The sequence below is a fragment of the Vicia villosa genome, linkage group LG6 (assembly GCF_029867415.1).
Source record: "Vicia villosa cultivar HV-30 ecotype Madison, WI linkage group LG6, Vvil1.0, whole genome shotgun sequence".
NCBI classification, from domain to species: domain Eukaryota; kingdom Viridiplantae; phylum Streptophyta; class Magnoliopsida; order Fabales; family Fabaceae; genus Vicia; species Vicia villosa.
The window spans coordinates 16,268,623-16,340,711 of NC_081185.1; the positions used below are offsets into that span (position 1 = coordinate 16,268,623).

A 72,089-nucleotide genomic window follows, 5' to 3' on the forward strand; every position below is an offset into this window, starting at 1 on the left:
TAAAATTAAACGGGCTTTGCAAACCATTGAGAATTTAACTGAATAATCATTTAATACACTTATTGATGGTGCCTATTAGAGTGAGTCTAGTGACTGCTTAGAGTTTTTAATATGTGCGTTCCGTATGATGTATTAAGTCTTTCTCAACTTGCTAGTCCATGACATAATTCTCTAGCTAATGGATTCTAGATTGGTAGAAGTGATGCAGCACCAATTGATTGAATATGTTTCTCGTATCTCACATCTCCTGGTGTTCAACACCATTACATTTATTTACCTAATTATTTTTAAAGGATTTATTAATTCCTGCATATTGCATTACGCGTTCATTTCTTTGTATTTATTTCCAAGGTTGCGAGTCTCTTGTTATTTTCTATTATTTTTATGTTATTGGCACAAAGAACAAATTTAAACAAGTATATTAGTTTGTTTCACTGATCAAGATTCTTGTTTCTTCAACTTCATTATTTTATTTTTCTACCGTAGAACTATATGTGAATGTTTCCTAAAATATCTCTACTATAAATTACTTTTAAAGGATCAACCCATTTTCTTGCGTGTGACTAATAAATATGTCTTTTTTGAATGGTTGTATTTTAAACCTACAAGAAGGTTAAACAATCTCTAGACCTCAAATAATTTAAGATGAACTATGAAAAGTAAAATTCTCACTGGAATTAAGAAGCACAAGAAAGTTAAGCATGTGTTTCTTTCAAAGTTTTTTATATTATTTATTAACAAAGTTGTTAAAATCAAAATTTAATTTCTTAAACAGAGAACCTCTTAAGAAAAATTCAAGCACCACGTGAAATTATTAACATGCCAAGTTAAATCCTAGTATAATATTTAAGTATGGAATATCAACTAAGAGGTGTTGAATAGATTTTTAAAATATTTTGTTTAGTTTAGATCTGTTACTGTTATTTTCTTTTTTTAAATGTGATGAATAGTAAAAGTAAGGAAGAGAAATAATGAGAATAAATATGCTAGGAAAAAAAAAGAATAGAGAGAGAAAGGATAAAATGAAAGGAAGAGAAGTGGATAGAGGAAAAAATATGTTTCAGTAAGGGTAATGCTATTATTATTTAAACTAGAAAAGAAAATTAAGGGAATCAGGCGTGCATTTTAAAAGTTAAGATATGTCGCATTTTGAATTTTAAATTTACAGTTTACCATTTGACTAAAAATTATGCTACACAAAAAATAAGTTACAATGATTTTTGTACTTTTATATTTATTCACTATTTAAAATCATTTATATTCAGTAACAAACAATTAAATATTTATTAGTACTCGGGTTCTAATTTAGTTAAATGATTATTAAAATTAATACTATTTTATTGTTTCATAAATTTTGTTTTGGTTACGTTTTAATTCATAAATACGAATCTTCTTTAAATAATTAAAGTAAAAGTTTAAATTAAAAACAAATATTATGTCATAACAATTCAAGTTATAGAGTTCAGTAAAATATTTTTCTTAATAATAATTCATTCAATTCGTTAAAATTTAAAATAAAATATTTACCTGTCACTTATATATAATATAAGAACCCCCATTATAATCATATAGAAACAATACATTTAATTAAATAAAAAATATTTATAACTAAATTTTGTCTTTTTCAACAAATTTTTCATTTTAGAGAAATATTATCTTATATATTTTTGATAATATTGTTGTATTTGAAAAGCTATATAAAGTAAATATTAACTTTTCATCTTTTAAAATATCTAATTTCATAACATTTGCAAACAGTTTCCATTCAAAGTCAATATTTGCATATATGTATTACATTTTTTCATCATTCAAAATATTTATAGAAAACAATAATCATATTCTAAAAAAAATGAATAAAAACAATGAAAGGTAACAAGTTGAAGCTTTCAATGAAAGCTTTCAATAAATTCCCCTAATTTTTCAACCTACCACATGCCACCAAAACAAGTGATTCACCATAATTGTGTTATCAACTCATAACCTCTCTCTTTTCTCTTCAATTTAAATACATTTCCCTCCATTTAGGCACAAGCTCTCACATTTGTGTTAAATAGTTTTTTTTCTTCTTGTTTCTCTACAATGGATTATACTCCAACCCTGCCACCTAATTACTCTAAAGTCCCTTCTCCGAGACCTCTTCAAAATCATTATATTAATCACAATCACCTAAATAGTCATCATGGTCACTATAATAAACAGAAATAACATAGAAACGATGCTCTATATCCACAATATTTAAATGTTGTTGTTGTTGATGGTCGTAGTAGTAATGGAAGTGGAAAACTTGTGGATGTCTCTACACCGGGTCTTTCTTGGATTGAAGGCAATTGAAGCAAAACCCTGAGTTCGCTGGAAGGAGGTCAAAATGGTTTGCAGTGAAAAAATATTCTCTATTTCAAAGGGAAACACCTTACACACAACCTTAGACAAAGGATGCAGACGAAGCACTTTGTTGTCTCTACAATTCAGGTAATTGTATTTTGTGTATTGGTGATGTTTTAATTTCATGCTCAATGGTTTGCAAAGAAAAATAAATTTTGTACTCTCAATTTGGCGATCGTTGACATGCATCAATTATGGAGTTTAAAATGAACACATTTGGCTTTATTCCTTTCTATATCATTGTAATAATAAACATAATAGAAGACTCCACTAAAACATGTTTTGCATAGTACATCTTGGATTCCACATAAATCCATCTCCTATCACTTATTACTTATTAACAGCTTCGTTAAACCAAATGTTGTAACACATAATTCTCTTTTATCCTAGAACGGATGGTACGACATTGATGTGGAAGTAAGAAGACTATTTTAAGTGATGAAGGAAAAAACATGTAACTAAATATACTTAATTACACTATTATGTTCAACGTGTACATGGAACGAGAAATCTTCTACGAAGCCAGGAATGTTAATCAAAAACTAAAGAACTCACAATTGCTAATCTATGTTAACATTTATAGTACAATTATAGACGAAAATATAAAATAACGGTTTAGTAGAGTGTTCTGTTGTGTTTTTTATTGTAATACTAGAGAGAGGGATCAAGTCAAATGTAATCACCTTAAACTCTATAATTCATGCATATCAATAATCGCCAACTTTAGAATGTAAAATTAAACGGGCTTTGCAAACCATTGAGAATTTAACTGAATAATCATTTTATACGCTTATTGATGGTGCCTATTAGAGTGAGTCTAGTGACTGCTTAGAGTTTTTAATATGTGCGTTCCGTATGATGTATTAAGTCTTTCTCAACTTGCTAGTCCATGACATAATTCTCTAGCTAATGGATTCTAGATTGGTAGAAGCGATGCAACACCAATTGATTGAATATGTTTCTCGTATCTCACATCTCCTGGTGTTCAACACCATTACATTTATTTATGGAATTATTTTTAAAGGATTTACTAATTCCAGCATATTGCATTACGCATTCATTTTTTTATATGTATTTCCAAGGTAGCAAGTCTCTTGTTATTTTCTAGTATTTTCATTTTATAGGCACAAAGAACAAATTTAAAAAAATATATTAGTTTGTTTCACTGATCAAGATTCTCTTTTTTTCAACTTCATTATTTTATTGTTCTACCTTAGAACTATATGTGAAAGTTTCCTGAAATATCTCTACTATATATTACTTTTAAGGATCAACCCATTTTCTTGCGTGTGACTAATAAATATGTATTTTTTGAATGGTTGTATTTAAACCTACAAGAAGGTTAAACAATCTCTAGACCTCAAATAACTTAAGACGAACTATGAAAAGTAAAATTCTCACTGGAATAAAGAAGCACAAGAAAGTTAAGCATGTGTGTCTTTCAAAATTTTTAATATTATTTATTGACAAGGTTGTTAAAATCAAAATTTAATTTCTTAAATGGAGAACCGCTTAAGAATAATTCAAGCACCACGTGAAATTATTAACATTCCATGTTAAATCCTAGTATAATATTTAAGTATGGAATATCAACTAAGAGGTGTTGAATAGATTTTTAAAATATTTTGTTTATTTTAGATCTGTTACTGTTATTTTCTTTTTTTAAATGTGATGAATAGTAAAAGTAAGGAAGAGAAATAATGAGAATAAATATGCTAGGAAAAAAAAGAACAGAGAGAGAAAGGAGAAAATGAAAGGAAGAGAAGTGGATAGAGGAAAAAATATGTTTCAGTAAGGGTAATGCTATTATTATTTAAACTAGAAAAGAAAATTAAGGGAATGAGGCGTGCATTTTAAAAGTTAAGATATGTCGCATTTTGAATTTTAAATTTACAGTTTACCATTTGACTAAAAATTATGCTACACAAAAAATAAGTTACAATGATTTTTGTACTTTTATATTTATTCACTATTTAAAATCATTTATATTCAGTAACAAACAATTAAATATTTATTAGTACTCAGGTTCTAATTTAGTTAAATGATTATAAAAATTAATACTATTTTATTGTTTCATAAATTTTGTTTTGGTTACGTTTTAATTCATAAATACGAATCTTCTTTAAATAATTAAAGTAAACGTTTAAATTAAAAAACAAATATTATTTCATAACAATTCAAGTTATAGAGTTAAGTAAAATATTTTTCTTAATAATAATTCATTCAATTCGTTAAAATTTAAAATAAAATATTAACCTGTTACTTATATATAATATAAGAACCTCCGTTAAAATCATATAGAAACAATACATTTAATTAAATAAATAATATTTATAATTAAATTTTGTCTTTTTCAACAAATTTTTCATTTTAGAGAAAAATTATCTTATATAGTTTTGATAATATTATTGTATTTGAAAAGCTATATAAAGTAAATATTAACTTTTCATCTTTTAAAATATCTAATTTCATAACATTTGCAAACTGTTTCCATTCAAAAACAATACATTTGTGTTGAATAGTTTTTTTTTTCGTTTTTGTTTCTCTACAATGGATTATACTCCAACCCTGCCACCTAATTACTCTAAAGTCCCTGCTCCGAGACCTCATCAAAATCATTATCATAATCACAATCACCTATGTAGTCATTATGGTCACTATAATAAACAGAAATAACATAGAAATGATGCTCTATATCCACAATATTGAAATGTTGTTGTTGTTAATGGTCGTAGTAGTAATGGAAGTGGAAGACTTGTGGATATCTCTACACTGGGTCTTTCTTGGATTGAAGGCAATTGAAGCAAAACCCTGAGTTAGCTGGAAGGAGGTCAAAATGGTTTGCAGTGAAAAAATATTCTCTATTTCAAAGGGAAACACCTAAACACAACCTTAAACAAAGGATGTAGACGAAGCACTTTGTTGTCTCTACAATTCAGGTAATTGTATTTTGTGTATTGGGGATGTTTTAATTTCATGCTCAATGGTTTGCAAAGAAAAATAAAGTTTGTATATTTGGTCCATTTTGGTGGTGGTGAAATATAGGTGGGATAGAAAAGAGAAGGCCTTTCAAGTTATGTATTTGGTCCATTTTGGTGGTGGTGAAATATAGGTGGGATAGAAAAGAGAAGGCCTTTCTAGTTGTTTGAAATATGTAGTAAAAGAAGGAGGGTTAAAGAAAGAATTTTCAACCTGCTTGGGCTTTCGTTCATGAGAGGCTCTCAAGAAATCATCTATTTCTTTTACTTGGCCTTGTAGACTTCTGATTTCTCTTTCCTTTTGGTCAAATGTTTTGCCAAAAGTTCTTTCTTCTAACATATGTCGCAAATCTCGATCCAGCAGGGAAACTTGGGCTTTCAGGCTTCTATAATGTTTCTGTATTTTTTGGGATAAGACTGTGAGGTTCTCATCAGTTTCGTCTATTTTTTCAGCAATTTTATCTACCTTTTTATCAAGGTTTTGAAGAATTTTGTTTTGAGAAACCATATTTTCTGATTGCCAGTTGATAACTTCCTCAGCTTGAGTTGATGGTTTAAATTTAACATCAGGTTGGACTTCACTAGGATGAATGAAGGGTTTAGATGTTCTTCCAATGATTGGATCCATCTTTCTTTCCAAAGTAGGGAATTGCCGGTCGTACTCCAGAGTTGCGTTGGAATACATAAAACAAGGAATTGGATGAGTAACAGCCGGAGGATGTAGTGGCTTACAATGGTTTGTTGGTGACCATGTAATAAGAGTTGGATCATCTGGTGGTAACAACCCTTCTTTCCGGAGAATTTTAAGTAAAATGCATATCTGAACATTGACTTTAAATCGTACGATTGTTATTAAAAGTTTTCAGTTCTTATATATATATATATATATACACACGCATAACTAAATTTATAAAATTAGATGTAGAAATATATAAACTTTTAAATATACAATCTGATTCATAAGGCCTAAAAGCATCAAACACCATCCGATTCATAACCAAAAATGGTCGTTATTACGCACATGCACACTACTATTTGAAGCATGCCTTGGATCCACATTGAGCTCCACTTTTCTGAGTCAAATCCAAATACAATGGAGGTGGTCAAGGCTTTCAATAACTATAAATATAGTCATAGTGTTGCCATTCCGTATAGTTTTAGCCTAAATATTAGGCTGGGAATGCATGTGCTATAAATATGGTCCTTGTTGCAATACTAAGTGTACTTGAAAATGTTAATACCAAATTACTTTCTCTTTTTACTTTCTCCCATTCATCTCTATATTGTTTTAGTTAATTTCACAACAATTTCAAAAGTATTGAAAAATATTATCATCAAATATAAAGAAATTTTTGAATTATTATATATAGTTATATTTTATTTTTATCTTTATCATAAGTTAGTAATATTTGTTTTACAAAATTATGAAATATGAAGAAACTAATGTAATAATTATCATAGTTATGTATTTTTGTTGGTATAAAACTCAATTAAAAAATATGTATGTTTGTTTTATTTACAATTTTTTATTAACATATATTAAATTTAATTTTAAAAATAGGATATATTTGACGCCTCAAAACTATATTAATCCTTTTTATTTTTTTATCAAATTAATAATTAAATTTAAGAGAAATTCCTAAATTCAAAATAGTATATTATTTTTAATAAAGTTTATATACAACAATATAATATTACTGTATTTAGAAATATATTTAATTATGGACTTTGAAATGAACTATGACTACTAAATTTAATAATTTCTCAATTAAAAAATATTTGAAAAATATATTCATATTAAATATTTTACTTTTTTTAATAAGGATTCTCCCCCTTACCTCTTGAATTTCTTCAAACCCTAGGTTTTGCTCTTTGTTCCTCTCTTGTTCCTCTCCCCCTTTTCTCTTCTCAGCAAAATGACCAAATGAAATGTTATTTCCTCACTCTCACAAAACCCCTTTACTAACATCTTGTCTTATTGGGCTTAATAATTAGTACCCCCAATTTACTTCTACTTCTAATAATTAGGCCCAATAAACCCAACAAACACAAATATACACAAAGTCAATTAATTAAATTAATTATTATATCACATAAAAATTAAATAAATAATTAACACACAAATGGGCCTAATAAAATAGACCTCTTATTACTCAATGTCTCATATTTCCGGTCTAATCTTAATTACTCGAAAAATTCCCATAACGCTAAATATTAACTCATTAATATTTCTAATACTAAAAATATTAAAATTTTCAATTAAATATTGATCCTCTATCCTGAACTAATACCGACTAAATCGTCTAAAAATGCGAAAATTTCAATAAACATCACAAATAACTAAATTAAAAAAATAATTATTTTTCCGGGCGTTACACTACCAACCTAAAAGACAGGTAAAAACAGCTTTAGATATAAATATGTGAACAGATTTGAATGGAAGCAAACGATCATGTCAACCAAGCTTCACCTGTGTGTCATAACCTTTCTCCAATGAGCTAATAAATGGATGTGCATAAGCCATTTTAGCAGCCTCCTCAATTTGATCTATGGTGACATCCCTCCCATAAGCAATGTCATCTCTTATATTCAAACTGAGCAAAGCAGCCTCCTGGGTAACTAGTCCTATTTGGCTCCTCAACCACTCCAAATTCAAATTCTTGATGTTTTCACCATCTAAAAGTACTTCTCGTGAATCAAAGATTAGCAAATCAAGTAAAATTTACAAATGATCAATAGAGTTCTATGTTGAATGCAATGTAAAATTAATTATACAGTGTCAAAGGTAAAGTAATTACCTAATGTAGGATCATAAAAACGCTCCATGAGTGGAATAATACTACTTTTTCCAGAGCCATTTCTACCAACAAGTGCTACAGCTTTCTTAGAAGGTACAATGAGAAAAAATCCACTCAAGATAGGGATTTCGGGACGAGACAGATAGCTGAAATAAACATTCTGAAACACTATATTTCCTTGCACATAGTGTAGGGAAGTGCCATCATGATTAACAGTTGAGGATGACGGCTTATCATCTCATATAATCTATAAGCAGCTATCCGCCCTTGTTCAAAGGAGTAGAAATTTGTTGCTGCTTGTTTTTCTTTGCGGCGTAAAATATCTATAGTTACTAAACTGTGGCAATTGAGGTAAAGGCCACAGTTTCACAGTCCGGATTCAATGTTTTAAAACATATTTCTACGATATGAAAACCCTGGCAAAAACATGTATGTGACCAAAGTTTCTGAGCTGTGGAAAAATTTAGCGTGGTCGTAGGCCAAAAATGTAGTAGTGTAACTCGAGTACAACTTACAAACCAAACAATATACGTTCAATCCTTCCAAATACTTTCAAACAATCAATTATTAAATTGGACTCGAAGAATCATAAATCACAAGTCACAACAATATACATGGTTTAAGCTTATAAGGAACCAATAATTTCTTCATGGAAGAAAATAAAAGCATAACCATAAATTATAAGATATAAAAAATTTAGTTACTACTCTTCATAGGTTTGCTTTTACGCCTAGCCCTGCTGCTTCTAGAAGAAAATACGCCTTGAAAAACTCTAATTTCTTACTTAGATGCACATGTTAGTGTCCAATGTCAAGTTATTCTGGTTTATGAGACAAACATGAAAAAAATTGAGAGCACTTAATCTGCCAGATGATTCCCACCATTTCATCTGTAGAAGCACTTCTCATCATATAAAGAAAATTTGATACCTCAACAGTCTTAATTTCTAACTTTTCCGCATAACCTGCAAAACCGCAATAAACTCAAGCACCTAAAGTGATCAACAATTTAACTAAGCTAAAAGAAAACAGTAGAATGCTGCAATTTAAGTTAACAACCTTCCAATTCAATCTCTGATTGCGATTCACGACAAACTTGACTTTCGACAAGCAATTTACACTAGTACAAAAATGTTAATTTACACCCGTTTTTTATTAAATTTACACCCATTATTTTTAATAAAAATCGGGTGTATATCCACAGGGTGAGAAATGTCTAACGAATTTACACCCGTTATGTTTAACAAAAATCGGGTGTAATTGGGCGTAATTACGTTTTTAATTACACCCTTTTTTAATAAAAATCGGGTGTAATTGGGCGTAATTACGTTTTTAATTACACCCTGTTTTAATAAAAATCGGGTGTAAATGGGCGTAATTACGTTTTAATTACACCCTATTTTAATAAAAATAGGGCGTAAATGGGCTTAATTACGTTTTAATCACACCCTATTTTAATAAAAATCGGGTGTAATTGGGCTTAATCATGTTTTAATTACCCCCTATTTTAATAAAAATCGGGTGTAATTGGGCTTAATTATGTTTTAAGTACACCCTATTTTAATAAAAATCGGGTGTAATTGGGCTTAATTGTGTTTTAATTACCCCCTATTTTGGTAAAAATCGGGTGTAAATACGCCATTTATGAATGAGCAATTATATCTATTTACACCCTATTTCATAAACACCATTTAATTATATTTTATTTTTCAGTCATAATATTGCAAATACTATAAAATCATACTTATAAAAATCATATTTTAACTAAGTCAAAATATTTTTAATATTAACCAAAAAGTATACAAAATCATATATAGTCATAATATTTCAAGTACATAAAAATTATATTTTAACTAAGTCATAACACTTTCTTCATATATAAGTTTTCTTCTTCTTCTTCTTTGGCTTTTGTTTTGGCAACATTTCTATCTCCTTATCCTCTTCAACCATTTGCATTTGATCCGGTAGATTTTACTCCTCAACCTTTTGATCCTCAACCTTTTGATTTTCAACCATTTGCAAAAATACTTGAGCCCAAAGTTGCCGAATATGGTCGATTGTCTCTTTTTCATATGGTGACGTGTCTGTAAATATCTACAAGTTCAACATATAATAAATTAACAATATCAAAACAATAATTTACATGTTTTTCAATAAATACATGCAAGACGAAAATATTTTAAATTATACTACCTCATCGAATCTTTCAACAATGGAAGTATCAACAATATCAAACATGTTCTTCATTACATAATATCCACATGCCCATCCATTGTTTTGATGATGTGTCTACATATAAGATACAAAGCATATTAATACTGAAATATAATTATAATGAAGCATATCATTACGAATTCATTCTCATAATATCAACAATATCAAGCAATTACCTTGACAATCTTCCAATTAGGCTTTTTATTCTCAAAACCTCTTAATAACTGATATCCTGTTACAGCTCTGATAAAAGAAATTGCAGCATAAATAACTTATAAATATAAAGTTAAACGATACAAAAATGAAGTATAAATAATGTCTCTTGATTTATATGTTTCTTACCCCTCAAGTATGTTCTTAATACGTTTCTTGGGTTTTGTGTTTAATGAACAAAACCAAAAGATATCATTATCTTGGGGACAAATAACATACAATTGCCAGTGATTGCTGTAGTTTCATAACAAGTGTTAGAATCATTAAAATTCAAATATTACAAAAAATAACATTAAAAAAATCACAAAACCTTGAAGGAAACATGTACTTACTTATTTAACAATGGTCCAAAGTAACATTTTTTTGACTCGCCATCCAACCTATCTTGTATGTAAGATTTAATAGCATTGGGATCTCTAGTGGTAATTAGTGTCCTATTTGGATCAAGAAATCCAAATAGTTCACTGACATTCTTAGAGATACAAATGCCATGTAGATATCTGAAATGTTGAAACAAATGTTAATTTATAAATGATACATAGAAAAAAATGATTAAAAATAGAATACGATACTTACGAGCACCATAGAGACAAGATAGATGTGGAGATCCATTTAACACCAGAAATTAATTCATCAAGGTCTCGCCTATCAATATAAACTGATAATTCACTTGTTTCATGAACCAAGTCTAGTGATATGGAAACTTCCTTGAAATCTTCAATCTTTTTAAGGTAATCTTCAGAAACAGTGCTGTTTTTTATCTCTTCTTCGGCCTTGCATTCAGCTTCACCTTCCTGTTTCAGAAGAGATTTATAATAAGAAGCAGTAGTTTAGAGCAAGAGCACACAATGTTAAGCACACAACTAACCAAGTATAGTAACATACTTGGTTACTATACTGTTACTAAGATAATATTTAGTTACTTAATTACTCCAAATAAATTTCCTTAAACTAAATGAAATAAATCTGTGTGTGTGTATTTTTAACTAAGACACCTGCTCTTAACATTTTCAAGTCAGCAATGATAAAGAACACTGAAACTATTGCCATGAACAATAGCGTTTAGTGCCCCTAGCTGGCTCAAACTCAGAATCATATAAATTTGCATGAAAAATAAACAGAGAAATTGTAATATGAAAGACTAGCAGTGGCAACCATGGATACTTCAATCAAAGATCAGACCTAAGCATTATTTATGAATGAAGAATAAAAAGATTAATGTGCCGAAACTTGGATGAGCATAGTTGGTAATGACAGTACACATGCATTTATTTATTCATGTATCAACCACACAAGTCCTAATTAAGATGCCATCTATATCTGCATCATTCATCAGGTTTTTGAATGAATGAATGAGAATCTGTATCACAATCTAATTCTACAGTGTGCAGAGACCATGACAAAAAAAAAACATAAATGATCAAGAGATTGTATATTATTGATGATTAATGAAGGAATTGCAGATAGGGACATTACCTCAAATCTGCCACAGAACTAGGCTCATATAGGAAGCTACTCAAACTAGTTTCTCAATTCTTAAAATACCCCTCAATCAACATCAACTCCATATAATCAGGAAACAGTTAACAATCTCAACCTTGTACTGCCATGTCACTAATACTCACTTAATTAATACTAGAAGTTCCCACCGTGTTACCAACTAGTTCAATAATACTTCTGAAACTAGTGCTACCAATAAAAGGTTCAACTGTGAATTTTCTAGTTAGATAATCACTTATTTGCTACAATAATACATCTCAGAACTCAGATTTTTCTAGTTAGATAATCACTTATTTGCTACATTTTTACATCTCAGAACTCAGATAGTCCGTTCAAATTTCAACATCATGAATCAATTCAAGATAAAGTATCATGAATCAATTCACAGCCCAGAAACACCCTCATACTGTACATTATCCCAAAGACCTAACCATGGATATACTATTTAACACACTGAGAATATGAGATATACCACAAAGAAATACCATACTCACAGATTAACAACTCATACTCACAGATCTCACAGATTTTAATGCACACACACCTAACAAACACACATGCAAAGGACCAAAAAACTGAATAGAAAAATTTCACTAAAAGTCTGAAGCACTTAAGATAAAACGCAGAAAACACGAGGTACCTCTTTAGTACTCTTAGGGCGGAGTTCTAATTGCATCTCTTGAAGGAGTTTCATTTCTTTTTGGAGCTTAGCTCTCTCATCATCCATCTCAATTTTCATGTGTTTTTGGAGCTCTATTATTTGTTTTTGGAGCTCTTTCTGTAATCCATCTCAATTTAGCTTTTGCACTAAGGCTTGGAGGTCATCTTGTGTGACAGCTTTTAAGTTGGAGTTTGAACTTTTTCCAAAGTACTTCTTAAAGCCCACACCCCTAGGAGCAGTGCGGATCCGACCGGGACGTTCACTTGACCCAAGTGCAATAGTTAATATGTCTTCTCGTTCTTCAAATTGAATATCGCCTTGCGTACTCTTTTCCACTAAATCACCCTAAAATGTCAAAATCCATACACATGATATAAAATGAATATTAAGTTATAAATGAAATTGAAATTTAGAAAGAACTTTTTAATACTTGAAATTGAAATTTAGAAAGAACTTTTTAATACTTACAACCATGGAAGCTACTAAATTTGTTGCCTCGGATGTAAAATCTCCAGATGGCCTCTGCCGAGCCATCAACCACACCTCATGTCGTTCTAGTTTTGGAGGATCATTCATTAAATTTTCATCACCATTGGCTTCTTCAATGATTTTTTTACTCCTCTCTTCCATTATCTTTTCCTTAAGCTTCTCATAACCACCCCGAGACAAAATATGAGGATGGAGATTCTTTGATGCATGAACCTTTCCTTTTTGCCTTTTCTCCTATTACAAATAAATCACATTAAATTAAGTGTCAACAAGCAAATTAATTTAGATAACATAAAAAAAATCTATAAATTTAACTAACTTGGAATTCTTTTGTTTTTCGATTTTGGACAAACGACTCCCAATCTGCTGGGTCGATGAACTTATACTTTTCAAATGGCGTTGTATTGCCATCTTTATCGCCTTCCCCAAATATATAAACATTAGATAGCAATGTCTTAAATTGCTTCATCCGTTCCCCCATATATACAAACCAATGCTTCTTAAATTTCTTATTATCTTCATCATCGGGGGGGCAAGTGAACTTATCCTACAAAGCATTAGAAGTGTTAGTAATTGAAACAATTATAGATAATAAATTATTAAGAATTAATTACAATTACATACCGTGATATCATTCCATATCGCTATCTTCAAGTTTTCGGGTAGGTTTTTCCATTTCTCTTCATTTATATTAACCTTGCTACGTGCAACGAATGACAAATAACTCTTGAACTTCGCAGCATACTGACCAATAGGTTGGAAAGTATCCCGATCAAAATCAATCGCATATTTCTCACCATCACGAAGTTTGGCAACGAAACGTAGCAATGACGTCACACCTTTAGTCTTCTTTATTCTTGGAGAAGAGCGGGATGGTTTAGCCACGATGTCTGTGTAGATAGAAAAACAGATTCAAGAAAGAAAGAAAATGTCAAAACAGATTCTCATAACTCTGCATTTACAGTACAGCAGCTATGTATTTGAATATCAACAGGGCATTTTTCATTAACTCAGCATAAATCCTTATAGAAAACCAACAAATTGGAATACAAATTGGAAGCATTTGAATACTGACTCTCACATTCAAATTGTTACAGAATTCCTATATGTAACTAAAGCATTCCTATATGTAAAACCTTATGAATCACTCAATTTTCTATACAGTACAGCAGCTCAGTTTAACAACAACAACAACAAAAAAGCACAAGGAAATTAAACACACACACATATATATATATATATATATATATATATATATATATATATATATATATTGAATATCACAAAGATCTTTGTATGGCCTGTCATACCTTGAGTCTTCTTTATTCTTGGAGAAGAGCGGGATGGTTTAGCCACGATGTCTGTGTAGATAGAAAAACAGATTCAAGAAAGAAAGAAAATGTCAAAACAGATTCTCATAACTCTGCATTTACAGTACAGCAGCTATGTATTTGAATATCAACAGGGCATTTTTCATTAACTCAGCATAAATCCTTATAGAAAACCAACAAATTGGAATACAAATTGGAAGCATTTGAATACTGACTCTCACATTCAAATCATTACAGAATTCCTATATGTAACTAAAGCATTCCTATATGTAAAACCTTATGAATCACTCAATTTTCTATACAGTACAGCAGCTCAGTTTAACAACAACAACAACAAAAAAGCACAAGGAAATTAAACACACACATATATATATATATATATATATATATATATATATATATATATATATATATATATATTGAATATCACAAAGATCTTTGTATGGCCTGTCATACCTTGAGTCTTCTTTATTCTTGGAGAAGAGCGGGATGGTTTAACCATAATGCCTGTTTAGATAGAAAAACAGATTCAAGAAAGAAAGAAAATGTCAAAACAGATTCTCATAACTCTGCATTTACAGTACAACAGCTATGTATTTGAATATCAACAGGGCATTTTTCATTAACTCAGCATAAATCCTTATAGAAAACCAACAAATTGGAAGCATTTGAATACTGACTCTCACATTCAAATCGTTACAGAATTCCTATATATAACTAAAGCATTCCTATATGTAAAACCTTATGAATCACTCAATTTTCTATACAGTACAGCAGCTCAGTTTAACAACAACAACAACAAAAAAGCTGCAAGAGTATATTGTAGTGCATTTATATCAACAAGATCAAAATCAGCAATATCTTCAACAAAACTGAACAAGATTATTGACATTGGCATCAAAACTGAGCTATATATATACTGTAATTTTCAATTATAACAATAACTCAGCTATATATATACTGTAATTTTCAGATCAAAACTGAGCTATATATATACTATAATTTTCAGAGTACAACTCAGCTACAGCACAAGAACAAAGCAATCTTCACTGTTTTATTCTAAAATCCCTTCTTGATGATCATTACGAGTGGCATAAACATCATCAACTTCATTTTCATCATTAAAAGAAGGCCTTCGTGTTGAAAAAGAAGTATTGTGATCAACGTCTAGAGTTGAATCATCATTTGTGTTTCTTTGGAGGACAACAGACAACCTATTGTTTGAGGGATCCTTTACATAAAACACTTGGATTGCTTGAGCTGCCATGATGAAAGGTTCTTCCTTATATCCTACCTTATCCAAGTCCACCAATGTAAATCCTAATTCATCAGTTTGTACGCCATTGTTACTATTAACCCACTTACATTTGAAAATAGGAACTTTAAACTTCACATAATTTAGCTCCCATATCTCTTCTATAACACCAAAATAGGCTATGGATGCCAAGATGGGATTTTTATCCTTTGAACTAGAGAAGTGCATTGAGGAAGCCATTATCATTACCCCACTATTTTGCATGGTACTCTTATCATCCTGCGATTTTGTAGAAAAAGAAAATTTATTTATATCGTATCCACCCCAACATAAGACATTAAAGCTAGGCTCATAAGCTAAAAACTTTAATGTATCCGAAGCATTATTGTCATTCATAATCTTGGTTTTAAACCATTTTGAGAATGTATTGTTATGCTCTTTCAACACCCATTTTTCTGACATTCGAGGGTTTTTGGCTTTGACAATGGTTTTATGTGTACTCAAGTATGGTTGAACCTCATCAGTGTTATTTAATATATACAAATGTGCTTTAAAAACTTCCCCTTCACCCATATGCTTAACCTTTAGATGTGTACCCTTACCATCACATCTTCCGTCGTGACGAGACTTAGGTAATCCTACAGGTTTTGCATGTGACAAATACTCTGTACAAAACTCAATGGCTTCTTCTGTGATGTACCTTTCAACAATAGATGCCTCCGGACGATAATGATTCTTCACATAGCTTTTCAATATCTTCATGTACCGTTCAAAAGGATACATCCATCTTAAATAAACAGGGCCACACACTTTAATCTCTCTAACTAGATGGACTATTAAGTGAACCATGATGTCAAAAAATGAAGGAGGAAAAAACATCTCCAACTGACACAAAATAACAATAGACTCATTTTCCATCTCATCCAATTTATCAGGGTCAATCACTTTGTTGCATATATCATTAAAGAAAAAGCACAATCTAGTTATGGCATGTCGGACATTTTTGGGTAAGATGCCACGAATAGCCACAGGTAGTAGTTGTTGCATCAAAATGTGACAATCATGAGATTTCAAGCCAATTAGTTTGAGATCTTGTATTGACACCAGACTTTTGACATTTGAGGAGTAGCCATTGGGCACTTTCACACCTTGTAGACACTCACAAAATCTTATTTTCTCTTCTTTTGACAATGTATGGCATGCCGGTGGTAAATACATTTTGGTACCTCTTGGTTCTGGAGCTAACTCTTCTCTTATTTTCATATTAACCATATATCTAAACGAGAGTTTAAACCATCCTTTGTCTTACCTTGAATGTTGAGAAGTGTTCCAATTACACTATCACACACATTTTTCTCCACGTGCATTACATCAATACAATGTCTTACATCAAGACTAGACCAATATGGAAGGTCAAAGAACACGGACCTCTTCTTCCATATATTACTATTTGTAACTTTTTTTTGTTTTTTTCCAAAACTAACACTTATGTTCCTCACCCGGTGATAGACTTCTTCTCCAGTTAAGGCCTTCGGGGCAACCTTATACTCTTGATATCCATTAAAAGCCTTTTTTAATCTTCGATATGGGTGGTTACGTTTAAGAAATCTTCGATGTCCAAGATAAACAGTCTTCTTTCCCTTCTCCAACTGATGGTAGCAAGTATCTTTTTCACATATAGGGCATGCTTTATGCCCCTTAACTTTGTAACCAGACAAGTTACCATAAGCTGGAAAGTCATTGATGGTGCAAAATAACATGGCACGCAATTTGAAAGTTTCATTTGAAAAACTATCAAACACATCAATTCCTTCATCCCACAACTTTCTTAAGTCATCAATTAAGGGACTTAGATAGACATCTATGTCATTTCCAGGTTGTTTCGGTCCCGAAATCATCATAGATAACATAATGTGTTTCCTCTTCATGCACAACCAAGGAGATAAGTTGTAAATAATCAATAGAACAGGCCATGAAGTATGATTACTACTTAAACTGCCATATGGATTCATTCCATCTGTAGAAAGTCCAAGCCTAAGGTTTCTTGGTTCATTGCCGAAGTCAGGAAATAAGGTATCAACCTTCTTCCATTGCAAAGAATCGGCCGGATGCCGAATTTTTCCATCACAATTCCTCTCTTCTGCATGCCATCTAATATTCTTCGCATCATTTAAGTTCGCAAACAATCGCTTAAACCTCGGAATAATTGGAAGGTACCATAACACCTTTGCTGGAGGACCCTTTGTGGTTACATCACAACTTTCATCATCACCTTTCTTTTTATATCGTGATGTCATACACTTGGGACACTTTTCTTTCTCTTCATTATCTTTCCAGTACAATATGCAATCATTGGGGCATGCATGTATTTTCTTATACTCCATACCCATAGGACATAATATCTTTTTTGCATCATACACCCGGTCCGGCAACGTGTTTTCATCTGGAAGCATTTCCTTCAACAACTCAAGCAATTGTGTGAAGCTTTTATCGGTCCAACTATTAATTGCCTTCAAATTGAATAATCTCAGCACGGCCGACAATCGTGTGAAGTTTTTACAATCTGGATACAAAGGAACTTTGTTGTCATTGCAAAGAGTATCGTGTACGTGTGCTCGTTGAAAAGAGTCTTGTCCAATATCACGAATCATTTCTTCTAGATAATCACTCGCCTCTATATCAAACTCTTCTCTCAGGGAGGCCATTGGCGCATCAGACAATTCACCGTGCCATATCCACTTCGTAGAATTTTGACAAATCCCATTGACTATAAGATGATCCCATACGATGTTAGCATTTAAAGGTGCAATATTCACACACTTAGCACAAGGACAATGAAATCGTCCATTACTTTTGGGAAGATTAGTTTCGGCAAATGTCAAAAACTCTAACACTCCTTTTTTATACTCTTCACTTGAGCGGTTTTTTTGCATCCAACTACGATCCATAGCTATGAATAGAAGAGAAAGAATAGTGAGAGAGAGAGAGATAGATAGATAGATAGAGAGAGAGAGAGATAGATAGATAGATAGATAGATAGATAGAGATAGAGAGAGAGAGGGAGAGGGGGGGGGGGGGGCTCATATAGAGTACATTTCACGTAACCCCCTTAAACTCTTACCTATCCTACTGCCCCACTTTCTTACCATTCACAAGAGGCAGATTTAAAACTTACTTCTAGTTCTATCTTATCCATAGTGGACTAATAATTAGAAACTCTTGTGAAATACACAAGAGGCAGATTTCACAAGAGTTCTTTAGTTAGCTCATGTCCTATCTCTGTTACCTCATTTGAATATAAGTTATTCACTATGGATAAGGAATTTCATGAAATAACAAGATGAGCTCCCTGTCCTGGCTTAACTAAAGAACACTTATCCATAGTGGACTAATAAATCAGAGTTCTTTTTGAGTTAGTGATATGTAAAATCAGAGTTCTTTTTGGGTTAGTGATATGTTACATTCATTTGAATGATAGCTATGGTTACATTAAACTAATTGACAAAGTCGGCGTTTTCCGTTACGTATCCCTGTCGGAGGGATAGCTACAGTCATAAATAGGAACCACCCATTTTAACACACATTGACTCAAAATATTAATAGCTGTAAGTAATAACAATAACAAGTGTTGTATATAAGAGGTAAAAGGATGCATTTACTACCCGCTAAGAGCAAAAATTAACTCATTGTAGTCAATAAAAATGTGACTGCTGTACTCCTAAAAACACAATTATACAATACCCAATCTAGTGAATGACAGCATACCTGCTCGGGTGGCGGAAGAGTGTGATGTTCGTGGTTTCTCCTAGAAGTAGATAGATCCCTCAAAGTACCCTGCAAAATTTCATTGTCAGAATACACAACTACTGGCAGCTCTACAATTAGAATCATTTTGATTATCACAAACAGCAAGAGCAAACTATTACAATTCTGCGGACAAAGATGATTGAATCTAAATGTCAGTAACAAAATAAATGCAACAAAATGAGATACTCCAGGACCAAATCTAGTCTTTGGGAGAACTAGATTGTTGCAGCCGAATGTTTCTAAAATGGCAAAAATTAACTCATTATAGTCAATGAAAACATACCTGCTCAGGTGGTGGAAGAGGGTGGGGTTCGTGGTTTCTCTTGGAATTAGAAAGGTCCCTCAAATTACCCTGCAGAATTTCATTTCAAAAATGTGACTGCTGTACTCCCAAAAACACAATTATACAACTACTGGCAGCTCTACAATAAGATATTAATTAAATTTATAAAATTAAAAGTTGAAAATGAATCAACTCCTTTGAAAATGGTCCACCACTGGCATCAAATTCATTGAACCTAGCAACATACATTCAATATAAATAAGAAAATACTAAATGTTACTTCAATAATATCATTAGAAAATTAAGAATTACTTCTGCAACTCAAACATTTGATAGGCTAAATTCTCATCAAAATAAGGTATATGACACACATGCAAAGCACATTCACAAACATCAACACGGTGAATCACTTCTAAGCAAAATACAAAGTAAATTAATAACCTTAACCGCAGAAAAAGCTGCAGTTCACTACAAAAACACATTCCAAGAAACAATTTTACAAGACAAGAAGATACCCTTTAAGTTGCTGATTCTTGTGTTAATAATTTCTACAACAGTGAGAAACAAAATGGCCAGAGCAGAGAATGAATACACTCTTGATTCAGTGAGGCAGGCTTTGGTTAGACAAGAAGATACAATTGTTTTTGGTCTCATTGAAAGAGCCAAGTTCCCTTTCAATTTCCATACCTATGATAAGAATTACCTTCAAAGCCCTGGTTTTTGTGGCTCATTGATTGAGTTTGTTGTCCAGCATTCCGAAACTGTTCAAGCTAAGGTTAATAATTATAGTCTCTTTTGTTTGATCTATTTGATTTTTTAGTGATAATAAGTACTTATGCGACGGTTTGAGAGAGCTTATGAAAACATGTCCGTTAGGTGTTTGTAACTTTTCATAAGCTCTGCTATGCAGCATAATTTATGGAAAAGGCTTATAACTTATATGATAAACGATTATGTAAAATAGTGTGATTATATGACAGGCCGGAAGATACGAAAACCCGGAAGAGAATCCTTTCTTTCCAGAAAATTTATGGCCATCACTTGTGCCATCTTACCCTTTCACAAAGGTAATTCATTATAACAGATATGATTTTCTGATTTTCACAGCTCATATAAATTTTAGAATCCACTCAAGCACGTGCCTGAAGAGATTTTAGAAGGCTTTGTTGAGGTGGTAGAAAATACAGGAGATTTTCCACTCTTTTAGAGTCAAGATTACACGCAAGTTTATGTCTCTTGAAAGAAATTGAACGAAAACAAAGACAGAACAAAAAATGAATAAAAAGAATACAAATCAAACATTAAAATAAGAAATGCTGAAGAACCAGATAGTTGTAGAGTATATAGTAATTATTTACCAATGTCTCCCTGTGGAGCTGTCTGTGAAGAAACTCTGTCACTTTGGCAAATTTATTAGTTCCAGCTATCTGCCATTTCAAATACATGTATAGAGTGGTTCAGCACATCAAGTTTTAAGAATACTTACCAAACATAGGATTTGGCTCAATAAATTTATCCCGAAATCCCAATATAATAACTTTCAAACTTCAATTTAAAACTTTGAGTTTTTATTCATACACCCCAAACCCACATTTTCCATTTGTGAGATTCTACCATCCTCTTAAGCACAGACACAGACAATCACACCAGACATGATAACACGTTGTCACCGGGACGTATCATAGGCTTAATTTGTAAACCCTAATTTATGTGGTGGTAACTAACTCATGTAGAACTCAAAGCTACACACACTAGAGTCCTTAAAAAACTGATTATATAGTTTCTGTCATGGCAGGGTTTAAAGAAGAGTCAAATTTCCCCTTCAATGGTTTAGCAAAATTACCCACATCACTAAGAATCAAACTACTGGAATGTGTAACAAAACAGGTTACATCTAAACCCCTAATTCACACAAACAATGTCACAGAAAAAGAAAAACAAGTTCACATGCACAAACAAAATTCATTTCAAACAAAATCAAGCAATAGGAACTAATTTGCGAGTATAAACCCTAATTCTTCAGCTACTAATGTCGCTCAAAGTATAAAACCCCTAATTCTTCCTTACCAATGTCGTCACTTTGAAATGTTTCCTCTTAGCTTCGTTTGTCGTCACTGCGAAATGGATTCCTCTCAGTTTCAGTGAGCAAATGGGCGGTGCGGTGTTGGAGAAGAAGAGAGCGAATGAGCGAAGCCCTTTTCAGTCGTCACAGAAGCGAAGCGAAGTTGAGCGAATGAGAAAGGATTCACAGAAGCAACGCGATACACTTCCTGAAATCAAACTTCGCTGAAACCCGAAATCACAGAAGCAACACGATGAAAGCGATGAAAGCGATGAAAGCGATGAAGTTCGAATTGATTGAAAAATGGGTTCGGCATGCACGATGAAGTTCAGAAGTGATTGAAAATGGGTTAGGTATGCATGCGATGAAAAACTATTTTGGTTTTGTATATTTTAATAAATGGGTTAGGTATTGCCACATAGATTATATTTAGACCCATTAATATTGCCACATAGATTATATTTAGACCCATTAATATTGCCACATAGATTATATATTTTAAGTTATAAAATTAAACAATTTTTTTTGTTTATATACAATTACACCCGTTTTTTAGTTTAAAAGGAGTAATTAAAATTTTATTATAATAAATTTTTTAATTTAAACCCGTTTTTAGGAAAAAGGGTGTATATTATAACCAGATAATACAAAAGTGACATACTATTTACAAAATTGCCACCAAAAATTCTCAATTACACCCGTTTTTAGTAAATCAGGTGTAAATTTTAAAATTATATTGTATTATTTGTACTAGTGTTAAATAAATATGAATTATTTTTTATGATCATTATATTATGTTTTGTACTTTGAATTAAAATACATAAGTAAAACTTGATTATCTTAAAGACCTTGTGAAAATAGGATAAAAATTCGTGATGAACATTGTTTTCATAAGTTCTCTTAAACAAATAGTCTCACAGAACTTAGGCTAATAGGTAAGTTAAAATAAATCAAGTAACTTTCCTAAACAACTAGCTTTGAATCTACCTGTAATTGTGACCTATATTAGAAAAGTTTATGAAATAGGGGCTCAAGGTAAATATAAAACAAGGAAAAAGAATATTTATTGCAAGATCACGTCACTATTTTCTCTAGAAGCTTGACCAATGCTGGAATCATCAAAGTCCCCTTGGGAAGCTTAGAGGGGTCATCAACAGGTCCAGAGAGAGTCTATATTAAAAACCACTTGACCAATTGCCGACCTTAGAGTATGAAATTAATCTTTCTTGGAAAAACAATGTGAATTCAATTTAGTAGATTGGTTTATAAATGATAAACTTTCATCTATTTATAAGAAAATTTAGAAGGATAGTTGTATACGTTATAATTAATTTATTTTAGATATATAGGAAAATTTATGCATGTATTATAATGTAATGTATTATTATGTATATAAATATCTTAAATATATTCTATAAATATGAAGATATTATATATATATATATATATATATATATATATATATATATATATATATATATTATATTCAATAAATTTTAAGAGAGCATCATTCCATGCTGTTGAGCTATTTGAAGGAATTTGCCCAATAATTGTTTATGGGTTTTTTCATTTTTTGAGAATAACAGCACATCATCAATATAGATGAGGATACTATTGAGGATGGGCTAAAAAATTCTGGTCACGGCCTTTTGAAAGAGTGACGGAGCTACCTTAATTCCAAATGGTAATACCGTCCACTGATACTGGGCGTTAGGAATGCAGAACGCCGTCTTGTAACGATCCTCGGGATCAATACCCAATTGCCAGAATCCTGACTTGAGGTCGAACTTAGAATAAATCTGAGCATCTTTGATAAAAACATTCAAGGATGAGGCTTTTGGAATGGGAAATTTATCATCCTTTAGAACATCGGCAGTTTGGTTCCACACAAATCGGGTTGCTCTGATTGTTTTCTACATAGATTAGGTGATTCTTCTAAATTTTCCTCAATGGTTGCACGGATTGGATTTGTAGCAACACTTTGATCAGGTGGTTTGGGCAACATTTGCGGTAGCGGCGTTGAGGATGGTGATTGCAACCAGGGTGCATTAAGGTCATATGTCAAATAGCACTTATCAGTTGATAACAAACTATTTAAATCTAGTTGTTCTGGAAGGGGAGCGGTGGTCAAAGTTTGATCGATGAAGAGGTGAATATTTGGAAAAACACCACCATTAGCAATGGTTACAGCTCCCAATAGCTTACTAAGTTCCTCATCGTTCCTAACAACAAGCTGAATGTGCCTTGGAACAATGGTCTTCTTGTTGTCCCTCGCAACATTCCCAGCCAATTCCAAAACCTCAGCAGTGAGATTTTCAAGGATGGCGGAGAGGTAGACGGGTGCGCCGACGGCAAATTTGCTATCAGATTCTCCAAGCGCATCAATATCGTCATAATCAAAATGAAGATTACTCCCGGAGGGTGGACCGGGGTGATCAATCTGATTAGAACGCCTCAATTCATGACCCACATTGCCTTTATTATTGCTCAGACCACTAAACCCTATTCTAAATTCTTCCACTTTATTAGACAAATCCTCATTAGTATCTGAAACTGCATACCTTAAATCAGCAACTTGTTGTTTCCACAATTCTTGAACACATTCAGGTATTAGATCTCCACGTTTGTTGTCGATGGAATAAACTTGGGTTTGATTTGCAGATGGAATATTCAAACCAGCATCGTAAGAGACGTGTAAGCCTTAAATGAAAAGTGCTTCTCTAGCGACTGAACCTCCTTTGTGGAAATTAGGGTTTCCACTGTTGCTTCCGCTGTTGTTGTATCTTCCCCTGTCGCTCCCTCTTCTACTTCCACTGCCCATTTTCCTGCTTCGATTTAACAATCCCATTTGTGATTTCTTGTCAATCAATGGCGGTTTTGGGATTTTTTTTGACGATTTTTTGAAACAGGGGTGAGAAACTGGAATTTGTTTTTCAAAATCCCTTCTATCCCTACAATGATTTGGATGCCTAAATTGTTGAGGAGCAGGGTTGATTGATGAAATTGCTTGGTAGTGAAACTAATAGTTAGTTTCAGGCAAGTGAAATTGTTGTGTGGCTTCTGGGTAATAACTATTCATATAGGTGGACTCGGTGAGTGTTTGTTGTTGAATGAATGGCTGGTGTGAAGATAAAAGTTGTTTTTGTGGGTAGTTGTGCAGTTCGTGACTCCGATTTGGATAAACATGTGAATATGAAGGATGTGTTATTGAATAAGAGGGATATGGGTTAGGTATATGGGGTGAGTATCTATGATTTGGATACAAATTTGGTGATGATGAACCAACATTAGTGTAATAAGGTATAAAAAGTTCCCATGGAAAAGATGGAAAGGATGGTGTGGTAGGAGTGGTGTCTATGGTGGAGTGGTATGGAAATGAAGGTGTATGATAAGAATAATCCATAGGAGGATTTGAGTACATGGATGAAAGCACCAATTGATAGGAAGTAATTCCTATCAAGGTTCTAAACTAGGTTTAAACTAGGAAAGGGGAAGAACACTAAAAGTAAAGGAAATTAAAATAAAGATAACTTTGATTTCATTCATAATTTTGCCATCTCTCAAAGAATACATATATAGTAGTAGAGGATAATAATAACTAAAGGCCCAAACACTATAAAAAACCCAATTACAAATAAAAGTACTACTAATATAAATTAGGCATTCATTTAAATAACTAAATTATTTATCTAAATAATTTCTCTTCTCTGTCACATCACCACCGGTAACTTTATTTAGAGAGAGAGGTTTGTGGAGTGATTTGGACGGAGAAAGAAAGTTATTATATATAAAACGGGATGCTACATTGATAAAAAATGAGAGTTGTGTTTTTTGGTTGTGATTTGTTTTCTGCATGCAAATATGGCGTTTTGAAGATATCAACTTTGACTGAGTTTTATGTAAAACAATTTAGCACACACATAAGAGAGAAGTTTTTTGCAATCCTATTTTGTGGTTAGTGTTTCTTTTAGATAAACAATAGAAAATTGTTTAAACTTTTTTCATAAAAAAATATAATTGTTATCATCGTAAAAACTCTAATGAATATCAAACTAATAAATATTAATATTACTCTTTTAAATTATCTGTAAAACGTAAATTAGAAAATATTTATGTTGTTTTTAATAATTGTTTTAGATATTCTCTTGCTTTTTTCATTTTCTTTTCCCATTTGTATAAAAACAACTTACTCGCAATGTATATTTGTGAATTTTTTCCAAGGAAGAAAAAAAAGGAAGAGAACCCCTACAAGTCGAAATCAACTCAAATAAAACAACGTTAACTCTTCAAGAAGTAGATTTTATCAAACTAGTTGCTTGTAAAACTCTATGTTTTGCTTCCCAAGAGTAATAATAATGACACCTCTAAAAAGTCATTTGAAATGTTAATCTTGCAGGTCAGTCCTCTCTTCACTATGATAGAAGCTCAGATCCACCATTATATTCCGATACTCACTTCATTTCTAGTTTCATAATGGAATATAAGACATAAATAAAAGAACATGTTTTGTAAGGGGACGACTCAAGTGAGAACACTTGGTTATTATGAGAAATGAGAACAATGAATCACGACCATTAAAACTTGATTTTGTTCATTTTAATGGACTGGATTGGTTTTTATTTCTATGATCCTTAGTATTTATTTTAAATCAACATGGAAAGAGAAACCAATCCAATCCATTAAAATCAACAAAATCAAAATTTAATGGTCGTGATTCATTGTTCTCATTTCTCATAATAACCAAGTGTTCTCACTTGAGTCGTCCTCTATTTTGTAAAGCTTTAAAAAAATAGCTTCATTGTGTAACATATATAAAATGGGTAAAAACATCCTAGAAGAGTGCTGACAAATCCCAAAAGAATACTCCATCTTCTTGGCCATATCCTGTCTACTCTTACACAATCTATGTTATTTTCAGAAATGACAGTCTTGACAGAGACTTTCATGAATTTGGCCCATATTTAGATTGTGGTTCCTTGACTCCGATCAAGAATGAAAGGATATGTTGTAAGTATGGAGATTACGTCATCGTGTGATGTGTCGAATGGAGGAGAGATTTGATTTGCATCTAAGGGTGGAGAGATAAAAAGCTAAATGATGTTTATGAAGAGAGAGTTATGATTAATTAATGTGTCCTGATAGGATGCATCATCTGCTTTTTTAAGATAGACTGAGACGCATGGGACAATAAAGTACATGTGTGCAGGCTGCATAGAAAACCAAAGTATGTTAGCAATAGTACTTTTTATCACAGCATAAAAATAATACTATTAATATGCAATAAAAGAGTAAAGATTGAAATAATATATCTATATCAATATGAACAACGTCAACATCATTCACGAAAAAGAAAGTAGTTTAAGTGGTGTTATATTTATTCACATTAATATATCTATGTCATTATGCAATAAAAGAGTAAAGAATGAATTGGAGAGAAACACTCATTCAAGACTTGATCTTGTGAGAAAATAACTCACCTAGAACTATTATATTCAGATAAATGCGCTGAACATAAACATTGAAATATGTTTCTCCCACGAGGAATGTACTCAATAGGGAATTGTAAAAAAGGGTATATTCTGCTTAAAGAGATTTTCTAATGGAAAGAGGTGTTTTATAGGGCAAAAATTCTCTACTGATTTAAACAAAACCATATGAGCGCGAATTAATTAGGAATTTTGACTTAGGGATTAACGAGCTTTATTGCTTAGTCTGACGTTACAATTGGCCCGAGGGATCAGGGAATCGATGCTTAGGTTGGTGACATAAACACCAAGGGATTGGGTGTAGTGGTAAAGTTAATCCATCGTATAATTCTGTATTCATTGCATGTCTTTTAATGTGTGTTTCATCAATCAAGTAAAAGGAGTATGGATTCTGACAATAAAACATGAATGCTTTGTTCATAGTTGTTCTTAAAACTTCACTTCTTTTTTTTTTTTTTACAAAACAACCCAAAAACCCCGATTTATTTTTAATTACATTGCACAACGTACACTGTTCTAAATTTATAACTTATGTAGAGACGAATTTATTTTTATTTCTATGATAAAATACGAATACAATTGTTAGTAATTGTCCATCACTCAATATTTAAATTCAATTAGAATGTATACAAGAAGAAATTTGTTTCAACTTTCAATAGCTTAATAATATATGAACCCTTTTTGACAAGAAAGTGGAAAAAAAAAACTTGTACAAATTTGTGTTAGTGATGGTTTATGGTTGGAGTTGAATTATGGAGATTTTGTAATGGTGTTTTTGTGAGATTGATTTTGGTTCATAGAGATATAGTTTAGATTTGTTTTTTTTTTTAGTATGAATGGTTCAATTTTATGTATGGCTTGGATGTGGAAAATTGTTGTGTGATGTTGACGGTTGAATATGATTTATTGAAATTTTGTAAAAGATTGTGATGATATTGGTTTATTTGTTATTGGTAGAGATTGAGTAGTAAAGGGGTTGGAGATTGTTGTTATGAAAAATATATATGTACGAGCATTAGTTGTGCGAAATATACGTGCAGGATCAAAAGACCGTGTTATCTGTATGTGTGTTGAAAAGTTAGGTTAATTGTTAGTCCCCTTTTCTCTGTGAATCCCTCTGCTTTTTATAGTTTCAAAATTTTAGCCACAAATGATATTGGACAAACAAAATTATTGACATTATGAGTCTTGTCCACTGTGTTAGTTCCATTCAATTTTTTTATGATTCTTGTCTTGAAGAATTTTGGGAAAGTTGAATATTTTGTTCGTTCACTTCTTTGAAAAGGTTTTGAAACTTTATTTTTTTTTGGACACACATGTGAGAACAAATATGATTCTTTCTTTTATTTTTTCTCTCAAAAATAATGACTATAAAATAAATATGATTCTTTAATAATACTATAAACAAATAATATAACTATAAAAAGGTTAAATAATAATAATAGTAAAAAAAAAAAAAAAAACTCTAATAGTTAAAAACATGACATCTATAATTTCTTTTTTTTATTCTTATAATAAACATAACAAGAAGCTAAAATAAATTAAATAATAATTAAAAGAAACATAAACCAAATTTTATAGCTAAATATAATAATTAATCACATAAAAATTTAAAACTAATGATATTAGCAAAAAATAAAGAAGTGAACAAATAAGTAAATAAGCAGAGTTTAAAAAAATAGAAAAACAGACAAAAGTAATAAAAGAGGATAATGAGATTCAAACACAAGATATTGGACACTATTAAGTCTTTAAATATGCTTCCTTATCAATTGTGCTATTCTATTCAATCGAAATAAAATTGCATTCTAAAACATGCGAAGTGTCAAGCAAAATTTATTTATTTAGAAAGTATAAATAATTCCACCTAACCATAAAATATTTTTAAATAAAAATTAGTGTTAGAATGTTAGTAAAATTGAATAAAAAAACTTGTAAAACTAAATTTAAAAAAATTTAAATGGTAGAAATAAAGCGGAAAAATTTGGGGTATATACATCTATGTATACGCATGAGATTCAACTAAGAGAAGCAAAAGTCCTGGGAGGGAGATGTAAACTTCAGGCACATTACTAGCCGTTTTTGCTTGGTCCGCAAGTAAGACTCTGACTTACTCTCGAATGACAAGCTAAACTCAGTGAAAACTTGGTTAAGACTAAGTTTTGATGAGTGCCACGTCGTAATATTCATCTAGACCAGATAGAGCCAAGTCGACCGAACATACAGTGGTGCGAGCGTATTTGAGTCGTAATTTCAATTATAAATTAATTCATAAATAATTAAATTCCACCAATTCGTTAATTATTTATGATCATATCAATAATGTTTCCATATAGTGTGCATTTATATTGATTTAGAAAGTTTTTTAACTAGAATGAGCATTTTCTTAATCAATAAGGATCAAATGAAAAACATAAAACAATTGAACAAAAGTTGGATATAAAAAATAAAAATGGTGGTGAAGAATATTGCATTAACATATTTTTAAATATCTTATTTATTGATTAACAACTACTAAACTGTAATTATAGCAATTGGAAGTAAGTCCGTATCAACCAAACAAAATGTTATAGAGTAATTCAACTTTCACTTCAAATAAAGTTGGAATTTTATGAATGCACTATCATGCATGGATTATTTTTTAATGCTATTTTTATCTTTGTGTTCTCTTTTCAAGTACAAATCCGAAGCAAAACCATATAAAAACATTTAAAATTTATTAGAGGAAATGATCATTCATACCCTTAGTTAATGATCGCCACCAACAATCCTGATACAAAAAATATGTTCTTCATCGTCAAGTTGTCCCAACCCTTCAAATTCTTGTAGTTGGAAGACCAAATTTAATTATTCACTTCTCTTTACTATATTGTCATATCGTCAAATTAATACAATGTCTTAGAGTACATGCTCGTGTTTTACTTCTATTTTCATGGCATGTGTTTTATTCTCTTGGATCTCCAATTCTCGTTGCACTTCAATGAGGAATCTTTGTAGGTGAGATGCAGTCAGATCATTGGAGTATCTATGATAAAGTTCTTTTATCTATGGTGGAGCTTCGAATATGCCAAGTTTAAACTAGTGCCTGCAACCTTAACAAACACTGTAATTTGTTTTTGTTTAGAAGTCATTGTGTTGTTTCACTATTTGTTTTTTGTTTCGTTGACAATAAAAAAAAACAAAGGGTTTGGATAGGGCACACAACAACTTGAAAATAAATATAATTTATTAAAAAATTCTGGAAAATCTCAATTGTTAACCAATATCTATTGTGAATGGCCTGAATATATTAACTTCAATTGTATATAAATAATGTTATAATACCTTAATCAACAACAAAAAAACAGTAAGAAAATTTTAGCTTTAAAAAAAAAACAAGAATAACATTGGCCCAATCCATTTTCCATAAAAAGTCAAATTTTATATGTTTTAAGTTAACACTTTAGCGAGATCCTATGGTTCGTTTTATAAAAATTAAATAGTTGAGAAGCTTCAATTTTTTTATATACTCTCTTATTATGGAGTATGAACTCATTTTAGTTTCATTGGCACTACTATGTTTTCATCAACTTGGGCAATGCTGTCTATGCCTTGGGCATTATCCCAATTGGACTTGTTGTTGGACTAACAATCTAGCCAAATTGAGCTAATGCCCAATGCATGATCAACATATCCCAAGCTAATGAAAACATTGTTAATTCCAGCAAAAGTAAAATAAGTTTATAATCCATAATAATATAGTGTATGACAATTGAAGCTACTCCATTATTTAATTTTTACCCAACATTAATCAAACGACTTCACCAATGTGATTACTTGAAAAATATCCAAATTGGACTTTAGATCGAAATTGGGTTGGGTAAAAAAAAATTTGTGTGTAAGAAAGTTGTATTAATAGGGATAACTAAGGATTCTCCAACCCTACACAAACATCTTTATTAAATCACAAAAAGAGTTTTATTATTCTTACTTTTCTTGATTAAGACTCTGTGACCTTATTTATTTATATAGCTTCTCCATTAAAGTAATTGACAACAATTTTTGGTTAACAATTCAGCTTCTCCGTTGTTTTTAACATAAACAATCCATTCATTTCTAATGTGTTGTTTGGGATTGCCAACAAAACAAAAAATGACTTCTAAACATCAACAATGGCATAACCATTCTATTATATTCTAAACAAACATTCATTATATGTGGGTATGATTTATATTGAGTTTCTTTACTTAAAAAAATGCTATTTTATTCAATAATCAAAATTCATTTACTAATAATTTCTACATTATAATAAAATACAGACACAGCCATTATGTTATATTCTAAACAAACAACAAATATTATGTTATATTCCTAACACAGTATTATATCATGCAGACAAAAATTCTTAATCATAAAACATAACTAACTGATTAATTGAAGAAATAATTGCATTTCCTTCCGGAAGATAAAACTTTGTACCTTGCATTTCCTTCCAGATGTCTTGGTTGATTGAGATGCAGATATTTTAGTGAATAAAGATATGCCAAAAACATAAATGAAAAAAAGTTGTATGTTAAGATGCTTCTAACTCTTACCTCTGTAGTTACTAAAAATTTCTGATGAGTTAATTATACAAAAACCAATTTTCCATCAGAAGCAAAAGATGATTATCCGTGAAGAGGGAGAGGTTTTTGGAGTGAAGAAGTGAAAGATAGATACTAAAAGAAGCTATATTGCTCAAAAACCAAATGAGAGTGTGGGGTTTTATTGTTGAACGGTTTTCAAGTTAGAGATTTCTTTGTGTGATTTGTTTTGTGCTTGCGAAAATGGTGTTTTATTGACTTTGACACAGTTGTGTTAAAGGAGCTGACGAGGCAATACTCTCAACCACATTTACACTCTCCTAGTTTACTAATTTTTCTCCACACAAAAGGGAGAAATTTCTACAATTATTAAAATATTATAATAATATTATAATTATTAAAAAAAGTAACAAACGTAAAATTCGTAAAAATAAAAATTTTCCAAACTTGAAAATAAATAAATGAATAAACTTAAAGGATTGGTAAAACTTTCACAATTTTTAAATATTCTTAATTAATAAAATATAAGTGATAAATTAAATGAAATTGTTTTTTCTTTTAATAGAAATGCTTTTAATCGCAAAAAATTTGTATGATAAATCAATAATATGCTTTTATATAGTAGAACTTGCTAAAATATTAATTTTCTAACTTGCAAATAAATAAATCAGACATATTAAAATACAAGTAATAATTTCAAATAATTCAATATTTTTAATAAATGAAAATATTGGTAATAAATAAATAAAGTTCTACTCTTAAGAAACTTCTATTTTAGTCAAATAAATAATATTAAAACTTCCAATAAATAAAAAAACATAGAATATGGTTTTTCTTGCAATAAATGTAAAGAAAAAAGAGAGTTTGAAAAAAAAAACAGTACAAGAAAACGTCAAAAAATTAAAATTGATAAGTTTAATATAAAAAAAATAGTTTCTGTCAAAAAAAAAATATAAAAAAAATAGTTTATAAAATATTATTTTTGGCAAGATTCTACTTTTATAAAAAATTTAAATACTTAGTACAACAGAAAAGATTCAATAAATTGCTTTTTATATGAAATTATTACATTTGAATATCTTTTATGTAACGTCTCTAATCCTATAATCATGGAATCAATTGAAGTAAGACCTAATGACAATTAGTGTTAATATTTCACTGAGTCTTAAGAATTAATAAGAAGGAGGAGATAATGACTTAGTTGGAATGGAAGTGAGTAGTTAGAATCAAAATAAGTGGCATCTTGGTAATTACCACTTAGTTGAAGGACACATTAGACATTAAACATTAACGCATGAGCCATAAAGACTTGTTGGTATGGAGGAATATATGTCCTTATAATAGAATCACTTCTTTTGGAAGGTAAAGAGATTAGAACAAAGAAGAAAAGTAGAACTCATAGTTCATGTTCCATTTTCACAAGAATGGTGCAAGTTCCACTAAAATGTAATATCTCTCTCTGCTCGTAACTCCGATTGAAACGATTTTGGACTTTTCATAAAGCTCACGAAATTCTCTTCTATTTGATATATGATTTCTCGTTCATAGATTATGTATTGTAGGAGAAAAACACATTTGAAGGTTTGAGATTCTTGCTGAAAATTGAAGAAAAAATTTCTTGGTAATGAAGGTAGAGTTTTGGGCAAGAGAAGAGTTCAATTGTTTCATAGATGTCATCTTAATCTCTATTAATCTAAGGTGGGTTCCTAGTTAGAAACTAGGGTAGGATTTGGTTAATGTTTTCAGGATGTGGGGTTTAGATTCAGATCAATTCATTGCATGCTTAATTAATTGATGGAAATTGTGTTCTATAATGTTATTGTATGCGTTTGATTATGGATCTTCATGTTTCTATGTATTAGGATTCATAGAAATCTATGATATATTATTGTGAACTTGCTGATTTTGTGTTGTATGTGATTGTGAAGTATGAACTTCTATTGATCATTGATTTATGAACATGCATGTTGGATCTTATGGTTGCGTGAGTTGTGAAATGATGTACTGATAATTCCATCATGTTTAATTTAGTTAGGATGGGTATGCACTTTTCTGGGATTGTATCACCATCATTTGTGCTTTCATGGTAAAGTAAATCAAGAAGGTAATATCCTTGATTTCATGAGGGTGCTTGCTAATTTTTCTATGTTGTTTTGTCTATAAAATCATGTTAAGAATGATCAGTTTATGCTTGGGATAGTTTGGGATGCAAATAGATGTTTTGAAACTGATTGCAGGGGTCAAGCAATCGATTACATTTTGAAAAATTAACTTTCTGTGCTTCTGGTTCAGTGAGCAATCAATTGCTCACTAGTGCAAATCGATTGCACCTGACAGAAAATCACCCCATTAATGTTTTGATCTTAACTGAAGTTCTGTAACTCAGAATTAGGCGCCATCGAAGGCATTGGAAATATAACAGAAAGGGTATGAGATGCCTAATATTCCATATATTTATCATACTTTTCAGTATTACTAAAATCCAAGTTTATATCTTGTATCTTGATTAATAAAGGCAAAAACTTGGTAAGGTGAACCTTAGGAAGCTTAACCAAGAGTCGGGTTGGAAGTTGGCTGCTATTCCCCTTTTCCCCACACAATCACTTCTTAACATCCTTGACAAATGATGTTGTGTCATGGACAAGGGTTATATAACGGGCATAAGGGTAGTAACGCTGTGACGCTTGTTACTTATATGTGGTTGTCCTTGCGAAATGATTTCCAAGGATGCTCACAGGCCATATATATTAAAGGTGTTTCTCTGGTAAGACACTCGAGATTGAATGGTGCTTTTTAGTTCAAGAGTTATTCTGAGGGGATGAACCCCCAAAGATGTGGACCAATATCTTCCCCTTGTCGCTTTCATTATGCGGGAGTAGAATTATGAGTACATGATTCGATGTTGGATTCCCTGGTTTTGAGGAGTTGAGTTGGGAGACGCGGTTCAATGTTAAATCCATGTTTCCCTATAGTCCAAACAAATTGATGATTCGAATCGTGAGACGCGATTTGAGGCAAGATTTCCTGGTTTTGAGGAGTTGATTGTGAGATGCAGTTCGATGTCAAATCCATGTTTCCCTATAGTCCATACTAATTGATGAGTCGAATCATGAGATGCAATTCAAAGTTGATTCCATGTTTTTGAGGAGTTGGATCGTGAGATAGGAATTCCTCGCAGGTTGTAGTGAGATGCTTTGGAATCGGAAGAGATTAGGATTCTGATTAACAATATTAGCACAAGACCTTATAGAGCCGAGTGTACCCATAAGATAGGGGAACTCACTGAGAGTTAGTAATCTCATCCCATTCATCTTAATATTTACTTTGGATGTTGTTGCTGCTTGGAACTGTGTGTGCGAGTTTAGAAACCGCACATGTGTAGTTATGATATGATATCTATGTAAAATTATGTATTTAGATGATCCATTTAAAAATTTTAGAGAATAAAGAAGAGAATGATTTACCCTATAGATTATATACAATCGATAACAATTTAGTTTTTGCTTTGGTCTTGGAAATGGCCAGTGTATCACTTATACTGCATCAAAATGAACAAATTGCATCTTTTTAGAATCAAAATTCCTATAGTAAATTTGCTACAAATTAGCTATCAATTTTAGCTATCGATTTTAGCTACCGACAAGCTGCAAAAGTTTATGAAATTAGATAATACTAAATAGTCATATACACAACTAACTATCCATCTTACAATTCATTGTTTAAAAATATATATTTTATTTTAATTCATAATTTTCTTTATTTGAGATACAAAATTCTTATTTTTAAATGTCAAAATTTCTCTTTTTCTCACAAGTCACTATCAACAAAATACCTATTTGATTTTAATTAACAATTGTCTTTATTTGAGACAGAAAATTTTTATTTTCAAATGTTAAAATTTCTCTTTTTTTCACAGGTCAATAACAGCAAAATACTTATTTTATTTTAATTAACAGTTGCCTTTATTTGAGACACGAAATTCATATTTTAAAATATCCAATTTTATATATTTTCCTTTCTCCATTTTACAAACGTTTTTTTTTTTTCTGAAGTAATTTATGAAGTAAATTTGGGAGGTTTGTACTGAGTGACAAAATAGAGGGGCTCGGAGGAGGTTGTTATATTTCCCCTTTTTAAAATATAATTTTGGATCTGGGTCGGGTAGAGAGAAATAGAGAGTTATGGACCCACACACAATTCTCTTCGACCACAAAGTTCTCTTCGTTTCTTGCTACATTGCCTTCTTTGACTCGACTTCCTCCTTCCTTTCTCTGACCACTCCTCCTTTTCTCTTTACTATGCAGCTTAGCGATATTTAAGTCCTCGTAGCAATTCGGAACAAATTTAGGTTTAAAATGAGAATAAGGCTTGATATACCTTATAGTGATTTATTTCAACTATGCATATAAATCTTAATCATTTGGGATGAATTGGGTCTTTTCTCTGTTTGAGTTTTGCAGTCAATATCTGAATGCAAATCGCATGATTTTTGGTAGTGTAACACCCATATATTTTAATTTTTAATTTAAATGGAAATTTAATTAATAATTAGAGTTATTGGTGGTTTGTGGGATTTAATTGGAAAATGATGGAATAAAGGCTATTGGGCTTATGGTGTGATGTTAGTAAAAGAGGGGTGCTATATTGGTTAGGCCTTTTACTAAGTTGTGATATTTTTCTTTTATTTTATTTTCATAAAATAAGAAAAAAGAACCATTTGGGGAGAAAGGAAGAACACGTGAAAAGAGCAAGAGAAGAGAAAGAGGCAAGAACGTGAAACCGGAAGGAGAGCATTCAAGAAATTCATCGAGGTAAGGGGGGACTCTTCCTTTTAGTATCTTTTATGTGATCTTAGGTAATAGGTAGATTGATGTATGGTTTGGTTCAATTCTATATTGGGATTGTTAGGTTAGAGTACTCTCATTTGGATTGAATTGATGATGATGGTGTGAACTATTTGGCTAATAATGATGTTTTATGGTGTATAATTGACTGTGTGATGATTATATGCCTGTATGTGATGTCTGGAATCATTTTTGGGTGAAAAGGATGTGAAATCGCAGAGTCTGAACGCAGACCCGTAATTCTGCAAAATCGCCAGGTCGCGCCGCGAACCTCTTTTTGCGCCGCGAACTGTTGGGCAGAATTCCAAGAAGTTGTGATACGCTCAGGTCGCGCCGCGTCCATGTGTTGGCGCCGCGAAGGCGTAACTTTTTTCTCGTTCCGCGCCGCGAACCTGGTTGGCGCCGCGTGCTGTTAGTGACAGAACATTTCTTTAAAAATGCGTAACTTTGAAACTGTAGGTCCGTTTTTAGTGCCGTTTTGGGCGTTGTGCAAGTAATTAAATGTTTTATATGATGAATGATGAATGTAGGCAGTGGCCGACTTTATTTCTATAAAGCTTGATTTAATTACTTGATGAAAATTGACATTGTGTGCATATGAGATAGGTGTAACAATGTAATTGATGTGATGATGAATTGGTTGTGATTATTATTATGATTGTGATGAATGCATGACTATTTGAATGATGTTGAAAACATGTACATACTTATTCGGTGATGTGGTGTTGATATGAGTTGTTCATCGTGATTCGGTGTGTTTTAAGTATGTTATGTGTGTTTCATTCATTCATATGCATTTGATGATGGATCCAGTTGATGAGTGGATCGTTGGTGGACATATTTCCCATTGTGTAGAAATTGTGTCGGTGGGCCGTATCTCGACGAGGCGTAGATCGGTTAGGTGGATTGATTCCACGGTTTATTGGTACCACATGCATAGTGTCAGTTGTGTCATATGCATTTTGTCAAACATGATCGTATGAATTTCTGTGTTATGTGTTGTAATCTATTATTGTGTGAATAAATGAATAATAGATGTGAACCAGAATATGTATAATTGGGTGAACGGTATATTATGATGCTTGTTACTTATGAATTGCATAATATTTACTAATTGAGAATGAGACTCACCCTTACATGTTGTCATTTTCAGATTGAGGAGTAGCGGCATTAGTGCTTGGCGAGGATGACTCGTAGAGTTTATCCGTTTATGTTGGGTCGTGTCGGTCATGCTCTGATCTGTAACACTGGGGAACGATAGTTATAGAGTTTTTATGAAATTAATCCATTTTATTTGGTGTTGGATTATGATTCCATTTGGTTGTATTTGATGATGTTTCGTATTCCGCTGTGATAAACATGATTATATTTTGGTGAACCGTTTCCTAATGAAGCATGACTTTGACCTTAACTGATTTAATTATTTTAAATAATTGTGGCACCCTTGTGCATATGTTTTTACTCTGATTAATTATTAAATTGGCGCGGGGTTTAGAAGGGTGTTACAATAGTAGTATCAGAGCAGGTCGGTCCGTCCGGCCAATTGTCGAGTCAGTTGAGTTGCGCGACAGTTGTATACTGTCAGCGTTTTATCCCTTGTTACACGACATGTGAGTGAATCACTGTCAGTACTTGTTTGTTTTGTTGCAGGTGTTAGATTGAAACAAGTGGGGGAGAAGCTTGGCCTCTCGGTGATGTTTCAGTTGTGAGATGATTGATTCAGTAGGCTGTTGTTGGCAACAGTGCAAGCGTTGTTGGAGTTTGTTGTTTCCCGAATTGAAGGTGAATTGGAATTAAGAATTGACTGGTAATTCAGTTGGAACATCTTGAAAGAAGATGATTAGAAGTATTTCGTGATTAATTGTAGGAGAGGAAAATTAGAAAGTTGCGATGTGTCAGCTCTGCTGGTGTGCTGCGAAGTTGTCAGTCTAGTAGCCTTGCGTCTCAGAAGAGGTTCAGTTACGAGTTTGCAAGGAGGATTGCTGTCGTGATGTTTCAGGCAGCGGACTTCGGTGGGGGAATGTGTCGCTTAAGTTATAAGAATGTTTGGAAGTGAAGAGATATGATGAGGGGCTGTTTGGAATGTGATCGAGTTGAAGAGAATGAGTTTTCGAGTGAGATTTTCGTAAGCAAAACGCAGGAAAATTGCTGAATAGCTGCAGAACTTCAAAAATTCATAACTGGAGTTCTGGACATCCGAACTGAGTTCCGTTTGAAGCGTCGGAAAGCTAACGAGATGAACTTTATTATAAAAATAGTTGCAGCAGCTGTAACGTATTTAATTGCGATAGAATGACGTCGGAAAGAGGTGAGGTTACGGTTACTCTTGTTCTTATAACTAGACTTGTTTATTGGTACTGCACGGGATGTCAGTGTCAGTGCTGAATGGATTGAAGGAATAATTAGAAGGTTGGTTGAGAAGTAATTTTAAGAATTGGATGTACCATTTGAAGAGTTTTGGGAATACCGTATAGAGCGTCGCTGCATGATGTCGACGTTGCATTTCGGATAACGATGGAAAATTCATATCTTGGGTGCCGAGTGTCAGATTGACGTGTCGTTGAACCTACGAAGAGGAGAGATTATGTTCTACCTTATGGGAGATTTATAAATACAGTAGATTGATCCTATAAGGAGATATTGTGAAGTCGGTTAAGGAAGCGTGAAACTTGTTGAATAGGAATCCCTACTACCGTGATTGTTTGAAACAAAATTGAGTGGAACATGTTGTTGATGAGATGTTCGGTAATAAAGATGGTTTGAGGGCCGATGGATTTTAGTGAGAAGTGAATTAGTAGTAAAGATGGGATAAACTTTAGAGCTCTTGGAATTGTATTTGTGATGGCAAAGTAACGATAAGTATAAAAGAAGAATTTTAGAGGATTTCTAACACCTATTGATGTGAGGAAGACTTCGTTGAGATTCCGAGTGGAATGATATTTGGACGTGAAGGATGTCATGGAATTTGGATTAAAACCACGAGTTATGAATGTGGTCTTGGTCTTGCAGGTTAGTTGTATGGTTCAGGATTCGAAGTGTTTAGTGATCATAAGAGTTGAAGTACCTCTTTGGTCAGAAAGGGGCTTAATATGAGGCAGCAGAGATGGTTAGAGTATATTTTTTTTAGGATTAAGATTTTGGTTTGAATTACCATCCTGGTAAGAAAAATGTTGAGCTATTGTGTTGCGTAGGAAGTCTTTAATATGTCGGTGCTAATGGTGAATGAGTTGGATTTAATTGGACAATTTTTAGACTTGAGTTGGTATGTGAAGGCACTCATAATAGTGTTAGATTGGGTATTCTAGAAGATGACTAGTGGTATTCTTGACGAGGTTAGAGAAGGTCAGAGAGATGATGTTGAGTGGATCGATAGGTTGACTTTGAATTACCAAGGTAGAGGCGGTGAATTCAGAATCGACGAGAATAGTATGATGAGGTTGAGTGGTTGGATTTGTGTTCCTGATGTTTTGAGTTTCGGGAGAATATTCTAGAAGAAGGACACCGTAGTGAATTATTGAACTATGACAATGTTAATGAGTTGGGCGCAAAGTCGGAAAGGGACACTATTATGCAGTAACGACGATTTATGCTTAAATATGATTGTCAACTATCTATTGACAAATTTAGGACTTGATCACCCTAAATCTCTTGTTGGTAGTAGATGGAATCATATAGATAAGATGAGCTTGTTTTGTTACCTTAATGGTATAAGATGTGATGAATACTAAGCCGTGGGAATAATCACTCACTATGTTGTGGGAACTTATGAAGAGGTGAATATGGAAGAGTGCAACGTGATGAACAAATGACTTAAGACGGGTAATCAGAGTCGCGCAGCGAAAGTGTGATATGGAGTAGTGTGCAAGTACTATTTGTGGGAAGTGAGGAATTAATATTTCGGAAGCCTACGTAGAGAATATGTATTGATCTATATGTTGGATTTAGAATCCAGTGGATGTAAGGAGGTCATGTCGAAAAATTGTAACTCTTTTGAATAATTGCCGAGACGATGAATATGTTATTACGGTTGTACGTAGTTAACGAGTATGTATTGGGCGAAATTAAAACGATGAGTTGATGTTATATGATGTTGTAATAATTTTGTGCTGTTATAGAGGTGATATTGTAGATTCCAGATATAATGAGGAATTATACTCTATGAAGGGAGAAATTGATTTAATTCTTAGTAGAGAGCGTGACTTAGTTTGAGCTATTTTATAAGCAATGGTATATTGGGGCTGATGAGTGTGATTATAATTACTTGCGTGTGTATTCGTTCTGATGGTTAGGGTGTTTTAATAGATGAAGTAAATTTGGAATTTATTTTCGAGTGCGAGTAAGTATTACTAAGTGGTAGATTAGTACCATGAATGATGAAGAATGATTCTTTATCGAATAAGTAAAGAGAGTCGGAATTGGGTAAAACTCAGAAGTCTATTTGGTATAGATGATTGTGATGAGTAATCAAAATAGTGCAGCAAAAGCGGAATGTAGCGTGTTGGATAGTTGATGGTGTGACTTAAGAAGAGTCAGATAATTGGAATTCAATAGTATGGGAATATGAGTATTGAGTTTCTTGAAGGGAGCGGTTGGCGAAAAGTGTAAGTATTACCTTATCACTCGGATGGAAAAGTGTGTCTAAGGATGGTAAGTTCGGTAGATGGTATGCATTACTGCAGTGTTGATCAGTGTGATCATACTATGGATTGTGTAATTGTAATACTCAGTTGTTGAGCATATTATATAGGTTGTACCTTAATGTTTTATTGTTGTTAACCTTTGGAGATATAGCGAGTGGTATACTTTTGGATGGTCAAATGCGACGTAAGAACTGGGATTTGAATGTATGGAACATGTTTCCTGTTGGTTATGTCCGATGGTTTTTGAGGATTGACTGATGGTAATGTTAATTGAGAGCTGGAGAGTCAGGTGAAGGACTCTTATACGAGCTGGTTACTTGAGGTATGTTTTCGAGGACGAAAACTCTTTTAGTGGGGGAGAGTTGTAACACCCGTATATTTTAATTTTTAATTTAAATGGAAATTTAATTAATAAGTAGAGTTATTGGTGGTTTGTGGGATTTAATTGGAAAATGATGGAATAAAGGCTATTGGGCTTATGGTGTGATGTTAGTAAAAGAGGGGTGCTATATTGGTTAGGCCTTTTACTAAGTTCTGATATTTTACTTTTATTTTATTTTCATAAAATAAGAAAAAAGAACCATTTGGGGAGAAAGGAAGAACACGTGAAAAGAGCAAGAGAAGAGAAAGAGGCAAGAACGTGAAACCGGAAGGAGAGCATTCAAGAAATCCATCGAGGTAAGGGGGGACTCTTCCTTTTAGTATCTATTATGTGATCTTAGGTAATAGGTAGATTGATGTATGGTTTGGTTCAATTCTATATTAGGATTGTTAGGTTAGAGTACTCTCATTTGGATTGAATTGATGATGATGGTGTGAACTATTTGGCTAATAATGATGTTTTATGGTGTATAATTGACTGTGTGATGATGATATGCCTGTATGTGATGTCTGGAATCATTTTTGAGTGAAAAGGATGTGAAATCGCAGAGTCTGAACACAGACCCGTAATTCTGCAAAATCGCCAGGTCGCGCCGTGAACCTCTTTTTGCGCCGCGAACCGTTGGGCAGAATTCCAAGAAGTTATGATACGCTCAGGTCGCGCCGCGTCCATGTGTTGGCGCCGCGAAGGCGTAACTTTTTTCTCGTTCCGCGCCGCGAACCTGGATGACGTCGCGTGCTGTTAGTGACGGAACATTTCTTTAAAAATGCGTAACTTTCAAACTGTATGTCCGTTTTTAGTGCCGTTTTGGGCGTTGTGCAAGTAATTAAATGCTTTATATGATGAATAATGAATGTAGGCAGTGGCCGACTTTATTTCTATAAAGCTTGATTTAATTACTTGATGAAAATTGACATTGTGTGCATATGAGATAGGTGTAACAATGTAATTGATGTGATGATGAATTGGTTGTGATTATTATTATGATTGTGATGAATGCATGACTATTTGAATGATGTTGAAAACATGTACATACTTATTCGGTGATGTGGTGTTGATATGAGTTGTTCATCGTGATTCGGTGTGTTTTAAGTATGTTATGTGTGTTTCATTCATTCATATGCATTTGATGATGGATCCAGTTGATGAGTGGATCGTTGGTGGACATATTTCCCATTGTGTGGAAATTGTGTCGGTGGGCCGTATCTCGATGAGGCGTAGATCGGTTAGGTGGATTGATTCCACGGTTTATTGGCACTACATGCATAGTGTCAGTTGTGTCATATGCATTTTGTCAAACATGATCGTATGAATTTCTGTGTTATGTGTTGTAATCTATTATTGTGTGAATTAATGAATAATAGATGTGAACCTGAATATGTATAATTGGGTGAACGGTATATTATGATGCTTGTTACTAATGAATTGCATAATATTTACTAATTGAGAATGAGACTCACCCTTACATGTTGTCATTTTCAGATTGAGGAGTAGCGGCATTAGTGCTTGGTGAGGATGACTCGTAGAGTTTATCCGTTTATGTTGGGTCGTGTCGGTCATGCTCTGATCTGTAACACTGGGGAACGATAGTTATATAGTTTTTATGAAATTAATCCATTTTAGTTGGTGTTAGATTATAATTCCATTTGGTTGTATTTGATGATGTTTCGTATTCCGCTGTGATAAACATGATTATATTTTGGTGAACCGTTTCCTAATGAAGCATGACTTTGACCTTAACTGATTTAATTATTTTAAATAATTGTGGCACCCTTGTGCATATGTTTTTACTCTGATTAATTATTAACTTGCCGCGGGGTTTAGAAGGGTGTTACAGGTAGTACCCTCCGGGGGGTCTTTGACCAGTTTATGAGTTTGGTTGTTGACAATACTGTGGAGTTGAATGGCAATGAGAAAAATGAGATAGGGATTGTGGTAAGTGCTCATATTATTCACTTTCAATTTTATATTAGCAGTTTAGGTGTATTATAAATTTTGAACATGGACTTTTTATTGTTCATTGTTAATTTCACTCTCATTCTTCAGATAATCGGAGGAAATATTGTGGTAACTGTAGAGGCACTTGAACCGGTAAACAGGAGCATCTGATATGTATTTCTTGTAAACATTTATAAGTAATTTGTAAGGTTTAAGGTTTCAATTCAACAATTTCCGGTTTCTGAATGTAATTGGGATTCTTAGTGTTGTCATGTTATGTTTCTAGTTTATTTTCAATCCAGGATACCTTCAGTAGTTCAATGGATTATATTGGTTTAACTAAAATGATGTATATGTCTTCTTCAGTTGAATTGATACTTTTCTATTGCATATAACATTAGCAATTCTCACTTTCTATTTATTCTCTTTAATCTAAAAATATTAGTTGTTGATAGTGACTATTACAGCTTTCACTTCTCTTTTTATTTTGTAGGAATTACACTTGATGTTTCATTTATGTTTTGTTTTAAGGAATTACAGTTTTCACTTCTCTTTTACTAGTGTCACAACCTGCACTAATTTTTGCATTTAAAATGTCTCATTTTTCCTGAATTTTGCATTTAAGAAATTATTGGCTCGCGTATTAGATGCTCTCTTTAAGATGTTTTGCAGCACTCTTTGAAATTATGAAATTTTTTGAAATCGATGTTAAAAACAATATATTACATCGGACAATTGGTGAAACCAATGTTAAAAAAATATATATTACATCAGGTCATTGATGCCACCTATGTAAAATGTTGCATATACTTTTTTAAAAAAAAAATTGGATTTTTGTTCGCATCAGATATATATTACATCGGGCAATTGGTGAAGCCTATGTTAAAAACAATATCTTACATCGGGCCGTTGAAGCCACCAATGTAAAATGTTGCATATATTTTTTTTTTAAAAATGGATTTTTTTTCGCATCAGACATAACATTAAACCGATGTGGTATGTGTAATTTTCACATCGGGCTGTGGCCCGATGTAAAATGTCTCTGATTTACTACATCGCTTGGATTTACATCGCACCCAGACCGATGTAAAATGTGTTTTTCGCCAGATGTAAAAAGTATTTTCCGCACTAGTGATGACATAAAAAAGAAAATCATCTCTATCAAAAACGGATAAAAACGGAAACCCTAATTTTACCTTAAAAAATCACTCCTTGACTTGAGTACAAGATTATCAATTTCCAAGCATCCTCTTGCGCTCTAATCCTCCACAATATGGTGACAAGGCAATCCTTCATGTGGTGCAGAAGGAGGGGAGTGAAGAAGAAGCGTATCGATGAGTACAAAGAACATGGGCATAACGGTGAATGTTTGAGATAAATTTCGTGAAAGATCGAATCTGAGTGCAACTGAATCTAAGAGGAAATAGAGTTCGTCGATGGGTTTGGGGTAGATGCTTCTAGGGTTTGTAGGAGGTTTGAGAAAGGCCCTGATGTTTCTCAGCTTATTTTTTCTTCTTTTTTTAAAATTTAAATATAATTTAAAAAAGAGAAATTAAAAAATAGTAAACATAAGGAAATAAAAATTGAATAGGAGAAAAATATAGGGGAACTGAAATTAAAGACCAAAAAAATATGAAAGATGAAGAAAAAAAAGGAAAGTTGAAATATTAGGTATTAGTGCGTCAATTTCTCAAAAATAAAATAACGTACATCAGGAACCTAACATAATGGAAAAATATAAATGAAATATTGTTTATTATGGCGGTTAAAATCGTCGTAATATACTTGTAAAAATGGCGGCTCTTACAAGCGCCATAATGTTCCAATAATTGTGGCGGTTATATAACCCGCCTTAATAAAACCGCCGTAAAGCCCCTGTTTTTTTGTAGTGTGTTATGATACTCTATGCCTTAGGTATGTCCATTACGGTCCTCCTAATTGCTTTGATTTTGTTTTGAAGTATCTTTGGAAGGTGTAGGTTCCTCTTAAATGCAAGGCTTTTGGTTAGAGGTTTTTTCTTTAATAGAATTCCCACTAAAGATTCACTTGCTTATCGTGGTATTCTTTCTTCCTCCATGAATTTAGCTTGTGTTTTTTGCGATGTGTGTGGGGACTCTTCTTCCCATTCTTTTCTTTTGTATCAGAGGTTGGATGAGGTTTGGATGCATATTGCTAGGTGAATAGGATTGTCAGATTATAAAGCGGATGAATTCAAGGAGAGTTTTTGGAAATCACATGTTTATCGTAGTGGCAAGAAAGTGAAAAAAGGGAAGGTGGGGTGTGAGTGGTTGGCAACCGTTTGGAGTTTTTGGTTGTTTAGGAATAGTATTATTTTCAAGAATTTTGTGTGGAACTCCCGTGATGTGGTTTGGGGTGTGAATGTTTTGATTTGGAGATGATCGTTTATAGGGAATATTACTCACGCCACTTGTAACTTTTACGAGTTTGACAAAAACCTGTTGTTCTACTTAAGTTAAGTTTCAATTGGTGAGCAATTTCCCCCCGCGGCTTTGTCCGTTTCGTTGTAATCTCGTTTTGAGAAACTTTGTTTCTACTAATATCTCTTGATTACAAAAAAATATATCAAAATACACCGCAACAATACAAACTCCAAATTTTGTTTGATAGTCAGCAAACACACATTCTCCTCCTTAAGGAAGAAATATTTGAACTCGTCATACTCTTTTAAAAAACTCTTTTATGTTGTGAAAAATCATAGTATAAACATTAACCGACCTTAAGATAAATTTGATAGTAGAGTTGGAATAAGAATAATAAATCAAGACATTGATGTAAAGTTCTCATGACATACGCAAATTATGATATATTGTTTTGAGCTCAAGATTCATCAAGGATATTAGAATAAGTCAATTTGTTTTTAATTTTGAAAAACCTTAAATCTAATTTTATATTTTAACAATAATGTTATCATTTAGAAGTATTATAGAAAAAAGATATGTTTAAATTTTTTTAAGAAACTTTTCATATTGATCTTTTTAATAAAAATATAAATATACTTATAATATTGTTGAATTTATTTTAAACAAAAGAATAACATGATTCATCTAGAAGAAACACTAACAAAAAATAAAGTCAAACTTTTATTTATAAAAAAATTTCATCCTTTGTGGTTAAGAATACTGCCTCGTCACTTCCTTATATATATATATATATATATATATATATATATATATATATATATATATATATATATATATATATATATATATATATATATATATATATATATATATATATATATATATATAAAGAAAGTATCGTCTTGGGTAGGATATATATATTTCGTCTTTGCTTCCAAATTTTGTGTATTTTAATGTTCTTTTGAAAAAAAAAATATCAAATTTTGTAGAATCTTAACTAGTGCCCTAAGGACAATCGTTAAGTATTCTTAAAAAATAAAATTATTTTATAGAAATTTTATTATTTCAATTTCCAAGACATTAAATACGCAGATAACCGAAAAAAAGTTACTATTATAAAGTTTTAACAATTGCCCTGAAGGCACTAGTTAGCATTTTCCAATTTTATATAACATCTTAATTTGGGATTCTTTGTGTTCGTGTATTTTTTTATAGAGTATTTATACCAAAAAGGTGGATAGTATAGCCACTGTTTGAGAATTTACACCATAGTTTTATGCATTACTACTTATCACACACGGTTTGAAAATCTTTTTCAATTATTTTTTTTTCTTCAATAAGATATGTTATTAATCACAAAAGGTACCACGGAAAAAATATTACCGCCATATAATAAATTTATTCCGTTTAATATTTGATGTTGTTTTATCCCTATACCTCTTTTGTATTATCACTTTGTCGAGAGCATATGTTTTGTTTCGTAAAAATCTTTAACTAATTATGTTTTCATCAAGCAAATCTCTTATGTTCATCAACAAATTTTCTTTTTTTAATGGTTACTTATAAAACATGTAATTCCGTCTTCATTTATTTTATTAATAAATCCAATAGTTATAAGACAGCATCTTAATAACTCTAAAGTAAAGATTTATAAAAAATTTAAATATGATAATTGCTTTGGATCTACCAAGATATTCTTTGATGAATCCAAAGTGATTAACTTATTAAAGTTTTTTATAAATATTCATCTAGTAAGCTGCTCTCTTTCAACATTAATGTAATTATTATTTTTATTAACTGAACAAAGAGATTTAATTAAGTATCCGTTGAATAAAGAACAAATTAGAATAATGTCCAAGGAATGGACAACATAGTTCTGCTGATGACAACATAAACAATGCAACTGAAAATATAAAAAATAATTGGCATAAGCTATCTATTGTTTTTGTATCAATGTTTGTCCTTCTCATAGGGATTTATTCCATTGGATGTCGTACTTTCAAAAATGCTAGAAGAGGCAGTAATATTTTTTATTTCAGAACCTGTTCACCTCTGAGAATTTGAGGCGGTAAGATTTGTTGAATTGAGTTTGCTTTGTGATATATACTTTTGTTTTGAATGGTTAACCATTTATACTGCTATTGCTTTGTATTGTAGGTATAAGATTAAAAATAAGAGAAATTTTATCATTACACTAAAAGTCACACCAACACCGTATATACATACGGTTACTTGTACTTTTGTTTTATTTTATAATTTTTTCTTGACTAAATTTTTGTATTAAAGTTAAAATGTATTAAAAAATCTTGGATGTAAATACGGTGTACATATTTTTTAGTGTATACATAGCACTCCTCTGAATATAACAGTGTGGATTACTCCTTTACTATATTTTCAACTCAATTTTCACATTAACTTTTAGAGTTTTTTTAGCTATTTTTTTCATTTTAAATTCAGTTCTAGTTTTAAAAGAAAACCTTAGTTTTGTTTATTACGTATTTTTGATATCTCGTAATTATTTAAGAATTTTGAAATTTTAGACAATAAAAAATAACTTATTAGAAAAAAGTAATTTAAAACTTATAAAATTATTTTAAAAAATATATATAAATATAAATAATTAATGTAAAAAAGAGGGAGAGCTAGATAATTAATGTAATTGGTGGGTAATTTTCTTTTTGTCGGGTTTTGTCCGTTCTATCGTGTAAAAAGGTTGGAGAACCCTTAGTTCTCCTTTTAATTAATCCCTTGCTTACACAAAAAAAAAAAAAGATTATATCTAACATGATTTTGAATCAAAGTTATTTAAATTTAAAATTGTAAAAATTTATACTAATCTCGCAAAAAAGAGGACGGCGCGAGGGTGGCCTTCCTAGAGAGTTTGAGGAACTGAAATTTGTAGAACGACGATAACACATATTATGAAATTTGTAGAATGATGAATATTTGTTGTATAATTTCAAAACCTTATTTTGTTTCTACATTTACAAGTAACGTCACAATGTTAGTGATATATTTTAAGACCATATCCTTAATATTAGAAACCCACCCTTTCTTATAAACGGAAATAAGGTGATGATGTTAGAAAGATATGAGAAAAGCTTATGTAAAAGAGATTATCTAATTCCAAATTATCATAGTAAGAAATCATTCAAAGAAAATGTGACGTGCAGTTTTGAATGCATAACCAAATAAAATGTATTAAGAAAATGCGACAGACTACTTTATTCATTAAGGTATAAAGAAAATGTATTTCCTAGATCGGCTTACAATCTTCTATAATGTACATTATTGAACTGAAATTGAGTTGAAGAATAATACTTTATTTTGGTTTTAATGATAATACAATATAAAAAAAAACAATTTTGTTGTATAATGTTTGTTACATATGTAATTTTTTTAAAATTGACTCTATGTTATCTACTTTTTGAAAAGAGTAAACAAGTTCTACCGCATTATAATTTGGGCTAAAGAAATTTGTTGAAGATATCATAACCTATGTACTAAACATTGAGTAGTTTCATACTTCACCATGAATTAAGATATCATCAACCTACTATTAGTTTGGATTTTCGATAAACCTCAAGTCTCAACATTTCAAAAAAAAAATATATCGAAGAAACACTTAGTAGAATTTGGATGATTCTATCGGTGTTTTTCGATAGACATGTTGAAGAGTTTTTTGACATGATTGTTTCAATGGATGTATCGAAGTCCTATGCACTCAGAAGTGTTAAGGACTTCGTTATTTATAGAGCAAAATGAAGATCATTATGAAAAGTTCTGTTGTGATACAGAGCATGGCTAAATAACTACATTTTTCCTTATCTGTATTGGAAGTACGTGTAGAAGCAAGTTTGAAGGCGAAACATATGCAAACAAAGACGTGTTAATTTTTGGAGAAAGGGCCGTTTGTTACAGTTATTTACATTTCAGTATAAATAACAATTCTTGTGTTAGATTTCAGTGTGTTGAATTTACTACAAAACTAAATATACTCAAAGTATCTGTGTGAAGTGAGAAATGAGTTTGATTGAGGGCAGTGTATGTATGCAAATTTCTTCGTTAATTTTTATTCATTAATAATTTATCATCTATTAAGTTTTCCCTCATCAAATCCATTGCAATTAGTGAAGGATTTACTTCCCTCGTAAATTTCCGTCTCTAATTTGTATTTTTTAGTACTGTATCTCAGTTGTCTAGTATTTCTCGTTTGAATATTAAATAGAATAAAGTTATCCAATGGTTTAAAATAAAAAAAAATAGAATAAAGTTATCTGATGGTTAAAATTAAAAAAATAAAATAGAATAAAGTTATGCAATGGTTAAAATAAAAAAATTAAATAAAGTTTATAGTGGACACTCAACAATGGGTGTTGTTACCATTCATAGATAAAAATCTATGCACCATGCATAGATTATTATGGACCCTTGGATCATTGGATCAAATTCTAGACATCAATTGTTATTACTCAATACTCAATACTCACCACTCAATACTCAATACTCAATACTCAATACTTAATACTGGATTAAAAACATGATCCAATGGCTTATGTAAGCTTATGCATGGTGCATAAGTAAAATTCTTATGCATATTAGCCAAAGCCCTCAACAATAATGTCTCACCTAAGATATTCAAATTAAAAGTTAACGGGACAAGCTAAAATGGCTAAGGAAATAGGTTTTGAAGGACTACAATATAACATTTATTATACAAAGGACCAAAGAGAAATTTAAATTAAGTTAAAAAATAAAAAGATGCCCATAAAATTATAATTTTATTCGATGTTGATGATGGTGTAAAATTAGTTTACATTGACACTGCACTTATCTTTAATGTCATAAATAAAATATACAATTTTTTATTACAAAACTGTAAAAATAATAGCTAACACAACTTATTGTTGTAAAAAATCACACATACGCATTTTTAAGTCAATTTGTTATTAATTTTGCAAAACCATCATTTTAATTTTATATTCTTAAAATAATTATATTAATTAAAAATTGTTCAAAAATAACATAAATTTTTGCAATTATCAATATAATATTTATATTTAGCAATTTGATATTGATTATTAAATTTATATCATGATAAAAATAATATATTTTTACGAACAAAGTGTTGAATCACGGTTCTAAAAAGTTTGCCACCGAAGAAATTACCGGGTCGATTCGCGGATCGGTACGCTTTCTTTAAGACATTTCGCGGTACTGCCCAAATTATGCAAAACAGCTCTTAATAACCATGACGCCTCCAGGATAAAACAGCCCAGTTCTATACTATACAATTACTACTTGCACGGTAGATAATCGGTCTAGAAATACACCCTCAAATGGTACTAAGACCATTCAAATATGGTATACATACCATCTTAGTATCTGGTATAACAACCAGTCGTAGTAATTTCTCAATCCAAGAGAAATTTCAATAATTCTCTAAAGAGAATCCAAGAAAAATTTATACTGGATAATTTCTCAACTCAAATGAGGAGAAATTAACATTATTCTCTAAGGAGAATTCAAGAAAGTACTCGGAAAATTCAACAAGTAGAAAGAAAGGGAGAGAAGTTGGCGCTTCGACAATTCGAAAGACGCACAGTTATGAGAATGAGGAAGGAAAAACTCAAAATAAGTTTTTGGTGTGTTTTGGAATGAAACAAGTGACTTCCTTATATAATGAAGTAAATTAGCCAAGATTTCTAATCTAACCAATGTGGGACTAAGGAGTTTTTTCAACTAATATACAATGTGGGACTTGACTTAATGAACTTTTTCAATTCATCTCCCTATATTGGAATATATGCATAATGTTCCAACAATCCCCCACTTGAATTTAAAATATTATTTCAGAAATAACGTTAGACGTTTCTAAGATTGTGCATAAGCAGAGGTGTCTATGACTTGAACCTTTGCGTAGCAAGTAGGATTCCGAATCAACAAGAGTGACACTATTGTCTTGAACTCTATCATAGACATCAGACCCGCATACAACTTTTTCTTAAGGTGTATTCTTAATAGCTCGTGCTTTTAATGGCCATGCACGTGTATCCCGGTTTAGTGAAGGCTCTAGGAATTCTGCCTCGAAATTCTATAGGAACCGGCCTCAGTTCTACAATCACATAGGTGAGTCTATCAAGAGTACTCCTGTAGCCTAGGTACTCCCTCATACAGAGTATAGATCTCATTAAGAGTTTCTATTATCTCATCCTCTTATTACTTCAGGATTCATACTTCTTTTATTTAATCTAGCATGATCGCTTCATATTACTCACAACTTGTTATTACCCATTGAACCTATTTCTTGGGATCTCCAGTCATTTAGGTCGGGTTACCATCATGAGCAACTCATTTATGTATAGGCATTAGTCCCATCTTTTTGGATGTATTATGGACTTTCTCTCTAGCTAATCCTTTCGTCAAAGGATCTGCTAAGTTTTCATCAGCGCATACATGATCCACTCTTACAACTCCTTTAGAGATACAATCTCTAAAGGCGTTGTGCTTTCTTCTTATTTGACGTCTTTTACCATTATAATAACGGTTCTCAATTTTTGCAATAGCCGCGGTACTATCGCAGTGGATCAATACAACTGACATAGGTTTTTCCCATAAGGGAATCTCAGCTAGCAAGCATCTTAACCAACTTGCTTCTTCACTAGCATTTGATAATGCGATCATTTCAGACTCCATTGTGGATTGAGCCAGGATAGTCTGCTTCTTTGATTTCCAAGATACAGCTCCTCCAACTATGTTGAATACATAGTCACTAGTAGCATCAGAATCACCTAACAAGGTATTCCAATTTGCATCACTGTATCCTTCAAGTACAACAGGAAATTTCTGATAATGTAGGCCGAGAACTACGGTCCTTTTAAGGTACCTCGTGACTCGCTAAATAGCTTGTCAGTGCTTGTTACTCGGTCTACTCGTAAATATGCATAATAATCTTAATACATATACAATGTTGGGTCTAATACAATCAGTGGCATATCTAAGGCTGCCAATGATGCTCGCATATTCAGTTTGTCTCACACTTTCACCAGTGTTCTTAAACAGTTTAACACTTGGATCATAAGGTGTGCATGCAGGTTTACAATCAAAGTATTTATATTTCTTTAAGATCTTCTACACATAGTGTGATTGATCCTAAGAAATTCCTTGCACGGGTCTCGTGATCTTTATACCAAGAATCTCGTGATCTTTCATATCAAAGTTGTTACTCAACAATGATTTCACATCATTAATGATCTGAATGTTTGATCCAAATATGAGTAAATAGTCTACATATAGACATATGATAGTGTAAATGCGATTCTCAAGTTTGTAATTAACGCATTTGTCATTTTCATTCACTTTATACCCATTCGATATCATTAAGTTATCAAATTTTTCATGCCATTGTTTAGGAGATTGATTTAATCCATACAGAGATTTGTCTAACTTACAGACCTTGTTTTTCTTGTCCATGGATCACAAACCCTTCTGGTTGTTCCATATAGATTTCTTCTTCTAAGTCACCGTTTAAAAAATCTGTTTTAACATCCATTTGGTGTACTATTAAATTATAAATAGCAGCAATTGAAATAAGTACCCTAATGGATGTTATTCTAGTGACAGGAGAGAAGGTATCGAAGAAATCTACATTTTCTCGTTGTATAAAAACCTTGGCTACAACAAGCCTTGTATTTATCAATACTTCCATCAGGTTTTAGTTTCTTTTTCAAAACCCATTTACAACCGATTGGTTTGCAACCAGGAACCAAATCTACTATGTTCCAGGTCTTGTTAGATTCCAGAGAATCTATCTCATCATTAATAGCTTCTTGCCATAAGTCTGCATCTAGAGATGACAAAGCTTCTTGAAGATTTATTGGATCATCTTCTACATTATAAGCCGCATAATCAGGCCCATAATCTTTAGAGACTCTTACTCTTTTACTTCGTCGAAGTTCTATTTCTACATTTTTTTGTTGCTTTTTGTGCTTCTTGTCACAAGAATGTGACTCGATTGAGTGCCCCCACTATTTCTCAATTTGAATGGAAATTCGTATTCATAGAAATCAACATGATTTGATTCTATGATCACTTTTGCATTTAGGTCATAAAACCTATATGCCTTACTGTTTGTTGCATATCTAATGAATACATATTCATATGCTCTACTAGCGAGTTTAACTCGTTTCGGATCCAGATTTCTGACATAAGCCAGACATCCCCAAGTTCTCAAATAAGACAAGATTGGTTGTCTTTTCTTTAATGTATCATAAGGAGATATATTACTCTTTGACTTAGGAACTCTATTCAAGATATAACAAACAGTCAATAAATTTTCCCCCCACTAGTGAGGTGCAGCACCATAATTCATCATAATTGTAACAAAAAATTCAGTAAGAGTTCTATTCTTTGTTTCTGCTTTACCATTTATTTCAAGGGAATATGGAGCAGTCGTTTCATGTACAATTCAATGTTGTTTATAAAAATTATTAAATAAACTAGAATCATACATATTACCTATCACTACAAATTCTTACTAAATCATTTTCAAATTCTTTACAAAGTTTTTAAACTTATCAATTTCATTCACAAAAATATCATTCTTTATGATGATGGTGTACAAATCTACCCCAATAAATTGAATAATATTTCCTTATTTATAAGAAAAAAACATAAACATGATTCTTTATAATATCAGAAGTATACATGACATTCTTCAAGATTAAAGTCTTTTCATAGGTGGACCATGTTCCACTTCTCCAATATCGACAACATTAGTGGTGTAGGCATCTCCCAACAACACATTCTTATCTTTAGTATTCGTGTATGTTTTAAACATAACACAATCATAAGAAACACGACGAGAGACGCCTGTGTTTATCAATCAACCATCAAGTCTATCAACCATGTTGATTTCAATGATCATATGAATAAATTTTCCATTAGCCAGGTTAACTCATGCATTACGGGCTACACCAAGTTCAAGCATTACAAGATACATTTCTTAGCCATGACTTAGTTTTCCACAGTTGAAACAAAAAGAAAACAATGTCATTTCTTTGAGGTGGTGGTTATCTAGTTGGAGCAACTAGGGCCATAGAAGGGTTCCCATTCTTAATTCGGTTCACAATATTGCAGTTCTAATTCTTTAATGATTTGCCATATGGCTTCAGAACCACACCGAATTTCTTTTTGTTGTTTAAAACAACCAAGAGTTTTCTATTTAATCATGTCTCTGATATTCTTCTTTAATGAGAATAATCAGTCTCTAAAAAAAATTATTTTATTTTGTAACAAAACACAATTCTTAAAAACTTTCAAACTAGGGGCAGTTTGTCAATAATAAAAGAAATTATAATTGCTTATAAATACATACCTTATGAGCAATCTTTTGAAGTTCGTAACTTTGAGTTTCTATGGACCTTTCAACTACCATCTGATACTTCACGTAGTTGCTAAAATCATTCTTCTTTTCTCCAGCTTCTTCAATGTCATACTTGTTTTTCAGAGCCTCTTAAACATATTTTGAAGTATCACAATTACTGTAATAGTCATATAGATCATTTGTGATTCCATTTAGAATGTTATAATCATTCTTTCTATAAGGTGATTTCTTTCCTAAGCTGTAAATTGTTCGCTTTAACTTGTGCAACAAATTAAACTTCAACACTATTACGTGTTCCTTTTGAATGCTCAGATTCTTACAGTTAGTTTGTTTGGTTGATCTAGAAGGAGCAACAAAATATCCTCGGTCAGAATGTTAGCTATATTTTTCAACATTAAGAAGAAAATCATCATTTGTTTTGCTAACATTAGAAGTGACACTTCTCAAACATCAACAGTTTTTCAAAGAAAGTATCCGCAGAAGAACCAATAATTTCATTAGTAGCCATGGCAATTTGAAACGTCTTAAAATTGTTGAATCACGGTTTTAAAAAGTTTGCCACTAAAGAAATTACCGGGTCGAGTCGCGGATCGGTACGCTTTCTTTAAGACATTTTGCGGTACTGCCCAAATTATGCAAAACAGCTCTTAATAACCACGACGCCTCCAGGATAAAACAGCCCAGTTCTATACTATACGATTACTACTTGCACGGTAGATAATCGGTCTAGAAATACACCCTCAAATGGTACTAAGACCATTCAAATATGGTATACATACCATCTTAGTATTTGGCATAACAACCAGTCGTAGTAATTTCTCAAACCAAGAGAAATTTCAATAATTCTCTAAAGAGAATCCAAAAAAAATTTATACTTGATAATTTCTCAACTCAAATGAGGAGAAATTAACATTATTCTCTAAGGAGAATTCAAGAAAGTACTCAGAAAATTCAATAAGTAGAAAGAAAGGGAGAGAAGTTGGCGCTTCGACAATTGGAAAGACGCAGAGTTATGAGAATGAGGAAGGAAAAACTCAAAATAAGTTTTTGGTGTGTTTTGGAATGAAACAAGTGACCTCCTTATATAATGAAGTAAATTAGCCAAGATTTCTAATCTAAGCAATATGGGACTAAGGAGTTTTTTCAACTAATATACAATGTGGGACTTGACTTAATGAACTTTTTCAATTCATCTCCCTATATTGGAATATATGCATAATGTTCCAACACAAAGTTTAAACGATTCTTTAAAACAATTTAATAAAAGTAGATTTATTTAAATATTTTCAAAAATTTATTATTTAAAAGTATTATATTTAAATCAAAAATTTTAATTAATACTTTTTTGTCAAAACTTTAGTCAAAAATTTAAAATTCATTTTAGAAAAACCAATAACCTCATTCATCTTAAAAAAATATATTAAAGTAAGATTTTTATATAAAAAAAGTTCCACGGATTGTAAAAAATTTCTCCCTTTTGCATGGGGGATAAAGAAGTAAACTAGGAGAGTGTAAATGTGGTTGAGAGATTATTGCCTGGTCAGCTCTTTTAACACAAAACTCGGTCAACAAATCACACATGAAAATCTCTAACTTGAAAACCGTTCAACAATAATAAAACCCCACACTCTCGTTTCGTTTTAGAGCAAGATAGCTTCCCATAGTAACTATCTTTCACTTCTTCACTCTACAAACCTCTCTCTGTCACTTCACGGATAATCATCTCTTGCTTTTGATAGCAAATTGGTTTTTGTATGTATCTTAAGATTTAGATGATTCATGTACACTATAATTAATTCATCAGAAAATTTGTAGTGACTAGAGTGGTAAAAGTTAGAAGCATCTTTACATACAACTTTTTTTCTTTTATGTGGATTCAAGCTAGCCCTTCAAACCAATAGTACAAGATTAATGGGCTGAGTAATCTTGTTCTCTCGGTTTGAAGAGCTGGTATGTATCTATTGATGTTTTTAAAATCATTTTTTCTAACCATTATATATCTGCATCTCAATCAACCAAGACTTGTGGAAGGAAGTGAAAGGTACAAAGTTTAGTTAAGCAGTCACCAGTAGTTAATTTTTTAAGCAAGGTACAGAGTTTTATCTTCGGGAAGGAAATGCAATTATTTCTTCAATTAATCGGTTATGTTTTGTAATTAAGAACCTTTGTCGGCATGATATAATATTGTGTTAGGAATTCTTCAAGGATAATTTGGAGACATGTCATAGTTATTATATTTGTTGTTTTATAGAATATAACATAATGGTTGTGTCTGTATTTTATTATGATCTAGAAATTATTAGTAAATGGATTTTGATTAAGAAAAGAAACTCAAAATAAATCATACCCACATCCACATAATGGTTTTTTGTTTAAAATATAACAGAATGGTTACGCCATTGTTGTATCAAAAGTCCAATTTTGTTTTTTTTTTTTTTTTAAATAATCACATTGCTAAGTTGTTTGTTCCATTTTGTAAGGTAAAAATTAAATAACGGAGTAGTTTCAATTGTTATATACTCTACTATTATTCATTATTATGGATTAGAAACTAATTTTATTTTTCGTGGAATTAGCTATATTTTCATTAGCTTGGGATATGTCGATCATGCACTGGGTTTAACCCAACTTGGCTGGATTGTTGGTGCATCAATAGGCCATATCAATAAAAAGTTAAGTTGGGATAATGTCCAAGGCATGAGAGCATCACCCAAGCTGATGAAAATATAGTCATGCCAATGAAACAAACTAAAATTAATTTATAATTCATAATGGGAGAGTATATAAAAAATTGAAGCTACTTTTCTATTTAATTTTTTTATAAAATGAAACAATCTCGAAAAAGTGATAAGTTAAAAAGTGAAAATTTAAACTTTTGATGAAAAATGGATTTTGTAAAGCGTCAATGATTTTCTTGCTTTTACAATATTTTGTAAAGCCAAAAAATGAATTTTATTATTCATTCTTTTGTTGTTGATTAAGGTTTATTTTGTAAGGTTGTTTATATATTTAGGCAATTGACAACAAATATGGATTAACAACTCAGCTTCTCCACTATTTTTTTAGGATAAACAACCTATTCATTCATAAAAGAAAACACAAGTAAAAATTATGCACACAAACAAGCACATGTATACAAGTATGAACACATACATCTATTATTATATAAAAAGAGAAAAGTTGATGAATGTTTGATACGCAAGTTGAAAAGTGAAGATTTGTAATAAAAGAGCTAATCTGAGATAAACATGTTTCACCAACATTCACCAACAAAAATATACTTATATGTAACATATACAAGTAAATACGTATGGTGAATATAGAAAAATAAACATGTACAAGTAATTATATATACAAGTGAAACTATACAATATATACAATATATACAATATATACAAAGCTCAAAACTACGGAAACTATTGCGATGCAATTCTAACAACCATCTCCGACAATGACGCCATTTTGTTGAAGCAGGTATAGCGGCAAACAACAAAAGATTTAGAAATATTTATTCGGGAAGTAGCGTGTCCGGTTTCTAAGGTTTCGAGCTCGAGTTTGAATGAACAAAAATATAAAAATGAAAAAGTAATTAATAACACAAAAAGAATTCATTCTTCAGAGAGATAAGATTTATCAAGCATTGCATACAATCTACTTCTCACAGACTTAAACTTATCAACCAGTTATAATCAACCTATGATACTCGTCCATGTCATCACGTATGTCTCACATCAGTGTCCATATCTGGAGCACCTACGAGATCAACTCACAACCAATGTTATCTCTAATGCAAAGCTGCGAGAACATCCGTATTCTCGTGTCGGCGATCTCTCGCGCGCCGCTCAAACACGAAAGCATTAAGTACAGATACCCACAGTGAATGTTAGCTCTAAATACATCTCTAGAGTTCAAAAACTAACTAATAGTCATCCTAGATAAGGATTCAAGAACTTTATCTCTAAAGCAACCCAAATCCCAAGCACAGGGCAAAAATCTAAGACAACAATCAACACAGGTTTGTAAAGCAAGTTTTATATAACGCCATGGGCGACAAATATACATGAGTTCAAAGTAAATACATACTCAAAACTCAAGTATAAGAGAAAACATAAAGAGGAAGAGAAATGAACCAAAAATCTCCCAATTTGTCGACTCCATTCCACGCTCAATCCACCTCCAATCATCCAAATGCAAGCTCCATAGTTGTTAACCTAAAAATGAGAGTTTGATGAGTTGGGAAAAAATACCCAAAAATATAACCTAAAAAAATGTGATATATGCCCCTTTTAACAAGCTGTTGTCTCAGGCAATCTTGCTTAGCGAGTAGCAGAAAAAAATCAAATTTTGTTTTCGCCATAACTTGAGAACCGTAACTCTGAATTAAGCTTGATTTGAAGCGTTCGAAAGTTTATTCAATGCTATATCTAACAATGACTAAATGGAAACCAAATTGATTATTTTTATCATCCTTATTTTGAGCCTATGGAAGCGTGCTAGAAGGTGGCTAAGCGAGCTTCTGCATGATTTTCATTTTATTGCTCCAAAACTGCGAAATCAATTAAAGGTTACAAACAAACATCTATTACAGCTTTTGGACTCGACGATCCTAGAATGATGCATGTAAAAAACATGTAAGGTTTTTTCATGCACATCTTTGGAGGAGGATTGTATGGGGTAACAATAATTGGCCAACAAGAATATGTGTTTGGTGACAAATTATAAGGAGAGAAATCATCTGAACATAACCCAAGCCTGATGTTCCTAGGGTCTGCAGCAAATTCAGAATGTAATGTATCAAAGTGTTTCCAAGCCTCCCCATCAGATGGATGTTTCATAATGCCTAAACTACTTCTGTTTGTAGGATGACATGTCATTTGGCTTGCACTGTGCATTGATGCAAATATTCTTTGCAACCTAGGTATTATTGGTAGATAGAACATGGATTTCACTACAACTCGTTTTTGCTTCCACTCAGCTCCTTTACATCCAACTAAACACCTTGAACTATTGCAAAACTTACATTCCTCCAATTCTCCATCATTTGTACCAAACTCATTGTCATAAAACAACATGCAACCTTTAATACAACAATCAATCTTTTTTAGTTCTAGTCCCAACATTGACATCATCCTCTTTGCATCATAATCACTTGCAGCCATGTTTTCTTTCACAAGAGTCGCGTCCAACATAATTCTCGCAAAGAATTCCAAACATTGATCGGGAACACTCCAATTTGACTCTGCAACCAACATCCCCACACACATTGATAATTTAAAGTCAGAAGACTCCTCAAACAATGGTATATTTATTTCTTTCAACAACTAATAAAACTTTTGGGCTTTCTCATTCGAGAGCTCTTCTGCATCAAAGTCTTGAGGTTCATCAAAAGCCACATTCACCCCTAATGCGTCACTCACCATATCATCAACTAAATTTAATTGTTCCTGGCATTGCATATGCGTTGAACTCCCTGGGACATCTCTGTTTGTATCTGGTGCAATATGTGTTTGACTTCTAGAAGTCTCTCGATTTATCTCTCGCATTTTTCCCCATTAGCTGTCCAAACCCAATAATTTTGCCTAAAACCCACTCCCTTCAAGTGACGTTTCACTTCATAAGGATCACTAATAATATTTTTGCAACCACACTTTAAACATGGACACCTTACCCCTCCTTTGCTTTGACAACAGTCTTGAGCAAACACATATGAGATAAACCCGACAACTCCTTTCATAAAATATGGTGTAAGTCCACGTCTTTCAGGAAACGTTATATCATACTGTTAGAACAAGATTGAGAATCTATATTCAGAATCTGGTTTTGATGATAACGAACATATATTTTGTGAAGTAACAATTTTATTACTAATAGTTTCACTTAGTGTGCAGACACTTTGTTATAAGTCATGTACAGGATTCATCAGAAAATGAATAAAACTACAAGAACACGTCAAACAAAGATAAACATCATTCATCAAAGGTTATGATTAAGAACAAGTCAAACAAGCTAAAGATCGCAAATTAAAAGCAAGAGAGGCAACAGTCAGAGACAAGATTATTCAGAATAACAAGAAATATCAAGGTCTACATACAACAGTCTCAAATCAGAAAGTACATCTGAAGCTGCAAGGGAGTAAACAAGAAAGACCAAATTGCAAGAAGCTTTGTAAACATCAGAAGATCACTTAAGTATGAAGATCATAAGTTTTTGAAGCTACAACGCAGCGTCATTGAAATACAAACATCAGTTGAGGTCATATACAAGCAAATAAAGAATCTACAGCTCAACATACTGATTAAATTAAAAGAGATTAGAAATAGCAGTTAGAAACATCATCACATGCAAAATAGTTGCAACATTTAAAAGGAATAACTTCCAAGGATTGAAAGAATAAGAAACCCACATGCAACACATTGGAAATACATGTTTAACCAAAAGTAGCACGCTAACTGACATCAGGATAAGGTTCTATTGCAAACACATGCAGCCAATCAATATGAAGCATTCAAATCTATAATCAACCAGATTGCAACGGCTACATTCCAACGGTAAACACTCATCAAGTTATAAATAGAACAAATCTTCATACTTGAAGAGTATGGAGTGACCACAACATATGGAGTCCATCCACCTTACTCAGAGTGAAAAATCAATTTATCCAGAATGAAGAGTGAGTGATCATCTATCCCTTGAGTGAATCTTAAAATCAAAAGGAGAAAATATAAAGCAAGGATCATCAATGGAGATAAGAAGAAAGTGTGCAACCAAAGACATTTCCCGCGCATAAGAAGAAGAAAAAATCTACAAAATACATCTGTGCATTCATAGATGAAGAAGCTGAATGCATACATCAAACTGAAGAAATATGAAGTCATGCATCAGAAGATACATAGAGGCACTACATACTTTGAATGTGAAAAATAAATCCCCAGTGTTGTTATACACAAATCATCATCCTAAGTAAATAAGACATCTGAAGAAGAAGAATAAGTCGACACTGTTGTTGAGCAGCATGTTTCATTGGAGATTATGAGATTGCTCATACGTGATAAATGCTTACATTGCTCATATTGAATAATATAAGTAAATGAATGCACCGAGTTGTTGCTCGTAGAGTGTTACATGTGTACTTAAGTTAATCAATATGTCATCAGCTGTTATCAGCTTAATGATCAAAACTGAGGAATGAGGTGCTAAAGATTAACATGAAGAAGCACATAAAACAGAACTGATGTTCTGAATCTGCTTATGGAAACAGAAGTACAAGAAGAAAATTTAAATAAGAGTTGTTGCTCTTTACCTGCTAGGAGAAGAAGAAGTTGATGATCATTCTGAAGAAGCATTCTTAAAAAGGGTGTTTCCCTTACTTAGCTTCCAGAAGATTCAAGAGATCAAACTAGAAGCATCCTACATGAGAGTTGAGACTCTTAATCTGCTTATAAGAAGAAGGTGAAGATCTCAATCAGAAGATAAAAGAAGAAGACTACAAGTTATGTTATAACTTGTAATACAATGTAAAACATATAGAGTTGTTGCTCGAAGTGTGTTATATCTTAGGTAACTTCTGATAGATTGTTTAGGCTCCAGAAGTGACTTCACGTCAGTGAGTCGTAAACATATGTATTGAGAATAGGAGACTACCTGCTTAACTAAGAAGCACACCGATTATCTCCAGAAGATAGATGGACGTTATATCCTACTGGGATCCCTGAACGATTCATTATCAGAAGTTAGTAACAGCAGTTGGTTGTGCAGGAGTCAGTCACAGCACGTCCCTGTGCAGGTTACTAGTGTGATGAACGTTATATCCTGCAGGGATCACTGAACGGTTCAGTCAACTAGGAGTTAGTCACAATAGATAGACTGTGCAGGGTGCCTGAGTCAATTGACGTTATATCTTGCGGAGATCACTGAACGGGTCATTGTCCAGATGGTTAGTCACAGCAGTTGGTTGTGCAGGTTGTGAGTCACGACGGAGGTTCGTGCAGTTATAATCATGATTTAGTTATACTGGATTAAGACATCTGTTGAGAGGCAAATCACCTGAAGAAGGTGGACTGGAGGTATCCTTAGTTAGAAGGTGAACCAGGATAAAAATGAATGTGTCTTTTACTTTCTGCACGTATCATTTTAACATAGAACTTCCAAGACTCAATATGCAGAACTACACTGAACAAGTCAGAAGTTCTGATATCTTTTAGAAGTTAAAATGAACATCTTATTGGTTATGTATTCTTCATGCTTCCGCAATATTAAAGCATAATCCAATAGATGATTAAGTTAAATAAAAGATGTTAATGGAAAGAAAGGGATTTTAAATTGATAAATAATACAATTTAATACCCCCATTTCTTGTGTTTTTCTCCACCTTCACACACATCCACCTACGCTAAAATAGATAACATTCTATACTGCACATGTACAAAATTGTTAATGTTTAATTTTATAAAAATAAAAGTGAAAATGATATAACGACAAATTTTTAAATTTTTGTCCATAGCATCATATAACTAATTATACATTTGATAATATTTAATACATTATATTTATTGTAATTAAAAATTTTGGCATACAATTTATCTAGCTAATTTCAACAATGTTTTTAAATATTTTTAACCACACTTTCTAAATATATACTTAACCAAACAATATATCTACCCATTTATTTTTACAAAAAATATTTTTTAAACATACTTACCATATAAATCTTTCTTAAATGAGTATATAATTATATTTATCAAATTATACCCTCTATATATATATATATATATATATATATATATATATATATATATATATATATATATATATATATATATATATATATATATATATATATATATATATATATATATATATATAACTAAATCTTTCTAAACATGTTATACTATTTTTTATATACAAAATATATTATATTGTGTTTTTAATAAGAAACTTATTTTACAAACTAAACAAACTAAACATATATTATACTAAACGTGTTTTTTTAATAAGAAACTTATTTTAAACAAATTATAATAAACTAACAATTTTTCTATATAACTAATATTAGTTTTTTTTTTATATATATAACTAATATTATTTATGTTTTTTAGAGTTTAAAAAAATACCGTGTATTCTATCAATAAATTTTTTTTGTTATATAAAAAAAATGATATAAATATTTTTAGTGTATTTTACTCAAAAACGAAAAAACTAAAATCTTTTTATAAAAAATACTTAAATAAACTAAACTATTATTAATAAGCACAACCAAACCAAACAAATATACATTAACCATAATAAATCTACTGCATATAAACATATTACATAAATAAAAAATTTACAAACATCATAGTGTGTACCTTAATGATTGATCAATTTAACTGCAACTTTGTGGATTTTTCCAAAATCAAATGGTAGGTAAAAAAATATAATATAAATTAAATTTGAGAATAAAATTAATACATAAATAAATCTATGAGTAAATTAATACATAAATTTACCTGCGAAATAATTGATTCTGGTTGAGAGGAAGAAGGGAGTGGAAGAAATGGAAAGAGGGAGGAAGAAATGGAAAGAGGGAAGAAGAAGTGAAAAATGGGTAGAGTTGAATCAGCCAAGAAATAAATAAAAGAAGTAGGTGGGGCGGTGTCGTTAGAATTATTACCGTAGCAGGAGGCGATGGGGCACCCCTCATAACGTAAACGGTCAAATAGGGTTTGAGGCAGCCCCTCGCAAAATGCATTATTGGGAAATGAAGACTGCCATACCTCAAAATTTTCCCATCATATTTCAAAAATATTTTGGCTCAAGCACTAAGAAGTAAGCTTGATTATCTCTCTCCTAAGCAATAAAGCCCACAACTAGGGTTTTGCTTCTCTCCAAGTAAAATCAATTTCTAAGACCTCAAATGGATCCCATGGTCTCTCATATGCCTCATATTATCCTCATGCCAAGTTTCAAGCTGTGATTCATAAGATTGCTCAGTCGACAGCTCAAATGGTCAACATTCGACTAGTCTGACCTAAAAGTCAACTATGGTCAAAATACAGTCAAAATTCTTGATTTCTGGTCAACATCCCTATTTTGAAGTAACATTCATCATTTGATCAAGGGTTGATCAGGATTCATCAAAGAAAGTTCAGAAATAAACAAAATTCAGAGTTTCTAATTTAGGATTTTTGACCTAAAAGTCAACTGAACTTTGACCAGCCATAACTTTCACATGATTCATCAGAAATTTCCCAACAAAAGCTCATTCTCAAGGAAATTAAATTCTCTACAACTTTGATGTTGGGCCCAAGGTCAAGAAATGTTTCTGCATAAGAGATATAAGCAAAAACATTACAGGTTCTTCTAGAAGCTCGCAAAAAGCAGTTTTTTGTCAGGAGCCATATCATCAAGATAAAGTCTCCAAATGCAAAAAGGGTTCCAAAAAGTGGCTTGTAGAGGACATCTTAGGCTTTCCAAAAAGTCCTATAAATCTTCCATATCTTAAAAATTGAGGGAGATATGCCTTGTCAAAATTGGCCAATTTTTGGTAAAAGACACGAAACAAATAAGGGTTAAAATTGAATTTCTTCCAAATGGGTCTAAGCTTTTATGCTTGAAACTAGTTTCTATTATGGTCCACGACCTCCAAGACCATCCTTGCATTTTTCCATTATTTATATTATTTATTTTAAATTTTTATTTGATTAAATTCAAAATTAAATCAAGAATAAATCAAGGAGAGGTCAATTAAGAAAATTGAAGATTTAATTTGATCAAAATCAATCAAATATTGATTTGTAAGCCATAGGAAAGATTGGAAGATGATTGGTGAAATTGGATGCAAATATGGGAGGTTTTCCTAATTTTTTAAATCTCCTAGTCAAGAAGGGAATTGAGAACATGAATGAGGCAGGAAAATATTCCATAGTCAAGTAGAGATTGCTTATCAATAGGCTATAAGAAAATACACAATAAAACTATGACTTAGTGCTCATTAGAAAAATAACAAATTTATGATACTATGATTATGAAAAATTATCCAATGGTTATAATTATTAAGTAACCCCAAGCATTTTCCCCAATAAACAATAAACCTAATTGATTGAAACACTACAGTAGAAGAATGACAGAGGTAAAAAATATTAATTAAACTGAAACTTTCATGAAACAATGAACATGAGTCAGATGGAAACACAATTGTGTGGTATTCCTAATAAAATGACTTGGCAATAAATCTTTTAAGAAGGATACCTCAGATGCAAGGATTCCCACTGACGTTAATAAATTTTCCTCTGGACTGATGTCATCATGCACAGAAGAGTATCTATCACAAAAATATAATTGAGAGAACAAAATAATTAGCAGCAACAAATACTCATCCCAAGAAAGAAATGTCAAAGATATAGCTTTGTGACTTCAGAGGATAAATTAAGAACTTTAGCAACATCAAAAGATCTTGTTTTGCAAAGCAAACATTGTAACATATATTTCTCTATTGTGCTGGTACGTAAGGCATGGCATGCATGTTGAACCTAGAACACAGTTTGAAGAAAAGTTGTTTTTTATCGCGAAATTGTAGATACACTATGCAAAAGCGGTTTAATAGAGTCTTTTATGATGTTGCTTATACATAGAGAAAGGAATCAAGCAAGATGTGGCCGCTTTCAACTGCATAATTATTCATGTCAATTATCACCAACTTTGGAGAAAGAAATTCATCATTCTCCGTAAACCATTAAGCTCTAACTGTACATTTGTCTACTATGCTAATTTAGGGTTCTTTTCAAATTAAGTCAACTGATGATCTAGCTTTTTTGATATGTTTTTCGGATTTGATGGTAGATATCATTCTCAATCTAGTGGTCCATCACATAAATGTCTTAATCCTAGCTATTAGATCAATAGAAGTTATATAGCACCAACTGATCGAATGAGTGCCAGGTCTCTTCGAATTGTTAATATTGATTCATCGTCGTGTGATCATTCGAAGACCTCTCAATTTTTCTTCCTTTATGTTAAATTTATATACCCTTTTTCTCACAATTAGAATCCCTTGATTAGAAAGTGACCATATTCAAATTGATTCCTTTCTTTATTACAGTAATAAGGAACAGTATAAAAGACTCCATTAAATATTATTTTATGATGCAAAACAAATGTTGTTACATACAATGTTCTAATATCCGTGTATCGAAGGCATGGCATGTATTTTGGAGTTAGAACTATATTTGAAGAACTATTGTCTTTTATAGGCAATTGTAGATGCACTATACAAAAAAAGTTTAGTAGTGCCTTTTATATTGTTGCTTATAAATAGAAAAAAGAATCATATTGTATGTAGCCACTTTTAACTCCATGAATGATATATGTTAATAATCGCCAACTTTGGATTAAGAAATTCATTGTTTTTTTGCTTATTATGTATACTGTTATAAATCATTCTTAACCCGTAAGTTTATCACATAGTTATTCAGGTCTTGGTTAGTAGATAAATAGCAAATATGTAGCACTAATTGATTGAATGCATGTCAGATACATAGAAAATTCTAAATTTTCAAATAAATTGATATATATATATATATATATATATATATATATATATATATATAGATATATATATATATATATAATTTAATATATTTATAATTCCCCAATATTTTAAAATAGACTTTGATTAATAAAAGTAAATTTGTACAAAAGGGAATTTACTAAAAATATATAATTTTAAATTTGGTTAAAAATAAATTATATATTTAAAAGAATAAATTTAATGTTCTAAATGTAATCTGTTTAAAAAGGGAAATTATATATTAAATTCTATATTTTTTATAAATAAATTTTAATTTTAAGAAAACAAAAATTAAATGTAAAAAAAAATAATTTACTTAAAAATATAATTTAATTTTAAAAAGGTAAGTTGTTAAAAAGGGGAATTTACTAGTAATATTTATTCATTATCACCGTTTGAAAATATATTCATCATTGTATGATAATTTTCAAAATCTCTTATTTTTTCCTCCTTTTTCTTAAATTTAAATACCCAATTCAAACCCCATCACAAGCCATCCATTTGAAAGTGATTACATTTGGCTTTATTCCTTTCTCTATCCATCTAATAAGCAACATAATAGAAGACTCCACTGAACCATTTTTGCATAGTGCGTCTACGATTCCACATCTTTCCACTTCCTTAAACTAATTTATAACTTCACCAAAGCAAACGTTGTAACATATAATTATCTATTGTGTGTTTAAAAAGGGGTTTGTTTATATATATATATATATATATATATATATATATATATATATATATATATATATATATATATATATATATATATATATATATATATATATATATATATATATATAACTTAATATATTTAAAATTCCCCAATGTTTTAAAATAGACTTTGATTAATTAAAGGAAATTTGTACAAAAGGGAATTTACTAAAAATATATAATTTTAAATTTGGTTAAAAATAATTTATATATTTAAAAGAATAAATTTAATGTTCTAAATGTAATCTGTTTAAAAAGGGAAATTATATATTAAATTCTATATTTTTTATAAATAAATTTTAATTTTAAGAAAAGAAAAATTAAATGTAAAAAAAATAATTTATTTAAAAATAGAATTTAATTTTTAAAAGGTAAGTTGTTAAAAAGGGGAATTTACTAGTAATATTTATTCATTATCACCGTTTGAAAATATATTCATCATTGTATGATAATTTTCAAAATCTCTTATTTTTTCCTCCTTTTTCTTAAATTTAAATACCCAATTCAAACCCCATCACAAGCCATCAATTTGAAAGTGATTACATTTGGCTTTATTCCTTTCTCTATCTATGTAATAAGCAACATAATAGAAGACTCCACTGAACCATTTTTGCATAGTGCGTCTACGATTCCACATCTTTCCACTTCCTTAAACTAATTTATAACTTCACCAAAGCAAACGTTGTAACATATAATTATCTATTGTGCTGGTACGTTAGGCATGGCATGCATGTTGAACCTAGAACACAGTTTGAAGAAAAGTTATCTTTTATCGCGTAATGGTAGATACACTATGCAAAAATGGTTCAGTGGAGTCTTTTATGATGTTGCTTATACATAGAGAAAGGAATCAAGCAAGACGTGGCCGCGTTCAACTGCATAATTATTCATGTCAACTATCACCAACTTTGGAAAAAGAAATTCATCATTTTCCGTAAACCATTAAGCTCTAATTATACATTTGTCTATTATGCTGATTTAGGGTTCTTTTTAAATTAAGTCAACTGATGATCTAGCTTTTCTGATATGCTTTTCCGATTTGATTGTAGATATCATTCTCAATCTAGTTGTCCATCACAGAAATGTCTTAATCCTAGCTATTAGATTAATAGAAGTTATATAGCACAAATTGATCGAATGAGTGCCAGGTACCTTCGAATTCTTAATATCGATTCATCGTCGTGATCATTCCAAGACCTCTCAATTTTCCTTCCTTTATGTTAAATTTATATACCTTTTTTCTCACCATTAGAAGCCCTTGATTAGCAAGTGACCATATTCAAATTGATTCCTTTCTTTATTATAGTAATAAAGAACAGTATAAAAGATTCCATTAAATATTTTTTTCATGATGCATAACAAATGTTGTTACATACAATGTTCTAATATCCGTGTATCAAAGGCATGGCATGTATTTTGGAGTTAGAACTATATTTGAAGAACTGTTGTCTTTTATAGGGCAATTGTAGATGCACTATACTAAAAAAAATTAGTAGTGCCTTTTATATTGTTGCTTATAAATAGAAAAAGCAATCATACTGTATGTAGCCACTTTTAACTCCATGAATTTTATATGTTAATAATCACCAACATTGGATTAAGAAATTTATCATTTTTTTTGCTTATTATGTATAATGTTATAAATCATTCTCAACCCGTAGGTTTATCACATAGTTATCCAGGTCTTGGCAAGTAGATAAATAACAAATATGTAGCTCTAATTGAGTGAATGCGTGTTAGGTACACAGAGGATTCTAAATATTTAAATAAATTGATATACATATATAAATTATATATATATATATATATATAATCAATTTGACTAAAAATATAATATATATATATATATAACTTAATATATTTAAAATTCCCCAATGTTTTAAAATAGACTTTGATTAATTAAAGGAAATTTGTACAAAAGGGAATTTACTAAAAATATATAATTTTAAATTTGGTTAAAAATAATTTATATATTTAAAAGAATAAATTTAATGTTCTAAATGTAATCTGTTTAAAAAGGGAAATTATATATTAAATTCTATATTTTTTATAAATAAATTTTAATTTTAAGAAAAGAAAAATTAAATGTAAAAAAAATAATTTATTTAAAAATAGAATTTAATTTTAAAAAGGTAAGTTGTTAAAAAGGAGAATTTACTAGTAATATTTATTCATTATCACCGTTTGAAAATATATTCATCATTGTATGATAATTTTCAAAATCTCTTATTTTTTCCTCCTTTTTCTTAAATTTAAATACCCAATTCAAACCCCATCACAAGCCATCAATTTGAAAGTGATTACATTTGGCTTTATTCCCTTCTCTATCCATGTAATAAGCAACATAATAGAAGACTCCACTGAACCATTTTTGCATAGTGCGTCTACGATTCCACATCTTTCCACTTCCTTAAACTAATTTATAACTTCACCAAAGCAAACGTTGTAACATATAATTATCTATTGTGCTGGTACGTTAGGCATGGCATGCATGTTGAACCTAGAACACAGTTTGAAGAAAAGTTATCTTTTATCGCGTAATGGTAGATACACTATGCAAAAATGGTTCAGTGGAGTCTTTTATGATGTTGCTTATACATAGAGAAAGGAATCAAGCAAGATGTGGCCGCGTTCAACTGCATAATTATTCAAGTCAACTATCACCAACTTTGGAAAAAGAAATTCATCATTTTCCGTAAACCATTAAGCTCTAATTATACATTTGTCTATTATGCTGATTTAGGGTTCTTTTTAAATTAAGTCAACTGATGATCTAGCTTTTCTGATATGTTTTCCGATTTGATTGTAGATATCATTCTCAATCTAGTTGTCCATCACAGAAATGTCTTAATCCTAGCTATTAGATTAATAGAAGTTATATAGCACAAATTGATCGAATGAGTGCCAGGTATCTTCGAATTCTTAATATCGATTCATCGTCGTGATCATTCCAAGACCTCTCAATTTTCCTTCCTTTATGTTAAATTTATATACCTTTTTTCTCACCGTTAGAAGCCCTTGATTAGCAAGTGACCATATTCAAATTGATTCCTTTCTTTATTATAGTAATAAAGAACAGTTTAAAAGATTCAATTAAATATTTTTTTCATGATGCATAACAAATGTTGTTACATACAATGTTCTAATATCCGTGTATCAAAGGCATGGCATGTATTTTGGAGTTAGAACTATATTTGAAGAACTGTTGTCTTTTATAGGGCAATTGTAGATGCACTATACA

At 31.4% G+C, this 72,089-nt stretch overlaps 2 protein-coding genes across 2 annotated transcripts; one reads left to right on the forward strand and one right to left on the reverse strand.

Moving 5' to 3' along the window:
• Window positions 1-17,079: 17,079 nt before the first annotated feature.
• Window positions 17,080-18,768, reverse strand: LOC131613260 (uncharacterized). The gene has a single exon (XM_058884947.1). The coding sequence runs from the start codon at window positions 18,766-18,768 to the stop codon at window positions 17,080-17,082; it is 1,689 nt and encodes a 562-aa protein (XP_058740930.1).
• Window positions 18,769-20,438: 1,670 nt separating this feature from the next.
• LOC131611282 (chorismate mutase 1, chloroplastic-like) lies at window positions 20,439-21,170 on the forward strand. Its single transcript, XM_058883352.1, has 2 exons — window positions 20,439-20,685; window positions 20,891-21,170. The coding sequence occupies exons 1-2, from the start codon at window positions 20,479-20,481 to the stop codon at window positions 21,065-21,067; spliced, it is 384 nt and encodes a 127-aa protein (XP_058739335.1). The 5' UTR covers window positions 20,439-20,478; the 3' UTR covers window positions 21,068-21,170.
• The last annotated feature ends 50,919 nt before the right edge of the window (window positions 21,171-72,089 follow it).

Excerpts from the sequence above, each read along its gene's own strand:
- LOC131611282 (XM_058883352.1), top strand. The coding sequence starts at position 20,479 with ATGGCCAGAGCAGAGAATGAATACACTCTTGATTCAGTGAGGCAGGCT. Across the intron at positions 20,686-20,890 it reads CCGAAACTGTTCAAGCTAAG|GCCGGAAGATACGAAAACCC; the intron begins GTTAATAATTAT and ends ATTATATGACAG.
- LOC131613260 (XM_058884947.1), bottom strand. The coding sequence starts at position 18,768 with ATGGATCGTAGTTGGATGCAAAAAAACCGCTCAAGTGAAGAGTATAAA.